Here is a 72089-nt window from a genome sequence, read left to right on the forward strand (position 1 = left end):
GATGCCACACACAGGACTGGCACTAATGCAGATTTGCCAATCTTAATCTCCCACTTGCTTTTTTTTAAGGTAGAATGAGGAAAAAATCAGGCACACTGTTATACAGTAGGTTTTCTGTGGCAGAAAAAGAAAGACAGATGCCACACACAGGACTGGCACTAATGCAGATTTGCCAATCTTAATCTCCCACTTGCTTTTTTTTATGGGAGAATGAGGAAAAAATCAGGCACACTGTTATACAGTAGGTTTTCTGTGGCATAAAAGGAAAGACAGATGCCACACACAGGACTGGCACTAATGCAGATTTGCCAATCTTAATCTTCTACTTGTTTTTTTTATGGGAGAATGAGGAAGACATCAGGCACACTGTTATACAGTAGGTTTTCTGTGGCAGAAAAACTAAGACAGATGCCACACACAGGACTGGCACTAATGCAGATTTGCCAATCTTAATCTCCCATTTTTTTTATGGGAGAATGAAGAAAAAATCAGGCACACTGTTATACAGTAGGTTTTCTGTGGCAGAAAAACTAAGACAGATGCCACACACAGGACTGGCACTAATGCAGATTTGCCAATCTTAATCTTCTACTTGTTTTTTTTATGGGAGAATGAGGAAGACATCAGGCACACTGTTATACAGTAGGTTTTATGTGGCAGAAAAACTAAGACAGATGCCACACACAGGACTGGCACTAATGCAGATTTGCCAATCTTAATCTCCAACTTGCTTTTTTTTATGGGAGAATGAGGAAAAAATCAGGCACACTGTTATACAGTAGGTTTTCTGTGGCATAAAAGGAAAGACAGATGCCACACACAGGACTGGCACTAATGCAGATTTGCCAATCTTAATCTCCTACTTGTTTTTTTATGGGAGAATGAGGAAGACATCAGGCACACTGTTATACAGTAGGTTTTCTGTGGCAGAAAAACTAAGACAGATGCCACACACAGGACTGGCACTAATGAAGATTTGCCAATCTTAATATCCCAATTTTTTTTTTTAATGGGAGAATGAGGAAAAAATCAGGCACACTGTTATACAGTAGGTTTTCTGTGGCAGAAAACGAAAGACAGATGCCACACACAGGACTGGCACTAATGCAGATTTGCCAATCTTAATCTCCCACTTGCTTTTTTTTATGGGAGAATGAGGAAGAAATCAGGCACACTGTTATACAGTAGGTTTTCTGTGGCAGAAAAACTAAGACAGATGCCACACACAGGACTGGCACTAATGAAGATTTGCCAATCTTAATATCCCAATTTTTTTTTTTTAATGGGAGAATGAGGAAAAAATCAGGCACACTGTTATACAGTAGGTTTTCTGTGGCAGAAAACGAAAGACAGATGCCACACACAGGACTGGCACTAATGCAGATTTGCCAATCTTAATCTTCTACTTGTTTTTTTTATGGGAGAATGAGGAAGACATCAGGCACACTGTTATACAGTAGGTTTTCTGTGGCAGAAAAACTAAGACAGATGCCACACACAGGACTGGCACTAATGCAGATTTGCCAATCTTAATCTCCCATGTTTTTTTATGGGAGAATGAAGAAAAAATCAGGCACACTGTTATACAGTAGGTTTTCTGTGGCAGAAAAACTAAGACAGATGCCACACACAGGACTGGCACTAATGCAGATTTGCCAATCTTAATCTTCTACTTGTTTTTTTTATGGGAGAATGAGGAAGACATCAGGCACACTGTTATACAGTAGGTTTTATGTGGCAGAAAAACTAAGACAGATGCCACACACAGGACTGGCACTAATGCAGATTTGCCAATCTTAATCTCCAACTTGCTTTTTTTTATGGGAGAATGAGGAAAAAATCAGGCACACTGTTATACAGTAGGTTTTCTGTGGCATAAAAGGAAAGACAGATGCCACACACAGGACTGGCACTAATGCAGATTTGCCAATCTTAATCTCCTACTTGTTTTTTTATGGGAGAATGAGGAAGACATCAGGCACACTGTTATACAGTAGGTTTTCTGTGGCAGAAAAACTAAGACAGATGCCACACACAGGACTGGCACTAATGAAGATTTGCCAATCTTAATATCCCAATTTTTTTTTTTTAATGGGAGAATGAGGAAAAAATCAGGCACACTGTTATACAGTAGGTTTTCTGTGGCAGAAAACGAAAGACAGATGCCACACACAGGACTGGCACTAATGCAGATTTGCCAATCTTAATCTCCCACTTGATTTTTTTATGGGAGAATGAGGAAGAAATCAGGCACACTGTTATACAGTAGGTTTTCTGTGGCATAAAAAGAAAGACAAATGCCACACACAGGACTGGCACTAATGCAGATTTGTCAATCTTAATCTCCCACTTGTTTTTTTTATGGGAGAATGAGGAAGAAATCATGCACACTGTTATATAGTAGGTTTTCTGTGGCAGAAAAACTAAGACAGATGCCACACACAGGACTGGCACTAATGCAGATTTGCCAATCTTAATCTCCCACTTGCTTTTTTTTATGGGAGAATGAGGAAGAAATCAGGCACACTGTTATACAGTAGGTTTTCTGTGGCAGAAAAAGAAAGACAGATGCCACACACAGTACTGGCACTAATGCAGATTTGCCAATCTTAATCTCCCACTTGTTTTTTTATGGTAGAATGAGGAAGAAATCAGGCACACTGTTATACAGTAGGTTTTCTGTGGGAGAAAAACTAAGACAGATGTCACACACAGGACTGGCACTAATGCAGATTTGCCAATCTTAATCTCCCAATTTTTTTATGGTAGAATGAGGAAGAAATCAGGCACACTGTTATACAGTAGGTTTTCTGTGGCAGAAAAACTAAGACAGATGCCACACACAGGACTGGCACGAATGCAGATTTGCCAATCTTAATCTCCCACTTGTTTTTTTTTATGGGACAATGAGGAAGAAATCAGGCACACTGTTAGACAGTAGGTTTTCTGTGGCAGAAAAACTAAGACAGATGCCACACACAGGACTGGTACTAATGCAGATTTGCCAATCTTAATCTCCCGATTTTTTTATTTTATGGGAGAATTAGGAAGAAAGCAGGCACACTGTTATACAGTAGGTTTACTGTGGCAGAAAAAGAAAGACAGATGCCACACACAGGACTGGCACTAATTCAGATTTGCCAATCTTAATCTCCCAATTTTTATTTTTTTCAATGGGAGAATGAGGAAAAAATCAGGCACACTGTTATACAGTAGGTTTTCTGTGGCAGAAAAAGAAAGACAGATGCCACACACAGGACTGGCACTAATGCAGATTTGCCAATCTTAATCTCCCACTTGCTTTTTTTTATGGGAGAATGAGGAAGAAATCAGGCACACTGTTATACAGTAGGTTTTCTGTGGCATAAAAAGAAACACAGATGCCACCCACAGGACTGGCACTAATGCAGATTTGCCAATCTTAATCTCCCACTTGTTTTTTCTTATGGGAGAATGAGGAAGAAATCAGGCACACTGTTATACAGTAGGTTTTCTGTGGCATAAAAACTAAGACAGATGCCACACACAGGACTGGCACTAATGCAGATTTGCCAATCTTAATCTCCCACTTGCTTTTTTTTATGGGAGAATGAGGAAAAAATCAGGCACACTGTAATACAGTGGGTTTTCTGTGGCATAAAAGGAAAGACAGATGCCACCCACAGGACTGGCACTAATGCAGATTTGCCAATCTTAATCTCCCACTTGTTTTTTTAATGGGAGAATGAGGAAGAAATCAGGCACACTGTTATACAGTAGGTTTTCTGTGGCAGAAAAACTAAGACAGATGCCACACACAGGACTGGCACTAATGCAGATTTGCCAATCTTAATCTCCCACTTGCTTTTTTTTATGGGAGAATGAGGAAGAAATCAAGCACACTGTTATACAGAAGGTTTTCTGTGGCAGAAAAACTAAGACAGATGCCACACACAGGACTGGCACTAATGCAGATTTGCCAATCTTAATATCCCATTTTTTTTTAAGGTAGAATGAGGAAAAAATCAGGCAAACTGTTATACAGTAGGTTTTCTGTGGCAGAAAAAGAAAGACAGATGCCACACACAGGACTGGCACTAATGCAGATTTGCCAATCTTAATCTCCCATTTTTTTTATGGGAGAATGAGGAAAAAATCAGGCACACTGTTATACAGTAGGTTTTCTGTGGCATAAAAGGAAAGACAGATGCCACACACAGGACTGGCACTAATGCAGATTTGCCAATCTTAATCTCCTACTTGTTTTTTTATGGGAGAATGAGGAAGACATCAGGCACACTGTTATACAGTAGGTTTTCTGTGGCAGAAAAACTAAGACAGATGCCACACACAGCACTGGCACTAATGCTGATTTGCCAATCTTAATCTCCCAATTTTTTTTTTATGGGAGAATGAGGAAGAAATCAGGCACACTGTTATACAGTAGGTTTTCTGTGGCAGAAAAACTAAGACAGATGCCACAAACAGGACTGGCACTAATGCAGATTTGCCAATCTTAATCTCCCATTTTTTTTATGGGAGAATGAAGAAAAAATCAGGCACACTGTTATACAGTAGGTGTTCTGTGGCAGAAAAACTAAAACAGATGCCACACACAGGACTGGCACTAATGCAGATTTGCCAATCTCAATCTCCCAATTTTTATTTTTTTTATGGGAGAATTAGGATGAAAGCAGGCACACTGTTATACAGTAGGTTTTCTGTGGCAGAAAAAGAAAGACAGATGCCACACACAGTACTGGCACTAATGCAGATTTGCCAATCTTAATCTCCCACTTGTTTTTTTATGGTAGAATGAGGAAGAAATCAGGCACACTGTTATACAGTAGGTTTTCTGTGGGAGAAAAACTAAGACAGATGTCACACACAGGACTGGCACTAATGCAGATTTGCCAATCTTAATCTCCCAATTTTTTTATGGTAGAATGAGGAAGAAATCAGGCACACTGTTATACAGTAGGTTTTCTGTGGCAGAAAAACTAAGACAGATGCCACACACAGGACTGGCACGAATGCAGATTTGCCAATCTTAATCTCCCACTTGTTTTTTTTTATGGGACAATGAGGAAGAAATCAGGCACACTGTTAGACAGTAGGTTTTCTGTGGCAGAAAAACTAAGACAGATGCCACACACAGGACTGGTACTAATGCAGATTTGCCAATCTTAATCTCCCGATTTTTTTATTTTATGGGAGAATTAGGAAGAAAGCAGGCACACTGTTATACAGTAGGTTTACTGTGGCAGAAAAAGAAAGACAGATGCTACACACAGGACTGGCACTAATTCAGATTTGCCAATCTTAATCTCCCAATTTTTATTTTTTTTAATGGGAGAATGAGGAAAAAATCAGGCACACTGTTATACAGTAGGTTTTCTGTGGCAGAAAAAGAAAGACAGATGCCACACACAGGACTGGCACTAATGCAGATTTGCCAATCTTAATCTCCCACTTGCTTTTTTTTATGGGAGAATGAGGAAGAAATCAGGCACACTGTTATACATAAACAAAAACACGGAGGAAAAGAGTCCACTTCAACATATTTAGAGAACAATATACAAAAAGTTTATTAAATAATCAATACAAAAACAGAATTAAAAATACAAAACATGGGTGTATTGTTAATACCGCCATATCGCAGAAGACACATAGGAGGAAATGCGGCAATGACCAAGTCAGGGGGGAGTTCACATATACACCTTTTGGGTGGCAGCGTCAGCTCAGAAAATAGAAGGAATGTATGACCAAATACAATTACTACGTTCCACTCATATGGCGCAAATAGCCCAGAGTACAAAAGGTCATATATTCATAAGCACATGTAATTGCTGCTTACCCATTGTAAATCAGGTGTGTCCTCCCCACCTTGCTCGGTCCCCCCGGACGCGCGTTTCGCGTGGCTTTTTCAACAGGGTGTATCCATAGTGTGTCTCATTGTGTTTTTATATCATAGACCCGGAAGTAGAATCGGTGACGCCGGCGCATGCGCAGTAGCGTCCAGAGTGCATCGCTCAATAGGGCCATCACAGTGGGGAGTGTATGAGAGGCGGAGCTCCACCTTCCAAACACAAAAAGTGTGACACTCCCCACTTGTAAGTGATAGGTCCACAAGAAGATGGCTACGATGGACGACACCGGGCATGCGCACCACCAATTCCCAATAAAAAGGCCATGGCTACAGCCATTTTTTTAGTGATAAAGTTAAGATCGCTCAAAAACAGAAACAGAACGCCGCAGCGTCCCGAAATGTACGTAAACCGGAACGCTAGATAGATTAGAGGCGTCCCCAATAAAGTGGAAAAACAGGACGCCAAAAAGATGCAAAAAAATAATAATAACGCATCACATGTGTTTAGAGTGTGTACAGTTACATAAAAACAATGACAAAAAAAGACAGAAAAAGGGAGAAAAAGGAGCGTAGCAATAAAAAGACAGATGACAAAAAGAAATAATAACATACATATAAATATATAAACAAAGCATATTATCATACATGTGAAACATATATGTGAATCCGTGTATACATAATGGAACAGACCCCACAACATACTGGGGAATAAATTGTACTATATATTGGTGGTCGCTTACAGTCCCAAAGTACATATTCAATGTCAAAGGGTCCGCTCACGGTGCTAAAATATAAACCAACCAAGGAGGTTAAAATTGATGTATGATCTATGATCCTGCACGTTTATAAAAAGCGCAGGGATATCAAGTGAAACTTAGTGAATAACTAAAGACCCCCAATTCCTGAACTAAACCAAATAATATAAACATGCTAGCAACTCATACAAACATTCACTAAAGAATGATGTTAGCGTATAGAGACTACATAAAGTGCAGATTCATAAGAAAACATAAACCACGTATAAGAACCTATACGTGGACAACGTATAGACAGAAACTACAGGACACTCCTTCTCTTCAGATTCCGAGACGTTCACCGGGTTTTGCTGCGGCGTCATCACCAGTGCGTAGCCATGGATAACTAATAAAAACTAAAAAGAAAAGAAAAACACACAACAAGACGTAAATATATAAAAATATTAAAAGCGAGTGGTGAAAAAATCACCCAAGAGAGGACAGCCAGGTCAAGGGACATGGAATATTTTCCACATTACATCCTCATTATATTGCTGCATGTCAGGACAGAGCCGAAAAATTATGGAAGTATATTTTTGGAACCAAATAATATATAGAACACGAAGGAGAACCCACGGGACTCTCACAGAAAAGGAGCGAAGCTAAGCTGTTCATTAAGTCCCTTAGGGGCAAGGGTGTCAAGGGTGACAATCCACTTACATTCACACTGTGCGAGTAACTTGGTCAGATTGCCCCCCCTGACACCTCCATGTATCACATCTATCCCTCTCACTTTTAAGCCCCTAGGGTCAGATCCGTGAAACAGTCGAAAGTGCCTGGGTAATGTTTTTAAGACCGATGGGTCTTCTACTTCTTTACCTGCCAAGATATCCCTTACGTGTTCTCGCGTCCGAACCTTAAGTTCCCTAGATGTGAGACCGACATAGATCAGGGAGCAGGGACAGGTCGCATAATAGACCACAAAAGTAGTGTTACATGAGATGTACTCTCTTATCTTAAATTCCCTGCTCCCATCAAAATTCTTGAAGGTCCCACATCTAAGGATGTTCGGACACGCGACGCACGAACCACAAGGAAAACATCCCTGTCTGGGACTCCTCGCACCAAGAAATGTTTTATTTTTTGGGGTGATATAATGGCTGCTTACCAGAGTATCTTTCAGGTTTCTGGCTCTCCTTTGTGTCATCAAAGGAGATTTTGTGAGATATGGGGCCAGGACACTATCGGTCTGCAACACGGACCAATGTTTGCTTAACACCTCACGAATACGGTGCCATTGGCAATTCGCAGTAGAGATAAATCTAATTGCCATCTCATCCTTCGCTCCTGACCTGTTCGACCCCCCTAGTAGGTCCTCTCTCCGTGTATGTCTGGCCCTTCCATACCCTGCCCTAATGCTACGACGACTGTATCCTCTTGCCCTAAACCGTTCGGTGAGGATGGCGGACTGTCTCTCGAAGCGGGCATCCGTAGAACACACCCGCCTATTCCTCAAGAATTGTCCAACTGGGATGGCTTTTATAACCGAGTAGTTGTGTGCCGAGGAGGCATGAAGCAAGGAATTCACAGAGGATTCCTTGCGATACAGATCTGTTTCAATAGAGCCATCCTCGGCAACACACAGCGTAATGTCCAAAAAATTAATTTCCCTAGAATGCCAAGTATACGTGAATTTTAAATTAAAGTTGTTAATATTCAGGGCCTGCATGAATTTGGATAGGCTGGCTTCGCTACCATTCCACACCATCAGAATGTCATCAATGTAGCGAAACCAGCCCACCACTGGGTCCGCGGCGTGTGCGCCATCGCCTTGGAAAATACACCTTTCCCAGTAACCTAAAAATAAATTTGCATACGAAGGCGCACACGCCGCGCCCATTGCAGTGCCCTGCAACTGTAAATAAAATTTATCTTTGAAAACAAAATAATTGTGGGTTAAAATAAACTCAAGCAATTCCAAAATAAGTTCCGAAAAATGGCCATCCCAGTTGGTAGTCTCAAGGAAGAAGCGGGTGGCCCTCAGACCATCTCCATGTCTGATCGAGGTGTATAATGACTCCACATCAATGGTGACTAAAATCATGCCCGCCTCCAGAGACAGCCCGTCCACCCTTCGAAGCACGTCAGTAGTGTCTCTGACATAGGAGGGCAGTGTCTCCACCAGAGGTTTTAAATAAAAATCAATAAATTTACAAATATTCTCGCATAACCCTCCTATGCCAGAGACAATAGGACGCCCAGGTGGATTAACAGCATCTTTGTGCACTTTGGGCAGGGCATAGAAGGTAGCCACCTTAGGGGACCTTGGCATAAGTCCATCAAGGACCTTTTTGGGGACAACACCTGACTCGCTCGCCAACTCCAAGATATACTCCAACTCCCCTGAAAAAACCGAGGTGGGATTTTGGGGTAAACACCGATATGTTTCTTTGTTCTTTAATTGTCGAAATATCTCTTTTTCGTATTTTTCAATTGGCCAGATCACCACATTCCCCCCCTTGTCTGCAGGTTTAATAACTACTGTGTCCAGAGCCTGTAGCTCCCTCAGCGCCTTCCTTTGATCTGGTGTTAGGTTGTCATTGTAGAGTCCCCTTGGAATCTTAATTAGATCCTCAATGACCAATCTGCAAAAAATGTCTATCTGTGGACACAGAGACAAAGGGGGGAAGGTGGATGATCTGGGCAAAATCGAAGAAGGAAATTTACCTACTGAATCTGGTTGTTGTTCCTCAAGTAGGTCTTCCAGGGCCGATAAAGCAACGGCTTCCACGTCACTAGGAAGTTGATTACCAGAATTTTTAGGGGCGTGTAACTTCTTCAGTAGTAATTTACGACAAAATAAATGCGTGTCTTTTACAGCTGTAAAAAAATTAAACTGATTAGATGGAACAAAATTAAGACCAAGTTTAAGGACTTCAGACTGGGTTTTAGAGAGGGAATGGGTAGATAGATTAATCACCTCTAAGTTGTTATTTTTCGCCTTCCGCTCGTACGTAGGAGGGGAGGTAAATTTTCTCTTTTGGGAGGTATATCTTCCTTTTGCAGCTCTATTGGGTTGTATTTTTCTCCCTCTATCACCATGTATGCTTTTAGATTGGTCGGATGTCACACTCAGTTCATCCACTGAAGTAGCGGATGACATTGAGCCCGACCTAACCAGTGATGTTGGGCGAGTTCTCATTCTCCCTGTCCTCCACCTATATACGTGATTATCGCGGTAGTCTGAATTGTCTCTTTGCAGTTTTTTTGTCTTGACCGCACTTATCTCTTGCTCCCATTTGAGGAAATCACTCTCAAGGTCACCATTGAGTTTCCCCAATGCTTCTGGTGTCAAATCTTCTTTTATAAATAGTTGAATATCGTCAATTTCCTTCTCCAATTCCGCTAGTTTGGTCTCATCAAGTTTAATAAGCAAACCGATGAAGCCTCTAGAACATATATTAGCAGTATTCTCCCATTCGGTTTTAAATACCTCGTCTTCAATTGGATAAGAGGGGAAAATTTGGACACGTAAGCCCCTCGGAATCAGGTTGCGAGCCAGGTATTGCCCCAAAGTGGCCCTATTCCACCACAGCTTTGTCCTTTTATGCAGCAATAACCTCAGCCTGGCAATCCTCTCTCTAGAATCACCACCACTCGCGACAGTAGAGCCGACATTATCCTCCTTAAAGGCCTCCTGCAGCCGAGACAACCATGTCTGGTCCCGACTACGAAAATCCATTGACTTCTGACTAACTGCTGTGGGAAACACAGAAAAGCAATATTTAATATTACAGTCATGAAGCACCAATATACTCAGTATGTGTGAGTGGTAAGTACCAACTCTCTCTAGGCACTCCTCAGGTGCCCTTCTGGGACTACTCCAAATCAATACATAAACAAAAACACGGAGGAAAAGAGTCCACTTCAACATATTTAGAGAACAATATACAAAAAGTTTATTAAATAATCAATACAAAAACAGAATTAAAAATACAAAACATGGGTGTATTGTTAATACCGCCATATCGCAGAAGACACATAGGAGGAAATGCGGCAATGACCAAGTCAGGGGGGAGTTCACATATACACCTTTTGGGTGGCAGCGTCAGCTCAGAAAATAGAAGGAATGTATGACCAAATACAATTACTACGTTCCACTCATATGGCGCAAATAGCCCAGAGTACAAAAGGTCATATATTCATAAGCACATGTAATTGCTGCTTACCCATTGTAAATCAGGTGTGTCCTCCCCACCTTGCTCGGTCCCCCCGGACGCGCGTTTCGCGTGGCTTTTTCAACAGGGTGTATCCATAGTGTGTCTCATTGTGTTTTTATATCATAGACCCGGAAGTAGAATCGGTGACGCCGGCGCATGCGCAGTAGCGTCCAGAGTGCATCGCTCAATAGGGCCATCACAGTGGGGAGTGTATGAGAGGCGGAGCTCCACCTTCCAAACACAAAAAGTGTGACACTCCCCACTTGTAAGTGATAGGTCCACAAGAAGATGGCTACGATGGACGACACCGGGCATGCGCACCACCAATTCCCAATAAAAAGGCCATGGCTACAGCCATTTTTTTAGTGATAAAGTTAAGATCGCTCAAAAACAGAAACAGAACGCCGCAGCGTCCCGAAATGTACGTAAACCGGAACGCTAGATAGATTAGAGGCGTCCCCAATAAAGTGGAAAAACAGGACGCCAAAAAGATGCAAAAAAATAATAATAACGCATCACATGTGTTTAGAGTGTGTACAGTTACATAAAAACAATGACAAAAAAAGACAGAAAAAGGGAGAAAAAGGAGCGTAGCAATAAAAAGACAGATGACAAAAAGAAATAATAACATACATATAAATATATAAACAAAGCATATTATCATACATGTGAAACATATATGTGAATCCGTGTATACATAATGGAACAGACCCCACAACATACTGGGGAATAAATTGTACTATATATTGGTGGTCGCTTACAGTCCCAAAGTACATATTCAATGTCAAAGGGTCCGCTCACGGTGCTAAAATATAAACCAACCAAGGAGGTTAAAATTGATGTATGATCTATGATCCTGCACGTTTATAAAAAGCGCAGGGATATCAAGTGAAACTTAGTGAATAACTAAAGACCCCCAATTCCTGAACTAAACCAAATAATATAAACATGCTAGCAACTCATACAAACATTCACTAAAGAATGATGTTAGCGTATAGAGACTACATAAAGTGCAGATTCATAAGAAAACATAAACCACGTATAAGAACCTATACGTGGACAACGTATAGACAGAAACTACAGGACACTCCTTCTCTTCAGATTCCGAGACGTTCACCGGGTTTTGCTGCGGCGTCATCACCAGTGCGTAGCCATGGATAACTAATAAAAACTAAAAAGAAAAGAAAAACACACAACAAGACGTAAATATATAAAAATATTAAAAGCGAGTGGTGAAAAAATCACCCAAGAGAGGACAGCCAGGTCAAGGGACATGGAATATTTTCCACATTACATCCTCATTATATTGCTGCATGTCAGGACAGAGCCGAAAAATTATGGAAGTATATTTTTGGAACCAAATAATATATAGAACACGAAGGAGAACCCACGGGACTCTCACAGAAAAGGAGCGAAGCTAAGCTGTTCATTAAGTCCCTTAGGGGCAAGGGTGTCAAGGGTGACAATCCACTTACATTCACACTGTGCGAGTAACTTGGTCAGATTGCCCCCCCTGACACCTCCATGTATCACATCTATCCCTCTCACTTTTAAGCCCCTAGGGTCAGATCCGTGAAACAGTCGAAAGTGCCTGGGTAATGTTTTTAAGACCGATGGGTCTTCTACTTCTTTACCTGCCAAGATATCCCTTACGTGTTCTCGCGTCCGAACCTTAAGTTCCCTAGATGTGAGACCGACATAGATCAGGGAGCAGGGACAGGTCGCATAATAGACCACAAAAGTAGTGTTACATGAGATGTACTCTCTTATCTTAAATTCCCTGCTCCCATCAAAATTCTTGAAGGTCCCACATCTAAGGATGTTCGGACACGCGACGCACGAACCACAAGGAAAACATCCCTGTCTGGGACTCCTCGCACCAAGAAATGTTTTATTTTTTGGGGTGATATAATGGCTGCTTACCAGAGTATCTTTCAGGTTTCTGGCTCTCCTTTGTGTCATCAAAGGAGATTTTGTGAGATATGGGGCCAGGACACTATCGGTCTGCAACACGGACCAATGTTTGCTTAACACCTCACGAATACGGTGCCATTGGCAATTCGCAGTAGAGATAAATCTAATTGCCATCTCATCCTTCGCTCCTGACCTGTTCGACCCCCCTAGTAGGTCCTCTCTCCGTGTATGTCTGGCCCTTCCATACCCTGCCCTAATGCTACGACGACTGTATCCTCTTGCCCTAAACCGTTCGGTGAGGATGGCGGACTGTCTCTCGAAGCGGGCATCCGTAGAACACACCCGCCTATTCCTCAAGAATTGTCCAACTGGGATGGCTTTTATAACCGAGTAGTTGTGTGCCGAGGAGGCATGAAGCAAGGAATTCACAGAGGATTCCTTGCGATACAGATCTGTTTCAATAGAGCCATCCTCGGCAACACACAGCGTAATGTCCAAAAAATTAATTTCCCTAGAATGCCAAGTATACGTGAATTTTAAATTAAAGTTGTTAATATTCAGGGCCTGCATGAATTTGGATAGGCTGGCTTCGCTACCATTCCACACCATCAGAATGTCATCAATGTAGCGAAACCAGCCCACCACTGGGTCCGCGGCGTGTGCGCCATCGCCTTGGAAAATACACCTTTCCCAGTAACCTAAAAATAAATTTGCATACGAAGGCGCACACGCCGCGCCCATTGCAGTGCCCTGCAACTGTAAATAAAATTTATCTTTGAAAACAAAATAATTGTGGGTTAAAATAAACTCAAGCAATTCCAAAATAAGTTCCGAAAAATGGCCATCCCAGTTGGTAGTCTCAAGGAAGAAGCGGGTGGCCCTCAGACCATCTCCATGTCTGATCGAGGTGTATAATGACTCCACATCAATGGTGACTAAAATCATGCCCGCCTCCAGAGACAGCCCGTCCACCCTTCGAAGCACGTCAGTAGTGTCTCTGACATAGGAGGGCAGTGTCTCCACCAGAGGTTTTAAATAAAAATCAATAAATTTACAAATATTCTCGCATAACCCTCCTATGCCAGAGACAATAGGACGCCCAGGTGGATTAACAGCATCTTTGTGCACTTTGGGCAGGGCATAGAAGGTAGCCACCTTAGGGGACCTTGGCATAAGTCCATCAAGGACCTTTTTGGGGACAACACCTGACTCGCTCGCCAACTCCAAGATATACTCCAACTCCCCTGAAAAAACCGAGGTGGGATTTTGGGGTAAACACCGATATGTTTCTTTGTTCTTTAATTGTCGAAATATCTCTTTTTCGTATTTTTCAATTGGCCAGATCACCACATTCCCCCCCTTTGTCTGCAGGTTTAATAACTACTGTGTCCAGAGCCTGTAGCTCCCTCAGCGCCTTCCTTTGATCTGGTGTTAGGTTGTCATTGTAGAGTCCCCTTGGAATCTTAATTAGATCCTCAATGACCAATCTGCAAAAAATGTCTATCTGTGGACACAGAGACAAAGGGGGGAAGGTGGATGATCTGGGCAAAATCGAAGAAGGAAATTTACCTACTGAATCTGGTTGTTGTTCCTCAAGTAGGTCTTCCAGGGCCGATAAAGCAACGGCTTCCACGTCACTAGGAAGTTGATTACCAGAATTTTTAGGGGCGTGTAACTTCTTCAGTAGTAATTTACGACAAAATAAATGCGTGTCTTTTACAGCTGTAAAAAAATTAAACTGATTAGATGGAACAAAATTAAGACCAAGTTTAAGGACTTCAGACTGGGTTTTAGAGAGGGAATGGGTAGATAGATTAATCACCTCTAAGTTGTTATTTTTCGCCTTCCGCTCGTACGTAGGAGGGGAGGTAAATTTTCTCTTTTGGGAGGTATATCTTCCTTTTGCAGCTCTATTGGGTTGTATTTTTCTCCCTCTATCACCATGTATGCTTTTAGATTGGTCGGATGTCACACTCAGTTCATCCACTGAAGTAGCGGATGACATTGAGCCCGACCTAACCAGTGATGTTGGGCGAGTTCTCATTCTCCCTGTCCTCCACCTATATACGTGATTATCGCGGTAGTCTGAATTGTCTCTTTGCAGTTTTTTTGTCTTGACCGCACTTATCTCTTGCTCCCATTTGAGGAAATCACTCTCAAGGTCACCATTGAGTTTCCCCAATGCTTCTGGTGTCAAATCTTCTTTTATAAATAGTTGAATATCGTCAATTTCCTTCTCCAATTCCGCTAGTTTGGTCTCATCAAGTTTAATAAGCAAACCGATGAAGCCTCTAGAACATATATTAGCAGTATTCTCCCATTCGGTTTTAAATACCTCGTCTTCAATTGGATAAGAGGGGAAAATTTGGACACGTAAGCCCCTCGGAATCAGGTTGCGAGCCAGGTATTGCCCCAAAGTGGCCCTATTCCACCACAGCTTTGTCCTTTTATGCAGCAATAACCTCAGCCTGGCAATCCTCTCTCTAGAATCACCACCACTCGCGACAGTAGAGCCGACATTATCCTCCTTAAAGGCCTCCTGCAGCCGAGACAACCATGTCTGGTCCCGACTACGAAAATCCATTGACTTCTGACTAACTGCTGTGGGAAACACAGAAAAGCAATATTTAATATTACAGTCATGAAGCACCAATATACTCAGTATGTGTGAGTGGTAAGTACCAACTCTCTCTAGGCACTCCTCAGGTGCCCTTCTGGGACTACTCCAAATCAATACATAAACAAAAACACGGAGGAAAAGAGTCCACTTCAACATATTTAGAGAACAATATACAAAAAGTTTATTAAATAATCAATACAAAAACAGAATTAAAAATACAAAACATGGGTGTATTGTTAATACCGCCATATCGCAGAAGACACATAGGAGGAAATGCGGCAATGACCAAGTCAGGGGGGAGTTCACATATACACCTTTTGGGTGGCAGCGTCAGCTCAGAAAATAGAAGGAATGTATGACCAAATACAATTACTACGTTCCACTCATATGGCGCAAATAGCCCAGAGTACAAAAGGTCATATATTCATAAGCACATGTAATTGCTGCTTACCCATTGTAAATCAGGTGTGTCCTCCCCACCTTGCTCGGTCCCCCCGGACGCGCGTTTCGCGTGGCTTTTTCAACAGGGTGTATCCATAGTGTGTCTCATTGTGTTTTTATATCATAGACCCGGAAGTAGAATCGGTGACGCCGGCGCATGCGCAGTAGCGTCCAGAGTGCATCGCTCAATAGGGCCATCACAGTGGGGAGTGTATGAGAGGCGGAGCTCCACCTTCCAAACACAAAAAGTGTGACACTCCCCACTTGTAAGTGATAGGTCCACAAGAAGATGGCTACGATGGACGACACCGGGCATGCGCACCACCAATTCCCAATAAAAAGGCCATGGCTACAGCCATTTTTTTAGTGATAAAGTTAAGATCGCTCAAAAACAGAAACAGAACGCCGCAGCGTCCCGAAATGTACGTAAACCGGAACGCTAGATAGATTAGAGGCGTCCCCAATAAAGTGGAAAAACAGGACGCCAAAAAGATGCAAAAAAATAATAATAACGCATCACATGTGTTTAGAGTGTGTACAGTTACATAAAAACAATGACAAAAAAAGACAGAAAAAGGGAGAAAAAGGAGCGTAGCAATAAAAAGACAGATGACAAAAAGAAATAATAACATACATATAAATATATAAACAAAGCATATTATCATACATGTGAAACATATATGTGAATCCGTGTATACATAATGGAACAGACCCCACAACATACTGGGGAATAAATTGTACTATATATTGGTGGTCGCTTACAGTCCCAAAGTACATATTCAATGTCAAAGGGTCCGCTCACGGTGCTAAAATATAAACCAACCAAGGAGGTTAAAATTGATGTATGATCTATGATCCTGCACGTTTATAAAAAGCGCAGGGATATCAAGTGAAACTTAGTGAATAACTAAAGACCCCCAATTCCTGAACTAAACCAAATAATATAAACATGCTAGCAACTCATACAAACATTCACTAAAGAATGATGTTAGCGTATAGAGACTACATAAAGTGCAGATTCATAAGAAAACATAAACCACGTATAAGAACCTATACGTGGACAACGTATAGACAGAAACTACAGGACACTCCTTCTCTTCAGATTCCGAGACGTTCACCGGGTTTTGCTGCGGCGTCATCACCAGTGCGTAGCCATGGATAACTAATAAAAACTAAAAAGAAAAGAAAAACACACAACAAGACGTAAATATATAAAAATATTAAAAGCGAGTGGTGAAAAAATCACCCAAGAGAGGACAGCCAGGTCAAGGGACATGGAATATTTTCCACATTACATCCTCATTATATTGCTGCATGTCAGGACAGAGCCGAAAAATTATGGAAGTATATTTTTGGAACCAAATAATATATAGAACACGAAGGAGAACCCACGGGACTCTCACAGAAAAGGAGCGAAGCTAAGCTGTTCATTAAGTCCCTTAGGGGCAAGGGTGTCAAGGGTGACAATCCACTTACATTCACACTGTGCGAGTAACTTGGTCAGATTGCCCCCCCTGACACCTCCATGTATCACATCTATCCCTCTCACTTTTAAGCCCCTAGGGTCAGATCCGTGAAACAGTCGAAAGTGCCTGGGTAATGTTTTTAAGACCGATGGGTCTTCTACTTCTTTACCTGCCAAGATATCCCTTACGTGTTCTCGCGTCCGAACCTTAAGTTCCCTAGATGTGAGACCGACATAGATCAGGGAGCAGGGACAGGTCGCATAATAGACCACAAAAGTAGTGTTACATGAGATGTACTCTCTTATCTTAAATTCCCTGCTCCCATCAAAATTCTTGAAGGTCCCACATCTAAGGATGTTCGGACACGCGACGCACGAACCACAAGGAAAACATCCCTGTCTGGGACTCCTCGCACCAAGAAATGTTTTATTTTTTGGGGTGATATAATGGCTGCTTACCAGAGTATCTTTCAGGTTTCTGGCTCTCCTTTGTGTCATCAAAGGAGATTTTGTGAGATATGGGGCCAGGACACTATCGGTCTGCAACACGGACCAATGTTTGCTTAACACCTCACGAATACGGTGCCATTGGCAATTCGCAGTAGAGATAAATCTAATTGCCATCTCATCCTTCGCTCCTGACCTGTTCGACCCCCCTAGTAGGTCCTCTCTCCGTGTATGTCTGGCCCTTCCATACCCTGCCCTAATGCTACGACGACTGTATCCTCTTGCCCTAAACCGTTCGGTGAGGATGGCGGACTGTCTCTCGAAGCGGGCATCCGTAGAACACACCCGCCTATTCCTCAAGAATTGTCCAACTGGGATGGCTTTTATAACCGAGTAGTTGTGTGCCGAGGAGGCATGAAGCAAGGAATTCACAGAGGATTCCTTGCGATACAGATCTGTTTCAATAGAGCCATCCTCGGCAACACACAGCGTAATGTCCAAAAAATTAATTTCCCTAGAATGCCAAGTATACGTGAATTTTAAATTAAAGTTGTTAATATTCAGGGCCTGCATGAATTTGGATAGGCTGGCTTCGCTACCATTCCACACCATCAGAATGTCATCAATGTAGCGAAACCAGCCCACCACTGGGTCCGCGGCGTGTGCGCCATCGCCTTGGAAAATACACCTTTCCCAGTAACCTAAAAATAAATTTGCATACGAAGGCGCACACGCCGCGCCCATTGCAGTGCCCTGCAACTGTAAATAAAATTTATCTTTGAAAACAAAATAATTGTGGGTTAAAATAAACTCAAGCAATTCCAAAATAAGTTCCGAAAAATGGCCATCCCAGTTGGTAGTCTCAAGGAAGAAGCGGGTGGCCCTCAGACCATCTCCATGTCTGATCGAGGTGTATAATGACTCCACATCAATGGTGACTAAAATCATGCCCGCCTCCAGAGACAGCCCGTCCACCCTTACAAGTGGGGAGTGTCACACTTTTTGTGTTTGGAAGGTGGAGCTCCGCCTCTCATACACTCCCCACTGTGATGGCCCTATTGAGCGATGCACTCTGGACGCTACTGCGCATGCGCCGGCGTCACCGATTCTACTTCCGGGTCTATGATATAAAAACACAATGAGACACACTATGGATACACCCTGTTGAAAAAGCCACGCGAAACGCGCGTCCGGGGGGACCGAGCAAGGTGGGGAGGACACACCTGATTTACAATGGGTAAGCAGCAATTACATGTGCTTATGAATATATGACCTTTTGTACTCTGGGCTATTTGCGCCATATGAGTGGAACGTAGTAATTGTATTTGGTCATACATTCCTTCTATTTTCTGAGCTGACGCTGCCACCCAAAAGGTGTATATGTGAACTCCCCCCTGACTTGGTCATTGCCGCATTTCCTCCTATGTGTCTTCTGCGATATGGCGGTATTAACAATACACCCATGTTTTGTATTTTTAATTCTGTTTTTGTATTGATTATTTAATAAACTTTTTGTATATTGTTCTCTAAATATGTTGAAGTGGACTCTTTTCCTCCGTGTTTTTGTTTATGTATTGATTTGGAGTAGTCCCAGAAGGGCACCTGAGGAGTGCCTAGAGAGAGTTGGTACTTACCACTCACACATACTGAGTATATTGGTGCTTCATGACTGTAATATTAAATATTGCTTTTCTGTGTTTCCCACAGCAGTTAGTCAGAAGTCAATGGATTTTCGTAGTCGGGACCAGACATGGTTGTCTCGGCTGCAGGAGGCCTTTAAGGAGGATAATGTCGGCTCTACTGTCGCGAGTGGTGGTGATTCTAGAGAGAGGATTGCCAGGCTGAGGTTATTGCTGCATAAAAGGACAAAGCTGTGGTGGAATAGGGCCACTTTGGGGCAATACCTGGCTCGCAACCTGATTCCGAGGGGCTTACGTGTCCAAATTTTCCCCTCTTATCCAATTGAAGACGAGGTATTTAAAACCGAATGGGAGAATACTGCTAATATATGTTCTAGAGGCTTCATCGGTTTGCTTATTAAACTTGATGAGACCAAACTAGCGGAATTGGAGAAGGAAATTGACGATATTCAACTATTTATAAAAGAAGATTTGACACCAGAAGCATTGGGGAAACTCAATGGTGACCTTGAGAGTGATTTCCTCAAATGGGAGCAAGAGATAAGTGCGGTCAAGACAAAAAAACTGCAAAGAGACAATTCAGACTACCGCGATAATCACGTATATAGGTGGAGGACAGGGAGAATGAGAACTCGCCCAACATCACTGGTTAGGTCGGGCTCAATGTCATCCGCTACTTCAGTGGATGAACTGAGTGTGACATCCGACCAATCTAAAAGCATACATGGTGATAGAGGGAGAAAAATACAACCCAATAGAGCTGCAAAAGGAAGATATACCTCCCAAAAGAGAAAATTTACCTCCCCTCCTACGTACGAGCGGAAGGCGAAAAATAACAACTTAGAGGTGATTAATCTATCTACCCATTCCCTCTCTAAAACCCAGTCTGAAGTCCTTAAACTTGGTCTTAATTTTGTTCCATCTAATCAGTTTAATTTTTTTACAGCTGTAAAAGACACGCATTTATTTTGTCGTAAATTACTACTGAAGAAGTTACACGCCCCTAAAAATTCTGGTAATCAACTTCCTAGTGACGTGGAAGCCGTTGCTTTATCGGCCCTGGAAGACCTACTTGAGGAACAACAACCAGATTCAGTAGGTAAATTTCCTTCTTCGATTTTGCCCAGATCATCCACCTTCCCCCCTTTGTCTCTGTGTCCACAGATAGACATTTTTTGCAGATTGGTCATTGAGGATCTAATTAAGATTCCAAGGGGACTCTACAATGACAACCTAACACCAGATCAAAGGAAGGCGCTGAGGGAGCTACAGGCTCTGGACACAGTAGTTATTAAACCTGCAGACAAGGGGGGGAATGTGGTGATCTGGCCAATTGAAAAATACGAAAAAGAGATATTTCGACAATTAAAGAACAAAGAAACATATCGGTGTTTACCCCAAAATCCCACCTCGGTTTTTTCAGGGGAGTTGGAGTATATCTTGGAGTTGGCGAGCGAGTCAGGTGTTGTCCCCAAAAAGGTCCTTGATGGACTTATGCCAAGGTCCCCTAAGGTGGCTACCTTCTATGCCCTGCCCAAAGTGCACAAAGATGCTGTTAATCCACCTGGGCGTCCTATTGTCTCTGGCATAGGAGGGTTATGCGAGAATATTTGTAAATTTATTGATTTTTATTTAAAACCTCTGGTGGAGACACTGCCCTCCTATGTCAGAGACACTACTGACGTGCTTCGAAGGGTGGACGGGCTGTCTCTGGAGGCGGGCATGATTTTAGTCACCATTGATGTGGAGTCATTATACACCTCGATCAGACATGGAGATGGTCTGAGGGCCACCCGCTTCTTCCTTGAGACTACCAACTGGGATGGCCATTTTTCGGAACTTATTTTGGAATTGCTTGAGTTTATTTTAACCCACAATTATTTTGTTTTCAAAGATAAATTTTATTTACAGTTGCAGGGCACTGCAATGGGCGCGGCGTGTGCGCCTTCGTATGCAAATTTATTTTTAGGTTACTGGGAAAGGTGTATTTTCCAAGGCGATGGCGCACACGCCGCGGACCCAGTGGTGGGCTGGTTTCGCTACATTGATGACATTCTGATGGTGTGGAATGGTAGCGAAGCCAGCCTATCCAAATTCATGCAGGCCCTGAATATTAACAACTTTAATTTAAAATTCACGTATACTTGGCATTCTAGGGAAATTAATTTTTTGGACATTACGCTGTGTGTTGCCGAGGATGGCTCTATTGAAACAGATCTGTATCGCAAGGAATCCTCTGTGAATTCCTTGCTTCATGCCTCCTCGGCACACAACTACTCGGTTATAAAAGCCATCCCAGTTGGACAATTCTTGAGGAATAGGCGGGTGTGTTCTACGGATGCCCGCTTCGAGAGACAGTCCGCCATCCTCACCGAACGGTTTAGGGCAAGAGGATACAGTCGTCGTAGCATTAGGGCAGGGTATGGAAGGGCCAGACATACACGGAGAGAGGACCTACTAGGGGGGTCGAACAGGTCAGGAGCGAAGGATGAGATGGCAATTAGATTTATCTCTACTGCGAATTGCCAATGGCACCGTATTCGTGAGGTGTTAAGCAAACATTGGTCCGTGTTGCAGACCGATAGTGTCCTGGCCCCATATCTCACAAAATCTCCTTTGATGACACAAAGGAGAGCCAGAAACCTGAAAGATACTCTGGTAAGCAGCCATTATATCACCCCAAAAAATAAAACATTTCTTGGTGCGAGGAGTCCCAGACAGGGATGTTTTCCTTGTGGTTCGTGCGTCGCGTGTCCGAACATCCTTAGATGTGGGACCTTCAAGAATTTTGATGGGAGCAGGGAATTTAAGATAAGAGAGTACATCTCATGTAACACTACTTTTGTGGTCTATTATGCGACCTGTCCCTGCTCCCTGATCTATGTCGGTCTCACATCTAGGGAACTTAAGGTTCGGACGCGAGAACACGTAAGGGATATCTTGGCAGGTAAAGAAGTAGAAGACCCATCGGTCTTAAAAACATTACCCAGGCACTTTCGACTGTTTCACGGATCTGACCCTAGGGGCTTAAAAGTGAGAGGGATAGATGTGATACATGGAGGTGTCAGGGGGGGCAATCTGACCAAGTTACTCGCACAGTGTGAATGTAAGTGGATTGTCACCCTTGACACCCTTGCCCCTAAGGGACTTAATGAACAGCTTAGCTTCGCTCCTTTTCTGTGAGAGTCCCGTGGGTTCTCCTTCGTGTTCTATATATTATTTGGTTCCAAAAATATACTTCCATAATTTTTCGGCTCTGTCCTGACATGCAGCAATATAATGAGGATGTAATGTGGAAAATATTCCATGTCCCTTGACCTGGCTGTCCTCTCTTGGGTGATTTTTTCACCACTCGCTTTTAATATTTTTATATATTTACGTCTTGTTGTGTGTTTTTCTTTTCTTTTTAGTTTTTATTAGTTATCCATGGCTACGCACTGGTGATGACGCCGCAGCAAAACCCGGTGAACGTCTCGGAATCTGAAGAGAAGGAGTGTCCTGTAGTTTCTGTCTATACGTTGTCCACGTATAGGTTCTTATACGTGGTTTATGTTTTCTTATGAATCTGCACTTTATGTAGTCTCTATACGCTAACATCATTCTTTAGTGAATGTTTGTATGAGTTGCTAGCATGTTTATATTATTTGGTTTAGTTCAGGAATTGGGGGTCTTTAGTTATTCACTAAGTTTCACTTGATATCCCTGCGCTTTTTATAAACGTGCAGGATCATAGATCATACATCAATTTTAACCTCCTTGGTTGGTTTATATTTTAGCACCGTGAGCGGACCCTTTGACATTGAATATGTACTTTGGGACTGTAAGCGACCACCAATATATAGTACAATTTATTCCCCAGTATGTTGTGGGGTCTGTTCCATTATGTATACACGGATTCACATATATGTTTCACATGTATGATAATATGCTTTGTTTATATATTTATATGTATGTTATTATTTCTTTTTGTCATCTGTCTTTTTATTGCTACGCTCCTTTTTCTCCCTTTTTCTGTCTTTTTTTGTCATTGTTTTTATGTAACTGTACACACTCTAAACACATGTGATGCGTTATTATTATTTTTTTGCATCTTTTTGGCGTCCTGTTTTTCCACTTTATTGGGGACGCCTCTAATCTATCTAGCGTTCCGGTTTACGTACATTTCGGGACGCTGCGGCGTTCTGTTTCTGTTTTTGAGCGATCTTAACTTTATCACTAAAAAAATGGCTGTAGCCATGGCCTTTTTATTGGGAATTGGTGGTGCGCATGCCCGGTGTCGTCCATCGTAGCCATCTTCTTGTGGACCTATCACTTACAAGTGGGGAGTGTCACACTTTTTGTGTTTGGAAGGTGGAGCTCCGCCTCTCATACACTCCCCACTGTGATGGCCCTATTGAGCGATGCACTCTGGACGCTACTGCGCATGCGCCGGCGTCACCGATTCTACTTCCGGGTCTATGATATAAAAACACAATGAGACACACTATGGATACACCCTGTTGAAAAAGCCACGCGAAACGCGCGTCCGGGGGGACCGAGCAAGGTGGGGAGGACACACCTGATTTACAATGGGTAAGCAGCAATTACATGTGCTTATGAATATATGACCTTTTGTACTCTGGGCTATTTGCGCCATATGAGTGGAACGTAGTAATTGTATTTGGTCATACATTCCTTCTATTTTCTGAGCTGACGCTGCCACCCAAAAGGTGTATATGTGAACTCCCCCCTGACTTGGTCATTGCCGCATTTCCTCCTATGTGTCTTCTGCGATATGGCGGTATTAACAATACACCCATGTTTTGTATTTTTAATTCTGTTTTTGTATTGATTATTTAATAAACTTTTTGTATATTGTTCTCTAAATATGTTGAAGTGGACTCTTTTCCTCCGTGTTTTTGTTTATGTATTGATTTGGAGTAGTCCCAGAAGGGCACCTGAGGAGTGCCTAGAGAGAGTTGGTACTTACCACTCACACATACTGAGTATATTGGTGCTTCATGACTGTAATATTAAACACTGTTATACAGTAGGTTTTCTGTGGCATAAAAAGAAACACAGATGCCACCCACAGGACTGGCACTAATGCAGATTTGCCAATCTTAATCTCCCACTTGTTTTTTCTTATGGGAGAATGAGGAAGAAATCAGGCACACTGTTATACAGTAGGTTTTCTGTGGCATAAAAACTAAGACAGATGCCACACACAGGACTGGCACTAATGCAGATTTGCCAATCTTAATCTCCCACTTTTTTTTTTTATGGGAGAATGAGGAAGAAATCAGGCACACTGTTATACAGTAGGTTTTCTGTGGCAGAAAAACTAAGACAGATGCCACACACAGGACTGGCACTAATGCAGATTTGCCAATCTTAATCTCCCAATTTTTTTTTTTTAATGGGAGAATGAGGAAAAAATCAGGCACCCTGTTATACAGTAGGTTTTCTGTGGCAGAAAAAGAAAGACAGATGCCACACACAGGACTGGCACTAATGCAGATTTGCCAATCTTAATCTCCCACTTGCTTTTTTTTATGGGAGAATGAGGAAGAAATCAGGCACACTGTTATACAGTAGGTTTTCTGTGGCAGAAAAACTAAAACAGATGCCACACACAGGACTGGCACTAATGCAGATTTGCCAATCTTAATCTCCCAATTTTTTTTTTTAATGGGAGAATGAGGAAAAAATCAGGCACCCTGTTATACAGTAGGTTTTCTGTGGCAGAAAAAGAAAGACAGATGCCACACACATTACTGGCACTAATGCAGATTTGCCAATCTTAATCTTCTACTTGTTTTTTTTATGGGAGAATGAGGAAGACATCAGGCACACTGTTATACAGTAGGTTTTCTGTGGCAGAAAAACTAAGACAGATGCCACACACAGGACTGGCACTAATGCAGATTTGCCAATCTTAATATCCCATTTTTTTTAAGGTAGAATGAGGAAAAAATCAGGCACACTGTTATACAGTAGGTTTTCTGTGGCAGAAAAAGAAAGACAGATGCCACACACAGGACTGGCACTAATGCAGATTTGCCAATCTTAATCTCCCACTTGCTTTTTTTTATGGGAGAATGAGGAAAAAATCAGGCACACTGTTATACAGTAGGTTTTCTGTGGCATAAAAGGAAAGACAGATGCCACACACAGGACTGGCACTAATGCAGATTTGCCAATCTTAATCTTCTACTTGTTTTTTTTATGGGAGAATGAGGAAGACATCAGGCACACTGTTATACAGTAGGTTTTATGTGGCAGAAAAACTAAGACAGATGCCACACACAGGACTGGCACTAATGCAGATTTGCCAATCTTAATATCCCATTTTTTTTAAGGTAGAATGAGGAAAAAATCAGGCACACTGTTATACAGTAGGTTTTCTGTGGCATAAAAAGAAACACAGATGCCACCCACAGGACTGGCACTAATGCAGATTTGCCAATCTTAATCTCCCACTTGTTTTTTCTTATGGGAGAATGAGGAAGAAATCAGGCACACTGTTATACAGTAGGTTTTCTGTGGCATAAAAACTAAGACAGATGCCACACACAGGACTGGCACTAATGCAGATTTGCCAATCTTAATCTCCCACTTGTTTTTTCTTATGGGAGAATGAGGAAGAAATCAGGCACACTGTTATACAGTAGGTTTTCTGTGGCATAAAAACTAAGACAGATGCCACACACAGGACTGGCACTAATGCAGATTTGCCAATCTTAATCTCCCACTTTTTTTTTTTTATGGGAGAATGAGGAAGAAATCAGGCACACTGTTATACAGTAGGTTTTCTGTGGCAGAAAAACTAAGACAGATGCCACACACAGGACTGGTACTAATGCAGATTTGCCAATCTTAATCTCCCGATTTTTTTATTTTATGGGAGAATTAGGAAGAAAGCAGGCACACTGTTATACAGTAGGTTTACTGTGGCAGAAAAAGAAAGACAGATGCCACACACAGGACTGGCACTAATGCAGATTTGCCAATCTTAATCTCCCACTTGCTTTTTTTTATGGGAGAATGAGGAAGAAATCAGGCACACTGTTATACAGTAGGTTTTCTGTGGCAGAAAAACTAAAACAGATGCCACACACAGGACTGGCACTAATGCAGATTTGCCAATCTTAATCTCCCAATTTTTTTTTTTAATGGGAGAATGAGGAAAAAATCAGGCACCCTGTTATACAGTAGGTTTTCTGTGGCAGAAAAAGAAAGACAGATGCCACACACATTACTGGCACTAATGCAGATTTGCCAATCTTAATCTTCTACTTGTTTTTTTTATGGGAGAATGAGGAAGACATCAGGCACACTGTTATACAGTAGGTTTTCTGTGGCAGAAAAACTAAGACAGATGCCACACACAGGACTGGCACTAATGCAGATTTGCCAATCTTAATATCCCATTTTTTTTAAGGTAGAATGAGGAAAAAATCAGGCACACTGTTATACAGTAGGTTTTCTGTGGCAGAAAAAGAAAGACAGATGCCACACACAGGACTGGCACTAATGCAGATTTGCCAATCTTAATCTCCCACTTGCTTTTTTTTATGGGAGAATGAGGAAAAAATCAGGCACACTGTTATACAGTAGGTTTTCTGTGGCATAAAAGGAAAGACAGATGCCACACACAGGACTGGCACTAATGCAGATTTGCCAATCTTAATCTTCTACTTGTTTTTTTTATGGGAGAATGAGGAAGACATCAGGCACACTGTTATACAGTAGGTTTTATGTGGCAGAAAAACTAAGACAGATGCCACACACAGGACTGGCACTAATGCAGATTTGCCAATCTTAATATCCCATTTTTTTTAAGGTAGAATGAGGAAAAAATCAGGCACACTGTTATACAGTAGGTTTTCTGTGGCAGAAAAAGAAAGACAGATGCCACACACAGGACTGGCACTAATGCAGATTTGCCAATCTTAATCTCCCACTTGCTTTTTTATGGGAGAATGAGGAAAAAATCAGGCACACTGTTATACAGTAGGTTTTCTGTGGCATAAAAGGAAAGACAGATGCCACACACAGGACTGGCACTAATGCAGATTTGCCAATCTTAATCTTCTACTTGTTTTTTTTATGGGAGAATGAGGAAGACATCAGGCACACTGTTATACAGTAGGTTTTATGTGGCAGAAAAACTAAGACAGATGCCACACACAGGACTGGCACTAATGCAGATTTGCCAATCTTAATATCCCATTTTTTTTTAAGGTAGAATGAGGAAAAAATCAGGCACACTGTTATACAGTAGGTTTTCTATGGCAGAAAAGGAAAGACAGATGCCACACACAGGACTGGCAATAATGCAGATTTGCTAATCTTAATCTCCCACTTGCTTTTTTTATGGGAGAATGAGGAAAAAATCAGGCACACTGTTATACAGTAGGTTTTCTGTGGCATAAAAGGAAAGACAGATGCCACACACAGGACTGGCACTAATGCAGATTTGCCAATCTTAATCTCCTACTTGTTTTTTTATGGGAGAATGAGGAAGACATCATGCACACTGTTATACAGTAGGTTTTCTGTTGCAGAAAAACTAAGACAGATGCCACACACAGGACTGGCACTAATGCAGATTTGCCAATCTTAATATCCCAATTTTTTTTTTTTAATGGGAGAATGAGGAAAAAATCAGGCACACTGTTATACAGTAGGTTTTCTGTGGCAGAAAAAGAAAGACAGATGCCACACACAGGACTGGCACTAATGAAGATTTGCCAATCTTAATCTCCCACTTGCTTTTTTTTATGGGAGAATGAGGAAGAAATCAGGCACACTGTTATACAGTAGGTTTTCTGTGGCAGAAAAACTAAGACAGATGCCACACACAGGACTGGCACTAATGCAGATTTGCCAATCTTAATCTCCCATTTTTTTTATGGGAGAATGAAGAAAAAATCAGGCACACTGTTATACAGTAGGTTTTCTGTGGCAGAAAAACTAAGACAGATGCCACACACAGGACTGGCACTAATGCAGATTTGCCAATCTTAATATCCCATTTTTTTTAAGGTAGAATGAGGAAAAAATCAGGCACACTGTTATACAGTAGGTTTTCTGTGGCAGAAAAAGAAAGACAGATGCCACACACAGGACTGGCACTAATGCAGATTTGCCAATCTTAATCTCCCACTTGCTTTTTTATGGGAGAATGAGGAAAAAATCAGGCACACTGTTATACAGTAGGTTTTCTGTGGCAGAAAAAGAAAGACAGATGCCACACACAGGACTGGCACTAATGCAGATTTGCCAATCTCAATCTCCCAATTTTTATTTTTTTTATGGGAGAATTAGGTTAAAAGCAGGCACACTGTTATACAGTAGGTTTTCTGTGGCAGAAAAAGAAAGACAGATGCCACACACAGGACTAGCACTAATGCAGATTTGCCATTCTTAATCTCCCACTTGCTTTATTTTAAGGTAGAATGAGGAAAAAATCAGGCACACTGTTATACAGTAGGTTTTCTGTGGCAGAAAAAGAAAGACAGATGCCACACACAGGACTGGCACTAATGCAGATTTGCCAATCTTAATATCCCATTTTTTTTTTTTTTAATGGGAGAATGAGGAAAAAATCAGGCACACTGTTATACAGTAGGTTTTCTGTTGCAGAAAAACTAAGACAGATGCCACACACAGGACTGGCACTAATGCAGATTTGCCAATCTTAATATCCCAATTTTTTTTTTTTTTTAATGGGAGAATGAGGAAAAAATCAGGCACACTGTTATACAGTAGGTTTTCTGTGGCAGAAAAAGAAAGACAGATGCCACACACAGGACTGGCACTAATGAAGATTTGCCAATCTTAATCTCCCACTTGCTTTTTTTTATGGGAGAATGAGGAAGAAATCAGGCACACTGTTATACAGTAGGTTTTCTGTGGCAGAAAAACTAAGACAGATGCCACACACAGGACTGGCACTAATGCAGATTTGCCAATCTTAATCTCCCATTTTTTTTATGGGAGAATGAAGAAAAAATCAGGCACACTGTTATACAGTAGGTTTTCTGTGGCAGAAAAACTAAGACAGATGCCACACACAGGACTGGCACTAATGCAGATTTGCCAATCTTAATATCCCATTTTTTTTAAGGTAGAATGAGGAAAAAATCAGGCACACTGTTATACAGTAGGTTTTCTGTGGCAGAAAAAGAAAGACAGATGCCACACACAGGACTGGCACTAATGCAGATTTGCCAATCTTAATCTCCCACTTGCTTTTTTATGGGAGAATGAGGAAAAAATCAGGCACACTGTTATACAGTAGGTTTTCTGTGGCAGAAAAAGAAAGACAGATGCCACACACAGGACTGGCACTAATGCAGATTTGCCAATCTTAATATCCCAATTTTTTTTTTTTTTAATGGGAGAATGAGGAAAAAATCAGGCACACTGTTATACAGTAGGTTTTCTGTTGCAGAAAAACTAAGACAGATGCCACACACAGGACTGGCACTAATGCAGATTTGCCAATCTTAATATCCCAATTTTTTTTTTTTTTTAATGGGAGAATGAGGAAAAAATCAGGCACACTGTTATACAGTAGGTTTTCTGTGGCAGAAAAAGAAAGACAGATGCCACACACAGGACTGGCACTAATGAAGATTTGCCAATCTTAATCTCCCACTTGCTTTTTTTTATGGGAGAATGAGGAAGAAATCAGGCACACTGTTATACAGTAGGTTTTCTGTGGCAGAAAAACTAAGACAGATGCCACACACAGGACTGGCACTAATGCAGATTTGCCAATCTTAATCTCCCATTTTTTTTATGGGAGAATGAAGAAAAAATCAGGCACACTGTTATACAGTAGGTTTTCTGTGGCAGAAAAACTAAGACATATGCCACACACAGGACTGGCACTAATGCAGATTTGCCAATCTTAATATCCCATTTTTTTTAAGGTAGAATGAGGAAAAAATCAGGCACACTGTTATACAGTAGGTTTTCTGTGGCAGAAAAAGAAAGACAGATGCCACACACAGGACTGGCACTAATGCAGATTTGCCAATCTTAATCTCCCACTTGCTTTTTTTTATGGGAGAATGAGGAAAAAATCAGGCACACTGTTATACAGTAGGTTTTCTGTGGCATAAAAGGAAAGACAGATGCCACACACAGGACTGGCACTAATGCAGATTTGCCAATCTTAATCTCCTACTTGTTTTTTTATGGGAGAATAAGGAAGACATCATGCACACTGTTATACAGTAGGTTTTCTGTTGCAGAAAAACTAAGACAGATGCCACACACAGGACTGGCACTAATGCAGATTTGCCAATCTTAATATCCCAATTTTTTTTTTTTTTAATGGGAGAATGAGGAAAAAATCAGGCACACTGTTATACAGTAGGTTTTCTGTGGCAGAAAAAGAAAGACAGATGCCACACACAGGACTGGCACTAATGAAGATTTGCCAATCTTAATCTCCCACTTGCTTTTTTTTATGGGAGAATGAGGAAGAAATCAGGCACACTGTTATACAGTAGGTTTTCTGTGGCAGAAAAACTAAGACAGATGCCACACACAGGACTGGCACTAATGCAGATTTGCCAATCTTAATCTCCCATTTTTTTTATGGGAGAATGAAGAAAAAATCAGGCACACTGTTATACAGTAGGTTTTCTGTGGCAGAAAAACTAAGACAGATGCCACACACAGGACTGGCACTAATGTAGATTTGCCAATCTCAATCTCCCAATTTTTATTTTTTTTATGGGAGAATTAGGATAAAAGCAGGCACACTGTTATACAGTAGGTTTTCTGTGGCAGAAAAAGAAAGACAGATGCCACACACAGGACTGGCACTAATGCAGATTTGCCATTCTTAATCTCCCACTTGCTTTATTTTAAGGTAGAATGAGGAAAAAATCAGGCACACTGTTATACAGTAGGTTTTCTGTGGCAGAAAAAGAAAGACAGATGCCACACACAGGACTGGCACTAATGCAGATTTGCCAATCTTAATCTCCCACTTGCTTTTTTTTATGGGAGAATGAGGAAAAAATCAGGCACACTGTTATACAGTAGGTTTTCTGTGGCATAAAAGGAAAGACAGATGCCACACACAGGACTGGCACTAATGCAGATTTGCCAATCTTAATCTCCCATTTTTTTTATGGGAGAATGAAGAAAAAATCAGGCACACTGAAATACAGTAGGTTTTCTGTGGCAGAAAAACTAAGACAGATGCCACACACAGGACTGGCACTAATGCAGATTTGCCAATCTTAATATCCCATTTTTTTTTAAGGTAGAATGAGGAAAAAATCAGGCACACTGTTATACAGTAGGATTTCTGTGGCAGAAAAAGAAAGACAGATGCCACACACAGGACTGGCACTAATGCAGATTTGCCAATCTTAATCTCCCACTTGCTTTTTTTTATGGGAGAATGAGGAAAAAATCAGGCACACTGTTATACAGTAGGTTTTCTGTGGCATAAAAGGAAAGACAGATGCCACACACAGGACTGGCACTAATGCAGATTTGCCAATCTTAATCTTCTACTTGTTTTTTTTAAATGGAGAATGAGGAAGACATCAGGCACACTGTTATACAGTAGGTTTTATGTGGCAGAAAAACTAAGACAGATGCCACACACAGGACTGGCACTAATGCAGATTTGCCAATCTTAATATCCCATTTTTTTTAAGGTAGAATGAGGAAAAAATCAGGCACACTGTTATACAGTAGGTTTTCTGTGGCAGAAAAAGAAAGACAGATGCCACACACAGGACTGGCACTAATGCAGATTTGCCAATCTTAATATCCCACTTGCTTTTTTTTATGGGAGAATGAGGAAAAAATCAGGCACACTGTTATACAGTAGGTTTTCTGTGGCATAAAAGGAAAGACAGATGCCACACACAGGACTGGCACTAATGCAGATTTGCCAATCTTAATCTTCTACTTGTTTTTTTTATGGGAGAATGAGGAAGACATCAGGCACACTGTTATACAGTAGGTTTTATGTGGCAGAAAAACTAAGACAGATGCCACACACAGGACTGGCACTAATGCAGATTTGCCAATCTTAATATCCCATTTTTTTTAAGGTAGAATGAGGAAAAAATCAGGCACACTGTTATACAGTAGGTTTTCTGTGGCAGAAAAAGAAAGACAGATGCCACACACAGGACTGGCACTAATGCAGATTTGCCAATCTTAATCTCCCACTTGCTTTTTTTTATGGGAGAATGAGGAAAAAATCAGGCACACTGTTATACAGTAGGTTTTCTGTGGCATGAAAGGAAAGACAGACGCCACACACAGGACTGGCACTAATGCAGATTTGCCAATCTTAATCTCCTACTTGTTTTTTTATGGGAGAATGAGGAAGACATCAGGCACACTGTTATACAGTAGGTTTTCTGTGGCAGAAAAACTAAGACAGATGCCACACACAGGACTGGCACTAATGCAGATTTGCCAATCTTAATATCCCAATTTTTTTTTTTTTTTAATGGGAGAATGAGGAAAAAATCAGGCACACTGTTATACAGTAGGTTTTCTGTGGCAGAAAAAGAAAGACAGATGCCACACACAGGACTGGCATTAATGCAGATTTGCCAATCTTAATATCCCAATTTTTTTTTTTTTTTTAATGGGAGAATGAGGAAAAAATCAGGCACACTGTTATACAGTAGGTTTTCTGTGGCAGAAAAAGAAAGACAGATGCCACACACAGGACTGGCACTAATGCAGATTTGCCAATCTTAATCTCCCACTTGCTTTTTTTTATGGGAGAATGAGGAAAAAATCAGACACACTGTTATACAGTATGTTTTCTGTGGCATAAAAGGAAAGACAGATGCCACACACAGGACTGGCACTAATGCAGATTTGACAATCTTAATCTTCTACTTGTTTTTTTATGGGAGAATGAGGAAGACATCAGGCACACTGTTATACAGTAGGTTTTATGTGGCAGAAAAACTAAGACAGATGCCACACACAGGACTGGCACTAATGCAGATTTGCCAATCTTAATATCCCATTTTTTTTTAAGGTAGAATGAGGAAAAAATCAGGCACACTGTTATACAGTAGGTTTTCTGTGGCAGAAAAAGAAAGACAGATGCCACACACAGGACTGGCACTAATGCAGATTTGCCAATCTTAATCTCCCACTTGCTTTTTTTATGGGAGAATGAGGAAAAAATCAGGCACACTGTTATACAGTAGGTTTTCTGTGGCATAAAAGGAAAGACAGATGCCACACACAGGACTGGCACTAATGCAGATTTGCCAATCTTAATCTCCTACTTGTTTTTTTATGGGAGAATGAGGAAGACATCAGGCACACTGTTATACAGTAGGTTTTCTGTGGCAGAAAAACTAAGACAGATGCCACACACAGGACTGGCACTAATGCAGATTTGCCAATCTTAATATCCCATTTTTTTTTTTTTAATGGGAGAATGAGGAAAAAATCAGGCACACTGTTATACAGTAGGTTTTCTGTGGCAGAAAAAGAAAGACAGATGCCACACACAGGACTGGCACTAATGCAGATTTGCCAATCTTAATCTCCCACTTGCTTTTTTTATGGGAGAATGAGGAAGAAATCAGGCACACTGTTATACAGTAGGTTTTCTGTGGCAGAAAAAGAAAGACAGATGCCACACACAGGACTGGCACTAATGCAGATTTGCCAATCTTAATCTCCCACTTGCTTTTTTTTATGGGAGAATGAGGAAAAAATCAGGCACACTGTTATACAGTAGGTTTTCTGTGGCATAAAAGGAAAGACAGATGCCACACACAGGACTGGCACTAATGCAGATTTGCCAATCTTAATCTTCTACTTGTTTTTTTTATGGGAGAATGAGGAAGACATCAGGCACACTGTTATACAGTAGGTTTTATGTGGCAGAAAAACTAAGACAGATGCCACACACAGGACTGGCACTAATGCAGATTTGCCAATCTTAATATCCCATTTTTTTTAAGGTAGAATGAGGAAAAAATCAGGCACACTGTTATACAGTAGGTTTTCTGTGGCAGAAAAAGAAAGACAGATGCCACACACAGGACTGGCACTAATGCAGATTTGCCAATCTTAATCTCCCACTTGCTTTTTTTATGGGAGAATGAGGAAAAAATCAGGCACACTGTTATACAGTAGGTTTTCTGTGGCATAAAAGGAAAGAGAGACGCCACACACAGGACTGGCACTAATGCAGATTTGCCAATCTTAATCTCCTACTTGTTTTTTTATGGGAGAATGAGGAAGACATCAGGCACACTGTTATACAGTAGGTTTTCTGTGGCAGAAAAACTAAGACAGATGCCACACACAGGACTGGCACTAATGCAGATTTGCCAATCTTAATATCCCAATTTTTTTTTTTTTTTTAATGGGAGAATGAGGAAAAAATCAGGCACACTGTTATACAGTAGGTTTTCTGTGGCAGAAAAAGAAAGACAGATGCCACACACAGGACTGGCACTAATGCAGATTTGCCAATCTTAATCTCCCACTTGCTTTTTTTTATGGGAGAATGAGGAAAAAATCAGACACACTGTTATACAGTATGTTTTCTGTGGCATAAAAGGAAAGACAGATGCCACACACAGGACTGGCACTAATGCAGATTTGCCAATCTTAATCTTCTCCTTGTTTTTTTATGGGAGAATGAGGAAGACATCAGGCACACTGTTATACAGTAGGTTTTATGTGGCAGAAAAACTAAGACAGATGCCACACACAGGACTGGCACTAATGCAGATTTGCCAATCTTAATATCCCATTTTTTTTTAAGGTAGAATGAGTAAAAAATCAGGCACACTGTTATACAGTAGGTTTTCTGTGGCAGAAAAAGAAAGACAGATGCCACACACAGGACTGGCACTAATGCAGATTTGCCAATCTTAATCTCCCACTTGCTTTTTTTATGGGAGAATGAGGAAAAAATCAGGCACACTGTTATACAGTAGGTTTTCTGTGGCATAAAAGGAAAGACAGATGCCACACACAGGACTGGCACTAATGCAGATTTGCCAATCTTAATCTCCTACTTGTTTTTTTATGGGAGAATGAGGAAGACATCAGGCACACTGTTATACAGTAGGTTTTCTGTGGCAGAAAAACTAAGACAGATGCCACACACAGGACTGGCAATAATGCAGATTTGCCAATCTTAATATCCCATTTTTTTTTTTTTTTAATGGGAGAATGAGGAAAAAATCAGGCACACTGTTATACAGTAGGTTTTCTGTGGCAGAAAAAGAAAGACAGATGCCACACACAGGACTGGCACTAATGCAGATTTGCCAATCTTAATCTCCCACTTGCTTTTTTTATGGGAGAATGAGGAAGAAATCAGGCACACTGTTATACAGTAGGTTTTCTGTGGCATAAAAAGAAAGACAAATGCCACACACAGGACTGGCACTAATGCAGATTTGCCAATCTTAATCTCCCACTTGTTTTTTTTTATGGGAGAATGAGGAAGAAATCATGCACACTGTTATACAGTAGGTTTTCTGTGGCAGAAAAACTAAGACAGATGCCACACACAGGACTGGCACTAATGCAGATTTGCCAATCTTAATATCCCAATTTTTTTTTTTTTAATGGGAGAATGAGGAAAAAATCAGGCACACTGTTATACAGTAGGTTTTCTGTGGCAGAAAAAGAAAGACAGATGCCACACACAGGACTGGCACTAATGAAGATTTGCCAATCTTAATCTCCCACTTGCTTTTTTTATGGGAGAATGAGGAAGAAATCAGGCACACTGTTATACAGTAGGTTTTCTGTGGCAGAAAAACTAAGACAGATGCCACACACAGGACAGGCACTAATGCAGATTTGCCAATCTTAATCTCCCATTTTTTTTATGGGAGAATGAAGAAAAAATCAGGCACACTGTTATACAGTAGGTTTTCTGTGGCAGAAAAACTAAGACAGATGCCACACACAGGACTGGCACTAATGTAGATTTGCCAATCTCAATCTCCCAATTTTTATTTTTTTTATGGGAGAATTAGGATAAAAGCAGGCACACTGTTATACAGTAGGTTTTCTGTGGCAGAAAAAGAAAGACAGATGCCACACACAGGACTGGCACTAATGCAGATTTGCCAATCTTAATCTCCCACTTGCTTTTTTTTATGGGAGAATGAGGAAAAAATCAGGCACACTGTTATACAGTAGGTTTTCTGTGGCATAAAAGGAAAGACAGATGCCACACACAGGACTGGCACTAATGCAGATTTGCCAATCTTAATCTTCTACTTGTTTTTTTTATGGGAGAATGAGGAAGACATCAGGCACACTGTTATACAGTAGGTTTTCTTTGGCAGAAAAACTAAGACAGATGCCACACACAGGACTGGCACTAATGCAGATTTGCCAATCTTAATATCCCATTTTTTTTAAGGTAGAATGAGGAAAAAATCAGGCACACTGTTATACAGTAGGTTTTCTGTGGCAGAAAAAGAAAGACAGATGCCACACACAGGACTGGCACTAATGCAGATTTGCCAATCTTAATCTCCCACTTGCTTTTTTTTATGGGAGAATGAGGAAGACATCAGGCACACTGTTATACAGTAGGTTTTCTGTTGCAGAAAAACTAAGACAGATGCCACACACAGGACTGGCACTAATGCAGATTTGCCAATCTTAATATCCCACTTGCTTTTTTTTATGGGAGAATGAGGAAGAAATCAGGCACACTGTTATACAGTAGGTTTTCTGTGGCAGAAAAAGAAAGACAGATGCCACACACAGGACTGGCACTAATGCAGATTTGCCAATCTTAATCTCCCACTTGCTTTTTTTTATGGGAGAATGAGGAAGAAATCAGGCACACTGTTATACAGTAGGTTTTCTGTGGCAGAAAAACTAAGACAGATGCCACACACAGGACTGGCACTAATGCAGATTTGCCAATCTTAATATCCCATTTTTTTTTAAGGTAGAATGAGGAAAAAATCAGGCAAACTGTTATACAGTAGGTTTTCTGTGGCAGAAAAAGAAAGACAGATGCCACACACAGGACTGGCACTAATGCAGATTTGCCAATCTTAATCTCCCACTTGCTTTTTTTTATGGGAGAATGAGGAAAAAATCAGGCACACTGTTATACAGTAGGTTTTCTGTGGCATAAAAGGAAAGACAGATGCCACACACAGGACTGGCACTAATGCAGATTTGCCAATCTTAATCTTCTACTTGTTTTTTTATGGGAGAATGAGGAAGACATCAGGCACACTGTTATACAGTAGGTTTTCTGTGGCAGAAAAGCTAAGACAGATGCCACACACAGCACTGGCACTAATGCCGATTTGCCAATCTTAATCTCCCAATTTTTTTTTAATGGGAGAATGAGGAAGAAATCAGGCACACTGTTATACAGTAGGTTTTCTGTGGCAGAAAAACTAAGACAGATGCCACACACAGGACTGGCACTAATGCAGATTTGCCAATCTTAATCTCCCATTTTGTTTATGGGAGAATGAAGAAAAAATCAGGCACACTGTTATACAGTAGGTGTTCTGTGGCAGAAAAACTAAAACAGATGCCACACACAGGACTGGCACTAATGCAGATTTGCCAATCTCAATCTCCCAATTTTTATTTTTTTTATGGGAGAATTAGGATGAAAGCAGGCACACTGTTATACAGTAGGTTTTCTGTGGCAGAAAAAGAAAGACAGATGCCACACACAGGACTGACACTAATGCAGATGTGCCAATCTTAATCTCACAAATTTTTTTTTTATCGGAGAATTAGGAAGAAAGCAGGCACACTGTTATACAGTAGGTTTTCTGTGGCAGAAAAAGAAAGACAGATGCCACACACAGGACTGGCACTAATGCAGATTTGCCAATCTTAATCTCCCACATGTTTTTTTATGGTAGAATGAGGAAGAAATCAGGCACACTGTTATACAGTAGGTTTTCTGTGGGAGAAAAACTAAGACAGATGTCACACACAGGACTGGCACTAATGCAGATTTGCCAATCTGAATCTCCCAATTTTTTTATGGTAGAATGAGGAAGAAATCAGGCACACTGTTATACAGTAGGTTTTCTGTGGCAGAAAAACTAAGACAGATGCCACACACAGGACTGGCACGAATGCAGATTTGCCAATCTTAATCTCCCACTTGTTTTTTTTATGGGACAATGAGGAAGAAATCAGGCACACTGTTATACAGTAGGTTTTCTGTGGCAGAAAAACTAAGACAGATGCCACACACAGGACTGGTACTAATGCAGATTTGCCAATCTTAATATCCCAATTTTTTTATTTTATGGGAGAATTAGGAAGAAATCAGGCACACTGTTATACAGTAGGTTTACTGTGGCAGAAAAAGAAAGACAGATGCCACACACAGGACTGGCACTAATTCAGATTTGCCAATCTTAATCTCCCAATTTTTATTTTTTTTTAATGGGAGAATGAGGAAAAAATCAGGCACACTGTTATACAGTAAGTTTTCTGTGGCAGAAAAAGAAAGACAGATGCCACACACAGGATTGGCACTAATGCAGATTTGCCAATCTTAATCTCCCACTTGCTTTTTTTTATGGGAGAATGAGGAAGAAATCAGGCACACTGTTATACAGTAGGTTTTCTGTGGCATAAAAAGAAAGACAGATGCTACACACAGGACTGGCACTAATGCAGATTTGCCAATCTTAATCTCCCACTTGTTTTTTTTTATGGGAGAATGAGGAAGAAATCAGGCACACTGTTATACAGTAGGTTTTCTGTGGCAGAAAAACTAAGACAGATGCCACACACAGGACTGGCACTAATGCAGATTTGCCAATCTTAATCTCCCAATTTTTTTTTTTTATGGGAGAATGAGGAAAAAATCAGGCACCCTGTTATACAGTAGGTTTTCTGTGGCAGAAAAAGAAAGACAGATGCCACACACAGGACTGGCACTAATGCAGATTTGCCAATCTTAATCTCCCACTTGCTTTTTTTATGGGAGAATGAGGAAGAAATCAGGCACACTGTTATACAGTAGGTTTTCTGTGGCATAAAAGGAAAGACAGATGCCACACACAGGACTGGCACTAATGCAGATTTGCCAATCTTAATCTTCTACTTGTTTTTTTTATGGGAGAATGAGGAAGACATCAGGCACACTGTTATACAGTAGGTTTTATGTGGCAGAAAAACTAAGACAGATGCCACACACAGGACTGGCACTAATGCAGATTTGCCAATCTTAATATCCCATTTTTTTTTAAGGTAGAATGAGGAAAAAATCAGGCACACTGTTATACAGTAGGTTTTCTGTGGCAGAAAAAGAAAGACAGATGCCACACACAGGACTGGCACTAATGCAGATTTGCCAGTCTTAATCTCCCACTTGCTTTTTTATGGGAGAATGAGGAAAAAATCAGGCACACTGTTATACAGTAGGTTTTCTGTGGCATAAAAGGAAAGACAGATGCCACACACAGGACAGGCACTAATGCAGATTTGCCAATCTTAATCTTCTACTTGCTTTTTTTATGGGAGAATGAGGAAGACATCAGGCACACTGTTATACAGTAGGTTTTATGTGGCAGAAAAACTAAGACAGATGCCACACACAGGACTGGCACTAATGCAGATTTGCCAATCTTAATATCCCAATTTTTTTTTTTTTTTAATGGGAGAATGAGGAAAAAATCAGGCACACTGTTATACAGTAGGTTTTCTGTGGCAGAAAAAGAAAGACAGATGCCACACACAGGACTGGCACTAATGCAGATTTGCCAATCTTAATCTCCCACTTGCTTTTTTTTATGGGAGAATGAGGAAGAAATCAGGCACACTGTTATACAGTAGGTTTTCTGTGGCAGAAAAACTAAGACAGATGCCACACACAGGACTGGCACTAATGCAGATTTGCCAATCTTAATCTCCCATTTTTTTTATGGGAGAATGAAGAAAAAATCAGGCACACTGTTATACAGTAGGTTTTCTGTGGCAGAAAAACTAAGACAGATGCCACACACAGGACTGGCACTAATGCAGATTTGCCAATCTCAATCTCCCAATTTTTATTTTTTTTATGGGAGAATTAGGATAAAAGCAGGCACACTGTTATACAGTAGGTTTTCTGTGGCAGAAAAAGAAAGACAGATGCCACACACAGGACTGGCACTAATGCAGATTTGCCAATCTTAATCTCCCACTTGTTTTTTTTTATGGGAGAATGAGGAAGAAATCAGGCACACTGTTATACAGTAGGTTTTCTGTGGCAGAAAAACTAAGACAGATGCCACACACAGGACTGGCACTAATGCAGATTTGCCAATCTCAATCTCCCAATTTTTATTTTTTTTATGGGAGAATTAGGATAAAAGCAGGCACACTGTTATACAGTAGGTTTTCTGTGGCATAAAAAGAAAGACAGATGCTACACACAGGACTGGCACTAATGCAGATTTGCCAATCTTAATCTCCCACTTGTTTTTTTTTATGGGAGAATGAGGAAGAAATCAGGCACACTGTTATACAGTAGGTTTTCTGTGGCAGAAAAACTAAGACAGATGCCACACACAGGACTGGCACTAATGCAGATTTGCCAATCTTAATCTCCCAATTTTTTTTTTTTATGGGAGAATGAGGAAAAAATCAGGCACCCTGTTATACAGTAGGCTTTCTGTGGCACAAAAAGAAAGACAGATGCCACACACAGGACTGGCACTAATGCAGATTTGCCAATCTTAATCTCCCACTTGCTTTTTTTTATGGGAGAATGAGGAAGAAATCAGGCACACTGTTATACAGTAGGTTTTCTGTGGCATAAAAGGAAAGACAGATGCCACACACAGGACTGGCACTAATGCAGATTTGCCAATCTTAATCTTCTACTTGTTTTTTTTATGGGAGAATGAGGAAGACATCAGGCACACTGTTATACAGTAGGTTTTATGTGGCAGAAAAACTAAGACAGATGCCACACACAGGACTGGCACTAATGCAGATTTGCCAATCTTAATATCCCATTTTTTTTTAAGGTAGAATGAGGAAAAAATCAGGCACACTGTTATACAGAAGGTTTTCTGTGGCAGAAAAAGAAAGACAGATGCCACACACAGGACTGGCACTAATGCAGATTTGCCAATCTTAATCTCCCACTTGCTTTTTTATGGGAGAATGAGGAAAAAATCAGGCACACTGTTATACAGTAGGTTTTCTGTGGCATAAAAGGAAAGACAGATGCCACACACAGGACTGGCACTAATGCAGATTTGCCAATCTTAATCTTCTACTTGTTTTTTTTATGGGAGAATGAGGAAGACATCAGGCACACTGTTATACAGTAGGTTTTATGTGGCAGAAAAACTAAGACAGATGCCACACACAGGACTGGCACTAATGCAGATTTGCCAATCTTAATATCCCAATTTTTTTTTTTTTTTAATGGGAGAATGAGGAAAAAATCAGGCACACTGTTATACAGTAGGTTTTCTGTGGCAGAAAAAGAAAGACAGATGCCACACACAGGACTGGCACTAATGCAGATTTGCCAATCTTAATCTCCCACTTGCTTTTTTTTATGGGAGAATGAGGAAGAAATCAGGCACACTGTTATACAGTAGGTTTTCTGTGGCAGAAAAACTAAGACAGATGCCACACACAGGACTGGCACTAATGCAGATTTGCCAATCTTAATCTCCCATTTTTTTTATGGGAGAATGAAGAAAAAATCAGGCACACTGTTATACAGTAGGTTTTCTGTGGCAGAAAAACTAAGACAGATGCCACACACAGGACTGGCACTAATGCAGATTTGCCAATCTCAATCTCCCAATTTTTATTTTTTTTATGGGAGAATTAGGATAAAAGCAGGCACACTGTTATACAGTAGGTTTTCTGTGGCAGAAAAAGAAAGACAGATGCCACACACAGGACTGGCACTAATGCAGATTTGCCAATCTTAATCTCCCACTTGCTTTTTTTTAAGGTAGAATGAGGAAAAAATCAGGCACACTGTTATACAGTAGGTTTTCTGTGGCAGAAAAAGAAAGACAGATGCCACACACAGGACTGGCACTAATGCAGATTTGCCAATCTTAATCTCCCACTTGCTTTTTTTTATGGGAGAATGAGGAAAAAATCAGGCACACTGTTATACAGTAGGTTTTCTGTGGCATAAAAGGAAAGACAGATGCCACACACAGGACTGGCACTAATGCAGATTTGCCAATCTTAATCTTCTACTTGTTTTTTTTATGGGAGAATGAGGAAGACATCAGGCACACTGTTATACAGTAGGTTTTCTGTGGCAGAAAAACTAAGACAGATGCCACACACAGGACTGGCACTAATGCAGATTTGCCAATCTTAATCTCCCATTTTTTTTATGGGAGAATGAAGAAAAAATCAGGCACACTGTTATACAGTAGGTTTTCTGTGGCAGAAAAACTAAGACAGATGCCACACACAGGACTGGCACTAATGCAGATTTGCCAATCTTAATCTTCTACTTGTTTTTTTTATGGGAGAATGAGGAAGACATCAGGCACACTGTTATACAGTAGGTTTTATGTGGCAGAAAAACTAAGACAGATGCCACACACAGGACTGGCACTAATGCAGATTTGCCAATCTTAATCTCCAACTTGCTTTTTTTTATGGGAGAATGAGGAAAAAATCAGGCACACTGTTATACAGTAGGTTTTCTGTGGCATAAAAGGAAAGACAGATGCCACACACAGGACTGGCACTAATGCAGATTTGCCAATCTTAATCTCCTACTTGTTTTTTTATGGGAGAATGAGGAAGACATCAGGCACACTGTTATACAGTAGGTTTTCTGTGGCAGAAAAACTAAGACAGATGCCACACACAGGACTGGCACTAATGAAGATTTGCCAATCTTAATATCCCAATTTTTTTTTTTTAATGGGAGAATGAGGAAAAAATCAGGCACACTGTTATACAGTAGGTTTTCTGTGGCAGAAAACGAAAGACAGATGCCACACACAGGACTGGCACTAATCCAGATTTGCCAATCTTAATCTCCCACTTGCTTTTTTTTATGGGAGAATGAGGAAGAAATCAGGCACACTGTTATACAGTAGGTTTTCTGTGGCAGAAAAACTAAGACAGATGCCACACACAGGACTGGCACTAATGAAGATTTGCCAATCTTAATATCCCAATTTTTTTTTTTTAATGGGAGAATGAGGAAAAAATCAGGCACACTGTTATACAGTAGGTTTTCTGTGGCAGAAAACGAAAGACAGATGCCACACACAGGACTGGCACTAATGCAGATTTGCCAATCTTAATCTTCTACTTGTTTTTTTTATGGGAGAATGAGGAAGACATCAGGCACACTGTTATACAGTAGGTTTTCTGTGGCAGAAAAACTAAGACAGATGCCACACACAGGACTGGCACTAATGCAGATTTGCCAATCTTAATCTCCCATTTTTTTTATGGGAGAATGAAGAAAAAATCAGGCACACTGTTATACAGTAGGTTTTCTGTGGCAGAAAAACTAAGACAGATGCCACACACAGGACTGGCACTAATGCAGATTTGCCAATCTTAATCTTCTACTTGTTTTTTTTATGGGAGAATGAGGAAGACATCAGGCACACTGTTATACAGTAGGTTTTATGTGGCAGAAAAACTAAGACAGATGCCACACACAGGACTGGCACTAATGCAGATTTGCCAATCTTAATCTCCAACTTGCTTTTTTTTATGGGAGAATGAGGAAAAAATCAGGCACACTGTTATACAGTAGGTTTTCTGTGGCATAAAAGGAAAGACAGATGCCACACACAGGACTGGCACTAATGCAGATTTGCCAATCTTAATCTCCTACTTGTTTTTTTATGGGAGAATGAGGAAGACATCAGGCACACTGTTATACAGTAGGTTTTCTGTGGCAGAAAAACTAAGACAGATGACACACACAGGACTGGCACTAATGAAGATTTGCCAATCTTAATATCCCAATTTTTTTTTTTTAATGGGAGAATGAGGAAAAAATCAGGCACACTGTTATACAGTAGGTTTTCTGTGGCAGAAAACGAAAGACAGATGCCACACACAGGACTGGCACTAATGCAGATTTGCCAATCTTAATCTCCCACTTGATTTTTTTATGGGAGAATGAGGAAGAAATCAGGCACACTGTTATACAGTAGGTTTTCTGTGGCATAAAAAGAAAGACAAATGCCACACACAGGACTGGCACTAATGCAGATTTGTCAATCTTAATCTCCCACTTGTTTTTTTTATGGGAGAATGAGGAAGAAATCATGCACACTGTTATATAGTAGGTTTTCTGTGGCAGAAAAACTAAGACAGATGCCACACACAGGACTGGCACTAATGCAGATTTGCCAATCTTAATCTCCCACTTGCTTTTTTTTATGGGAGAATGAGGAAAAAATCAGGCACACTGTAATACAGTGGGTTTTCTGTGGCATAAAAGGAAAGACAGATGCCACCCACAGGACTGGCACTAATGCAGATTTGCCAATCTTAATCTCCCACTTGTTTTTTTTATGGGAGAATGAGGAAGAAATCAGGCACACTGTTATACAGTAGGTTTTCTGTGGCAGAAAAACTAAGACAGATGCCACACACAGGACTGGCACTAATGCAGATTTGCCAATCTTAATCTCCCAATTTTTTTTTTTTAATGGGAGAATGTGGAAAAAATCAGGCACACTGTTATACAGTAGGTTTTCTGTGGCAGAAAAAGAAAGACAGATGCCACACACAGGACTGGCACTAATGCAGATTTGCCAATCTTAATCTCCCACTTGCTTTTTTTTATGGGAGAATGAGGAAGAAATCAAGCACACTGTTATACAGTAGGTTTTCTGTGGCAGAAAAACTAAGACAGATGCCACACACAGGACTGGCACTAATGCAGATTTGCCAATCTTAATATCCCATTTTTTTTTAAGGTAGAATGAGGAAAAAATCAGGCAAACTGTTATACAGTAGGTTTTCTGTGGCAGAAAAAGAAAGACAGATGCCACACACAGGACTGGCACTAATGCAGATTTGCCAATCTTAATCTCCCATTTTTTTTATGGGAGAATGAGGAAAAAATCAGGCACACTGTTATACAGTAGGTTTTCTGTGGCATAAAAGGAAAGACAGATGCCACACACAGGACTGGCACTAATGCAGATTTGCCAATCTTAATCTCCTACTTGTTTTTTTATGGGAGAATGAGGAAGACATCAGGCACACTGTTATACAGTAGGTTTTCTGTGGCAGAAAAACTAAGACAGATGCCACACACAGCACTGGCACTAATGCTGATTTGCCAATCTTAATCTCCCAATTTTTTTTTTATGGGAGAATGAGGAAGAAATCAGGCACACTGTTATACAGTAGGTTTTCTGTGGCAGAAAAACTAAGACAGATGCCACAAACAGGACTGGCACTAATGCAGATTTGCCAATCTTAATCTCCCATTTTTTTTATGGGAGAATGAAGAAAAAATCAGGCACACTGTTATACAGTAGGTGTTCTGTGGCAGAAAAACTAAAACAGATGCCACACACAGGACTGGCACTAATGCAGATTTGCCAATCTCAATCTCCCAATTTTTATTTTTTTTATGGGAGAATTAGGATGAAAGCAGGCACACTGTTATACAGTAGGTTTTCTGTGGCAGAAAAAGAAAGACAGATGCCACACACACAGTACTGGCACTAATGCAGATTTGCCAATCTTAATCTCCCACTTGTTTTTTTATGGTAGAATGAGGAAGAAATCAGGCACACTGTTATACAGTAGGTTTTCTGTGGGAGAAAAACTAAGACAGATGTCACACACAGGACTGGCACTAATGCAGATTTGCCAATCTTAATCTCCCAATTTTTTTATGGTAGAATGAGGAAGAAATCAGGCACACTGTTATACAGTAGGTTTTCTGTGGCAGAAAAACTAAGACAGATGCCACACACAGGACTGGCACGAATGCAGATTTGCCAATCTTAATCTCCCACTTGTTTTTTTTTATTGGACAATGAGGAAGAAATCAGGCACACTGTTAGACAGTAGGTTTTCTGTGGCAGAAAAACTAAGACAGATGCCACACACAGGACTGGTACTAATGCAGATTTGCCAATCTTAATCTCCCGATTTTTTTATTTTATGGGAGAATTAGGAAGAAAGCAGGCACACTGTTATACAGTAGGTTTACTGTGGCAGAAAAAGAAAGACAGATGCCACACACAGGACTGGCACTAATTCAGATTTGCCAATCTTAATCTCCCAATTTTTATTTTTTTTAATGGGAGAATGAGGAAAAAATCAGGCACACTGTTATACAGTAGGTTTTCTGTGGCAGAAAAAGAAAGACAGATGCCACACACAGGACTGGCACTAATGCAGATTTGCCAATCTTAATCTCCCACTTGCTTTTTTTTATGGGAGAATGAGGAAGAAATCAGGCACACTGTTATACAGTAGGTTTTCTGTGGCATAAAAAGAAACACAGATGCCACCCACAGGACTGGCACTAATGCAGATTTGCCAATCTTAATCTCCCACTTGTTTTTTCTTATGGGAGAATGAGGAAGAAATCAGGCACACTGTTATACAGTAGGTTTTCTGTGGCATAAAAACTAAGACAGATGCCACACACAGGACTGGCACTAATGCAGATTTGCCAATCTTAATCTCCCACTTTTTTTTTTTTTATGGGAGAATGAGGAAGAAATCAGGCACACTGTTATACAGTAGGTTTTCTGTGGCAGAAAAACTAAGACAGATGCCACACACAGGACTGGCACTAATGCAGATTTGCCAATCTTAATCTCCCAATTTTTTTTTTTTAATGGGAGAATGAGGAAAAAATCAGGCACCCTGTTATACAGTAGGTTTTCTGTGACAGAAAAAGAAAGACAGATGCCACACACAGGACTGGCACTAATGCAGATTTGCCAATCTTAATCTCCCACTTGCTTTTTTTTATGGGAGAATGAGGAAGAAATCAGGCACACTGTTATACAGTAGGTTTTCTGTGGCAGAAAAACTAAAACAGATGCCACACACAGGACTGGCACTAATGCAGATTTGCCAATCTTAATCTCCCAATTTTTTTTTTTAATGGGAGAATGAGGAAAAAATCAGGCACCCTGTTATACAGTAGGTTTTCTGTGGCAGAAAAAGAAAGACAGATGCCACACACATTACTGGCACTAATGCAGATTTGCCAATCTTAATCTTCTACTTGTTTTTTTTATGGGAGAATGAGGAAGACATCAGGCACACTGTTATACAGTAGGTTTTCTGTGGCAGAAAAACTAAGACAGATGCCACACACAGGACTGGCACTAATGCAGATTTGCCAATCTTAATATCCCATTTTTTTTAAGGTAGAATGAGGAAAAAATCAGGCACACTGTTATACAGTAGGTTTTCTGTGGCAGAAAAAGAAAGACAGATGCCACACACAGGACTGGCACTAATGCAGATTTGCCAATCTTAATCTCCAACTTGCTTTTTTTTATGGGAGAATGAGGAAAAAATCAGGCACACTGTTATACAGTAGGTTTTCTGTGGCATAAAAGGAAAGACAGATGCCACACACAGGACTGGCACTAATGCAGATTTGCCAATCTTAATCTTCTACTTGTTTTTTTTATGGGAGAATGAGGAAGACATCAGGCACACTGTTATACAGTAGGTTTTATGTGGCAGAAAAACTAAGACAGATGCCACACACAGGACTGGCACTAATGCAGATTTGCCAATCTTAATATCCCATTTTTTTTAAGGTAGAATGAGGAAAAAATCAGGCACACTGTTATACAGTAGGTTTTCTGTGGCAGAAAAAGAAAGACAGATGCCACACACAGGACTGGCACTAATGCAGATTTGCCAATCTTAATCTCCCACTTGCTTTTTTATGGGAGAATGAGGAAAAAATCAGGCACACTGTTATACAGTAGGTTTTCTGTGGCATAAAAGGAAAGACAGATGCCACACACAGGACTGGCACTAATGCAGATTTGCCAATCTTAATCTTCTACTTGTTTTTTTTATGGGAGAATGAGGAAGACATCAGGCACACTGTTATACAGTAGGTTTTATGTGGCAGAAAAACTAAGACAGATGCCACACACAGGACTGGCACTAATGCAGATTTGCCAATCTTAATATCCCATTTTTTTTTAAGGTAGAATGAGGAAAAAATCAGGCACACTGTTATACAGTAGGTTTTCTATGGCAGAAAAGGAAAGACAGATGCCACACACAGGACTGGCACTAATGCAGATTTGCCAATCTTAATATCCCAATTTTTTTTTTTTAATGGGAGAATGAGGAAAAAATCAGGCACACTGTTATACAGTAGGTTTTCTGTGGCAGAAAAAGAAAGACAGATGCCACACACAGGACTGGCACTAATGAAGATTTGCCAATCTTAATCTCCCACTTGCTTTTTTTTATGGGAGAATGAGGAAGAAATCAGGCACACTGTTATACAGTAGGTTTTCTGTTTCAGAAAAACTAAGACAGATGCCACACACAGGACTGGCACTAATGCAGATTTGCCAATCTTAACCTCCCATTTTTTTTATGGGAGAATGAAGAAAAAATCAGGCACACTGTTATACAGTAGGTTTTCTGTGGCAGAAAAACTAAGACAGATGCCACACACAGGACTGGCACTAATGTAGATTTGCCAATCTCAATCTCCCAATTTTTATTTTTTTTATGGGAGAATTAGGATAAAAGCAGGCACACTGTTATACAGTAGGTTTTCTGTGGCAGAAAAAGAAAGACAGATGCCACACACAGGACTAGCACTAATGCATATTTGCCATTCTTAATCTCCCACTTGCTTTATTTTAAGGTAGAATGAGGAAAAAATCAGGCACACTGTTATACAGTAGGTTTTCTGTGGCAGAAAAAGAAAGACAGATGCCACACACAGGACTGGCACTAATGCAGATTTGCCAATCTTAATATCCCATTTTTTTTTTTTTTAATGGGAGAATGAGGAAAAAATCAGGCACACTGTTATACAGTAGGTTTTCTGTTGCAGAAAAACTAAGACAGATGCCACACACAGGACTGGCACTAATGCAGATTTGCCAATCTTAATATCCCAATTTTTTTTTTTTTTTAATGGGAGAATGAGGAAAAAATCAGGCACACTGTTATACAGTAGGTTTTCTGTGGCAGAAAAAGAAAGACAGATGCCACACACAGGACTGGCACTAATGAAGATTTGCCAATCTTAATCTCCCACTTGCTTTTTTTTATGGGAGAATGAGGAAGAAATCAGGCACACTGTTATACAGTAGGTTTTCTGTGGCAGAAAAACTAAGACAGATGCCACACACAGGACTGGCACTAATGCAGATTTGCCAATCTTAATCTCCCATTTTTTTTATGGGAGAATGAAGAAAAAATCAGGCACACTGTTATACAGTAGGTTTTCTGTGGCAGAAAAACTAAGACAGATGCCACACACAGGACTGGCACTAATGCAGATTTGCCAATCTTAATATCCCATTTTTTTTAAGGTAGAATGAGGAAAAAATCAGGCACACTGTTATACAGTAGGTTTTCTGTGGCAGAAAAAGAAAGACAGATGCCACACACAGGACTGGCACTAATGCAGATTTGCCAATCTTAATCTCCCACTTGCTTTTTTTATGGGAGAATGAGGAAAAAATCAGGCACACTGTTATACAGTAGGTTTTCTGTGGCAGAAAAAGAAAGACAGATGCCACACACAGGACTGGCACTAATGCAGATTTGCCAATCTTAATATCCCAATTTTTTTTTTTTTTAATGGGAGAATGAGGAAAAAATCAGGCACACTGTTATACAGTAGGTTTTCTGTTGCAGAAAAACTAAGACAGATGCCACACACAGGACTGGCACTAATGCAGATTTGCCAATCTTAATATCCCAATTTTTTTTTTTTTTTAATGGGAGAATGAGGAAAAAATCAGGCACACTGTTATACAGTAGGTTTTCTGTGGCAGAAAAAGAAAGACAGATGCCACACACAGGACTGGCACTAATGAAGATTTGCCAATCTTAATCTCCCACTTGCTTTTTTTTATGGGAGAATGAGGAAGAAATCAGGCACACTGTTATACAGTAGGTTTTCTGTGGCAGAAAAACTAAGACAGATGCCACACACAGGACTGGCACTAATGCAGATTTGCCAATCTTAATCTCCCATTTTTTTTATGGGAGAATGAAGAAAAAATCAGGCACACTGTTATACAGTAGGTTTTCTGTGGCAGAAAAACTAAGACATATGCCACACACAGGACTGGCACTAATGCAGATTTGCCAATCTTAATATCCCATTTTTTTTAAGGTAGAATGAGGAAAAAATCAGGCACACTGTTATACAGTAGGTTTTCTGTGGCAGAAAAAGAAAGACAGATGCCACACACAGGACTGGCACTAATGCAGATTTGCCAATCTTAATCTCCCACTTGCTTTTTTTTATGGGAGAATGAGGAAAAAATCAGGCACACTGTTATACAGTAGGTTTTCTGTGGCATAAAAGGAAAGACAGATGCCACACACAGGACTGGCACTAATGCAGATTTGCCAATCTTAATCTCCTACTTGTTTTTTTATGGGAGAATAAGGAAGACATCATGCACACTGTTATACAGTAGGTTTTCTGTTGCAGAAAAACTAAGACAGATGCCACACACAGGACTGGCACTAATGCAGATTTGCCAATCTTAATATCCCAATTTTTTTTTTTTTTAATGGGAGAATGAGGAAAAAATCAGGCACACTGTTATACAGTAGGTTTTCTGTGGCAGAAAAAGAAAGACAGATGCCACACACAGGACTGGCACTAATGAAGATTTGCCAATCTTAATCTCCCACTTGCTTTTTTTTATGGGAGAATGAGGAAGAAATCAGGCACACTGTTATACAGTAGGTTTTCTGTGGCAGAAAAACTAAGACAGATGCCACACACAGGACTGGCACTAATGCAGATTTGCCAATCTTAATCTCCCATTTTTTTTATGGGAGAATGAAGAAAAAATCAGGCACACTGTTATACAGTAGGTTTTCTGTGGCAGAAAAACTAAGACAGATGCCACACACAGGACTGGCACTAATGTAGATTTGCCAATCTCAATCTCCCAATTTTTATTTTTTTTATGGGAGAATTAGGATAAAAGCAGGCACACTGTTATACAGTAGGTTTTCTGTGGCAGAAAAAGAAAGACAGATGCCACACACAGGACTGGCACTAATACAGATTTGCCATTCTTAATCTCCCACTTGCTTTATTTTAAGGTAGAATGAGGAAAAAATCAGGCACACTGTTATACAGTAGGTTTTCTGTGGCAGAAAAAGAAAGACAGATGCCACACACAGGACTGGCACTAATGCAGATTTGCCAATCTTAATCTCCCACTTGCTTTTTTTTATGGGAGAATGAGGAAAAAATCAGGCACACTGTTATACAGTAGGTTTTCTGTGGCATAAAAGGAAAGACAGATGCCACACACAGGACTGGCACTAATGCAGATTTGCCAATCTTAATCTTCTACTTGTTTTTTTATGGGAGAATGAGGAAGACATCAGGCACACTGTTATACAGTAGGTTTTATGTGGCAGAAAAACTAAGACAGATGCCACACACAGGACTGGCACTAATGCAGATTTGCCAATCTTAATATCCCATTTTTTTTTAAGGTAGAATGAGGAAAAAATCAGGCACACTGTTATACAGTAGGTTTTCTGTGGCAGAAAAAGAAAGACAGATGCCACACACAGGACTGGCACTAATGCAGATTTGCCAATCTTAATCTCCCACTTGCTTTTTTTTATGGGAGAATGAGGAAAAAATCAGGCACACTGTTATACAGTAGGTTTTCTGTGGCATAAAAGGAAAGACAGATGCCACACACAGGACTGGCACTAATGCAGATTTGCCAATCTTAATCTCCTACTTGTTTTTTTATGGGAGAATAAGGAAGACATCATGCACACTGTTATACAGTAGGTTTTCTGTTGCAGAAAAACTAAGACAGATGCCACACACAGGACTGGCACTAATGCAGATTTGCCAATCTTAATATCCCAATTTTTTTTTTTTTAATGGGAGAATGAGGAAAAAATCAGGCACACTGTTATACAGTAGGTTTTCTGTGGCAGAAAAAGAAAGACAGATGCCACACACAGGACTGGCACTAATGAAGATTTGCCAATCTTAATCTCCCACTTGCTTTTTTTTATGGGAGAATGAGGAAGAAATCAGGCACACTGTTATACAGTAGGTTTTCTGTGGCAGAAAAACTAAGACAGATGCCACACACAGGACTGGCACTAATGCAGATTTGCCAATCTTAATCTCCCATTTTTTTTATGGGAGAATGAAGAAAAAATCAGGCACACTGTTATACAGTAGGTTTTCTGTGGCAGAAAAACTAAGACAGATGCCACACACAGGACTGGCACTAATGTAGATTTGCCAATCTCAATCTCCCAATTTTTATTTTTTTTATGGGAGAATTAGGATAAAAGCAGGCACACTGTTATACAGTAGGTTTTCTGTGGCAGAAAAAGAAAGACAGATGCCACACACAGGACTGGCACTAATGCAGATTTGCCATTCTTAATCTCCCACTTGCTTTATTTTAAGGTAGAATGAGGAAAAAATCAGGCACACTGTTATACAGTAGGTTTTCTGTGGCAGAAAAAGAAAGACAGATGCCACACACAGGACTGGCACTAATGCAGATTTGCCAATCTTAATCTCCCACTTGCTTTTTTTTATGGGAGAATGAGGAAAAAATCAGGCACACTGTTATACAGTAGGTTTTCTGTGGCATAAAAGGAAAGACAGATGCCACACACAGGACTGGCACTAATGCAGATTTGCCAATCTTAATCTTCTACTTGTTTTTTTATGGGAGAATGAGGAAGACATCAGGCACACTGTTATACAGTAGGTTTTATGTGGCAGAAAAACTAAGACAGATGCCACACACAGGACTGGCACTAATGCAGATTTGCCAATCTTAATATCCCATTTTTTTTTAAGGTAGAATGAGGAAAAAATCAGGCACACTGTTATACAGTAGGTTTTCTGTGGCAGAAAATGAAAGACAGATGCCACACACAGGACTGGCACTAATGCAGATTTGCCAATCTTAATCTCCCACTTGCTTTTTTATGGGAGAATGAGGAAAAAATCAGGCACACTGTTATACAGTAGGTTTTCTGTGGCATAAAAGGAAAGACAGATGCCACACACAGGACTGGCACTAATGCAGATTTGCCAATCTTAATCTTCTACTTGTTTTTTTTATGGGAGAATGAGGAAGACATCAGGCACACTGTTATACAGTAGGTTTTATGTGGCAGAAAAACTAAGACAGATGCCACACACAGGACTGGCACTAATGCAGATTTGCCAATCTTAATATCCCATTTTTTTTTAAGGTAGAATGAGGAAAAAATCAGGCACACTGTTATACAGTAGGTTTTCTGTGGCAGAAAAAGAAAACAGATGCCACACACAGGACTGGCACTAATGCAGATTTGCCAATCTTAATCTCCCACTTGCTTTTTTTATGGGAGAATGAGGAAAAAATCAGGCACACTGTTATACAGTAGGTTTTCTGTGGCATAAAAGGAAAGACAGATGCCACACACAGGACTGGCACTTATGCAGATTTGCCAATCTTAATCTCCCAATTTTTTTTTTTTATGGGAGAATGAGGAAAAAATCAGGCACCCTGTTATACAGTAGGTTTTCTGTGGCAGAAAAAGAAAGACAGATGCCACACACAGGACTGGCACTAATGCAGATTTGCCAATCTTAATCTCCCACTTGCTTTTTTTATGGGAGAATGAGGAAGAAATCAGGCACACTGTTATACAGTAGGTTTTCTGTGGCATAAAAGGAAAGACAGATGCCACACACAGGACTGGCACTAATGCAGATTTGCCAATCTTAATCTTCTACTTGTTTTTTTTATGGGAGAATGAGGAAGACATCAGGCACACTGTTATACAGTAGGTTTTATGTGGCAGAAAAACTAAGACAGATGCCACACACAGGACTGGCACTAATGCAGATTTGCCAATCTTAATATCCCATTTTTTTTTAAGGTAGAATGAGGAAAAAATCAGGCACACTGTTATACAGTAGGTTTTCTGTGGCAGAAAAAGAAAGACAGATGCCACACACAGGACTGGCACTAATGCAGATTTGCCAGTCTTAATCTCCCACTTGCTTTTTTATGGGAGAATGAGGAAAAAATCAGGCACACTGTTATACAGTAGGTTTTCTGTGGCATAAAAGGAAAGACAGATGCCACACACAGGACAGGCACTAATGCAGATTTGCCAATCTTAATCTTCTACTTGCTTTTTTTATGGGAGAATGAGGAAGACATCAGGCACACTGTTATACAGTAGGTTTTATGTGGCAGAAAAACTAAGACAGATGCCACACACAGGACTGGCACTAATGCAGATTTGCCAATCTCAATCTCCCAATTTTTATTTTTTTTATGGGAGAATTAGGATAAAAGCAGGCACACTGTTATACAGTAGGTTTTCTGTGGCAGAAAAAGAAAGACAGATGCCACACACAGGACTGGCACTAATGCAGATTTGCCAATCTTAATCTCCCACTTGTTTTTTTTTATGGGAGAATGAGGAAGAAATCAGGCACACTGTTATACAGTAGGTTTTCTGTGGCAGAAAAACTAAGACAGATGCCACACACAGGACTGGCACTAATGCAGATTTGCCAATCTCAATCTCCCAATTTTTATTTTTTTTATGGGAGAATTAGGATAAAAGCAGGCACACTGTTATACAGTAGGTTTTCTGTGGCATAAAAAGAAAGACAGATGCTACACACAGGACTGGCACTAATGCAGATTTGCCAATCTTAATCTCCCACTTGTTTTTTTTTATGGGAGAATGAGGAAGAAATCAGGCACACTGTTATACAGTAGGTTTTCTGTGGCAGAAAAACTAAGACAGATGCCACACACAGGACTGGCACTAATGCAGATTTGCCAATCTTAATCTCCCAATTTTTTTTTTTTATGGGAGAATGAGGAAAAAATCAGGCACCCTGTTATACAGTAGGCTTTCTGTGGCAGAAAAAGAAAGACAGATGCCACACACAGGACTGGCACTAATGCAGATTTGCCAATCTTAATCTCCCACTTGCTTTTTTTTATGGGAGAATGAGGAAGAAATCAGGCACACTGTTATACAGTAGGTTTTCTGTGGCATAAAAGGAAAGACAGATGCCACACACAGGACTGGCACTAATGCAGATTTGCCAATCTTAATCTTCTACTTGTTTTTTTTATGGGAGAATGAGGAAGACATCAGGCACACTGTTATACAGTAGGTTTTATGTGGCAGAAAAACTAAGACAGATGCCACACACAGGACTGGCACTAATGCAGATTTGCCAATCTTAATATCCCATTTTTTTTTAAGGTAGAATGAGGAAAAAATCAGGCACACTGTTATACAGAAGGTTTTCTGTGGCAGAAAAAGAAAGACAGATGCCACACACAGGACTGGCACTAATGCAGATTTGCCAATCTTAATCTCCCACTTGCTTTTTTATGGGAGAATGAGGAAAAAATCAGGCACACTGTTATACAGTAGGTTTTCTGTGGCATAAAAGGAAAGACAGATGCCACACACAGGACTGGCACTAATGCAGATTTGCCAATCTTAATCTTCTACTTGTTTTTTTTATGGGAGAATGAGGAAGACATCAGGCACACTGTTATACAGTAGGTTTTATGTGGCAGAAAAACTAAGACAGATGCCACACACAGGACTGGCACTAATGCAGATTTGCCAATCTTAATATCCCAATTTTTTTTTTTTTTTAATGGGAGAATGAGGAAAAAATCAGGCACACTGTTATACAGTAGGTTTTCTGTGGCAGAAAAAGAAAGACAGATGCCACACACAGGACTGGCACTAATGCAGATTTGCCAATCTTAATCTCCCACTTGCTTTTTTTTATGGGAGAATGAGGAAGAAATCAGGCACACTGTTATACAGTAGGTTTTCTGTGGCAGAAAAACTAAGACAGATGCCACACACAGGACTGGCACTAATGCAGATTTGCCAATCTTAATCTCCCATTTTTTTTATGGGAGAATGAAGAAAAAATCAGGCACACTGTTATACAGTAGGTTTTCTGTGGCAGAAAAACTAAGACAGATGCCACACACAGGACTGGCACTAATGCAGATTTGCCAATCTCAATCTCCCAATTTTTATTTTTTTTATGGGAGAATTAGGATAAAAGCAGGCACACTGTTATACAGTAGGTTTTCTGTGGCAGAAAAAGAAAGACAGATGCCACACACAGGACTGGCACTAATGCAGATTTGCCAATCTTAATCTCCCACTTGCTTTTTTTTAAGGTAGAATGAGGAAAAAATCAGGCACACTGTTATACAGTAGGTTTTCTGTGGCAGAAAAAGAAAGACAGATGCCACACACAGGACTGGCACTAATGCAGATTTGCCAATCTTAATCTCCCACTTGCTTTTTTTTATGGGAGAATGAGGAAAAAATCAGGCACACTGTTATACAGTAGGTTTTCTGTGGCATAAAAGGAAAGACAGATGCCACACACAGGACTGGCACTAATGCAGATTTGCCAATCTTAATCTTCTACTTGTTTTTTTTATGGGAGAATGAGGAAGACATCAGGCACACTGTTATACAGTAGGTTTTCTGTGGCAGAAAAACTAAGACAGATGCCACACACAGGACTGGCACTAATGCAGATTTGCCAATCTTAATCTCCCATTTTTTTTATGGGAGAATGAAGAAAAAATCAGGCACACTGTTATACAGTAGGTTTTCTGTGGCAGAAAAACTAAGACAGATGCCACACACAGGACTGGCACTAATGCAGATTTGCCAATCTTAATCTCCAACTTGCTTTTTTTTATGGGAGAATGAGGAAAAAATCAGGCACACTGTTATACAGTAGGTTTTCTGTGGCATAAAAGGAAAGACAGATGCCACACACAGGACTGGCACTAATGCAGATTTGCCAATCTTAATCTCCTACTTGTTTTTTTATGGGAGAATGAGGAAGACATCAGGCACACTGTTATACAGTAGATTTTCTGTGGCAGAAAAACTAAGACAGATGCCACACACAGGACTGGCACTAATGAAGATTTGCCAATCTTAATATCCCAATTTTTTTTTTTTAATGGGAGAATGAGGAAAAAATCAGGCACACTGTTATACAGTAGGTTTTCTGTGGCAGAAAACGAAAGACAGATGCCACACACAGGACTGGCACTAATGCAGATTTGCCAATCTTAATCTCCCACTTGCTTTTTTTTATGGGAGAATGAGGAAGAAATCAGGCACACTGTTATACAGTAGGTTTTCTGTGGCAGAAAAACTAAGACAGATGCCACACACAGGACTGGCACTAATGAAGATTTGCCAATCTTAATATCCCAATTTTTTTTTTTTAATGGGAGAATGAGGAAAAAATCAGGCACACTGTTATACAGTAGGTTTTCTGTGGCAGAAAACGAAAGACAGATGCCACACACAGGACTGGCACTAATGCAGATTTGCCAATCTTAATCTTCTACTTGTTTTTTTTATGGGAGAATGAGGAAGACATCAGGCACACTGTTATACAGTAGGTTTTCTGTGGCAGAAAAACTAAGACAGATGCCACACACAGGACTGGCACTAATGCAGATTTGCCAATCTTAATCTCCCATTTTTTTTATGGGAGAATGAAGAAAAAATCAGGCACACTGTTATACAGTAGGTTTTCTGTGGCAGAAAAACTAAGACAGATGCCACACACAGGACTGGCACTAATGCAGATTTGCCAATCTTAATCTTCTACTTGTTTTTTTATGGGAGAATGAGGAAGACATCAGGCACACTGTTATACAGTAGGTTTTATGTGGCAGAAAAACTAAGACAGATGCCACACACAGGACTGGCACTAATGCAGATTTGCCAATCTTAATCTCCAACTTGCTTTTTTTTATGGGAGAATGAGGAAAAAATCAGGCACACTGTTATACAGTAGGTTTTCTGTGGCATAAAAGGAAAGACAGATGCCACACACAGGACTGGCACTAATGCAGATTTGCCAATCTTAATCTCCTACTTGTTTTTTTATGGGAGAATGAGGAAGACATCAGGCACACTGTTATACAGTAGGTTTTCTGTGGCAGAAAAACTAAGACAGATGACACACACAGGACTGGCACTAATGAAGATTTGCCAATCTTAATATCCCAATTTTTTTTTTTAATGGGAGAATGAGGAAAAAATCAGGCACACTGTTATACAGTAGGTTTTCTGTGGCAGAAAACGAAAGACAGATGCCACACACAGGACTGGCACTAATGCAGATTTGCCAATCTTAATCTCCCACTTGATTTTTTTATGGGAGAATGAGGAAGAAATCAGGCACACTGTTATACAGTAGGTTTTCTGTGGCATAAAAAGAAAGACAAATGCCACACACAGGACTGGCACTAATGCAGATTTGTCAATCTTAATCTCCCACTTGTTTTTTTTATGGGAGAATGAGGAAGAAATCATGCACACTGTTATATAGTAGGTTTTCTGTGGCAGAAAAACTAAGACAGATGCCACACACAGGACTGGCACTAATGCAGATTTGCCAATCTTAATCTCCCACTTGCTTTTTTTTATGGGAGAATGAGGAAAAAATCAGGCACACTGTAATACAGTGGGTTTTCTGTGGCATAAAAGGAAAGACAGATGCCACCCACAGGACTGGCACTAATGCAGATTTGCCAATCTTAATCTCCCACTTGTTTTTTTTATGGGAGAATGAGGAAGAAATCAGGCACACTGTTATACAGTAGGTTTTCTGTGGCAGAAAAACTAAGACAGATGCCACACACAGGACTGGCACTAATGCAGATTTGCCAATCTTAATCTCCCAATTTTTTTTTTTTAATGGGAGAATGTGGAAAAAATCAGGCACACTGTTATACAGTAGGTTTTCTGTGGCAGAAAAAGAAAGACAGATGCCACACACAGGACTGGCACTAATGCAGATTTGCCAATCTTAATCTCCCATTTTTTTTTAAGGTAGAATGAGGAAAAAATCAGGCAAACTGTTATACAGTAGGTTTTCTGTGGCAGAAAAAGAAAGACAGATGCCACACACAGGACTGGCACTAATGCAGATTTGCCAATCTTAATCTCCCATTTTTTTTATGGGAGAATGAGGAAAAAATCAGGCACACTGTTATACAGTAGGTTTTCTGTGGCATAAAAGGAAAGACAGATGCCACACACAGGACTGGCACTAATGCAGATTTGCCAATCTTAATCTCCTACTTGTTTTTTTATGGGAGAATGAGGAAGACATCAGGCACACTGTTATACAGTAGGTTTTCTGTGGCAGAAAAACTAAGACAGATGCCACACACAGCACTGGCACTAATGCTGATTTGCCAATCTTAATCTCCCAATTTTTTTTTTATGGGAGAATGAGGAAGAAATCAGGCACACTGTTATACAGTAGGTTTTCTGTGGCAGAAAAACTAAGACAGATGCCACAAACAGGACTGGCACTAATGCAGATTTGCCAATCTTAATCTCCCATTTTTTTTATGGGAGAATGAAGAAAAAATCAGGCACACTGTTATACAGTAGGTGTTCTGTGGCAGAAAAACTAAAACAGATGCCACACACAGGACTGGCACTAATGCAGATTTGCCAATCTCAATCTCCCAATTTTTATTTTTTTTATGGGAGAATTAGGATGAAAGCAGGCACACTGTTATACAGTAGGTTTTCTGTGGCAGAAAAAGAAAGACAGATGCCACACACACAGTACTGGCACTAATGCAGATTTGCCAATCTTAATCTCCCACTTGTTTTTTTATGGTAGAATGAGGAAGAAATCAGGCACACTGTTATACAGTAGGTTTTCTGTGGGAGAAAAACTAAGACAGATGTCACACACAGGACTGGCACTAATGCAGATTTGCCAATCTTAATCTCCCAATTTTTTTATGGTAGAATGAGGAAGAAATCAGGCACACTGTTATACAGTAGGTTTTCTGTGGCAGAAAAACTAAGACAGATGCCACACACAGGACTGGCACGAATGCAGATTTGCCAATCTTAATCTCCCACTTGTTTTTTTTTATGGGACAATGAGGAAGAAATCAGGCACACTGTTAGACAGTAGGTTTTCTGTGGCAGAAAAACTAAGACAGATGCCACACACAGGACTGGTACTAATGCAGATTTGCCAATCTTAATCTCCCGATTTTTTTATTTTATGGGAGAATTAGGAAGAAAGCAGGCACACTGTTATACAGTAGGTTTACTGTGGCAGAAAAAGAAAGACAGATGCCACACACAGGACTGGCACTAATTCAGATTTGCCAATCTTAATCTCCCAATTTTTATTTTTTTTAATGGGAGAATGAGGAAAAAATCAGGCACACTGTTATACAGTAGGTTTTCTGTGGCAGAAAAAGAAAGACAGATGCCACACACAGGACTGGCACTAATGCAGATTTGCCAATCTTAATCTCCCACTTGCTTTTTTTTATGGGAGAATGAGGAAGAAATCAGGCACACTGTTATACAGTAGGTTTTCTGTGGCATAAAAAGAAACACAGATGCCACCCACAGGACTGGCACTAATGCAGATTTGCCAATCTTAATCTCCCACTTGTTTTTTCTTATGGGAGAATGAGGAAGAAATCAGGCACACTGTTATACAGTAGGTTTTCTGTGGCATAAAAACTAAGACAGATGCCACACACAGGACTGGCACTAATGCAGATTTGCCAATCTTAATCTCCCACTTTTTTTTTTTTTATGGGAGAATGAGGAAGAAATCAGGCACACTGTTATACAGTAGGTTTTCTGTGGCAGAAAAACTAAGACAGATGCCACACACAGGACTGGCACTAATGCAGATTTGCCAATCTTAATCTCCCAATTTTTTTTTTTTAATGGGAGAATGAGGAAAAAATCAGGCACCCTGTTATACAGTAGGTTTTCTGTGGCAGAAAAAGAAAGACAGATGCCACACACAGGACTGGCACTAATGCAGATTTGCCAATCTTAATCTCCCACTTGCTTTTTTTTATGGGAGAATGAGGAAGAAATCAGGCACACTGTTATACAGTAGGTTTTCTGTGGCAGAAAAACTAAAACAGATGCCACACACAGGACTGGCACTAATGCAGATTTGCCAATCTTAATCTCCCAATTTTTTTTTTTAATGGGAGAATGAGGAAAAAATCAGGCACCCTGTTATACAGTAGGTTTTCTGTGGCAGAAAAAGAAAGACAGATGCCACACACATTACTGGCACTAATGCAGATTTGCCAATCTTAATCTTCTACTTGTTTTTTTTATGGGAGAATGAGGAAGACATCAGGCACACTGTTATACAGTAGGTTTTCTGTGGCAGAAAAACTAAGACAGATGCCACACACAGGACTGGCACTAATGCAGATTTGCCAATCTTAATATCCCATTTTTTTTAAGGTAGAATGAGGAAAAAATCAGGCACACTGTTATACAGTAGGTTTTCTGTGGCAGAAAAAGAAAGACAGATGCCACACACAGGACTGGCACTAATGCAGATTTGCCAATCTTAATCTCCAACTTGCTTTTTTTTATGGGAGAATGAGGAAAAAATCAGGCACACTGTTATACAGTAGGTTTTCTGTGGCATAAAAGGAAAGACAGATGCCACACACAGGACTGGCACTAATGCAGATTTGCCAATCTTAATCTTCTACTTGTTTTTTTTATGGGAGAATGAGGAAGACATCAGGCACACTGTTATACAGTAGGTTTTATGTGGCAGAAAAACTAAGACAGATGCCACACACAGGACTGGCACTAATGCAGATTTGCCAATCTTAATATCCCATTTTTTTTAAGGTAGAATGAGGAAAAAATCAGGCACACTGTTATACAGTAGGTTTTCTGTGGCAGAAAAAGAAAGACAGATGCCACACACAGGACTGGCACTAATGCAGATTTGCCAATCTTAATCTCCCACTTGCTTTTTTATGGGAGAATGAGGAAAAAATCAGGCACACTGTTATACAGTAGGTTTTCTGTGGCATAAAAGGAAAGACAGATGCCACACACAGGACTGGCACTAATGCAGATTTGCCAATCTTAATCTTCTACTTGTTTTTTTTATGGGAGAATGAGGAAGACATCAGGCACACTGTTATACAGTAGGTTTTATGTGGCAGAAAAACTAAGACAGATGCCACACACAGGACTGGCACTAATGCAGATTTGCCAATCTTAATATCCCATTTTTTTTTAAGGTAGAATGAGGAAAAAATCAGGCACACTGTTATACAGTAGGTTTTCTATGGCAGAAAAGGAAAGACAGATGCCACACACAGGACTGGCAATAATGCAGATTTGCTAATCTTAATCTCCCACTTGCTTTTTTTATGGGAGAATGAGGAAAAAATCAGGCACACTGTTATACAGTAGGTTTTCTGTGGCATAAAAGGAAAGACAGATGCCACACACAGGACTGGCACTAATGCAGATTTGCCAATCTTAATCTCCTACTTGTTTTTTTATGGGAGAATGAGGAAGACATCATGCACACTGTTATACAGTAGGTTTTCTGTTGCAGAAAAACTAAGACAGATGCCACACACAGGACTGGCACTAATGCAGATTTGCCAATCTTAATATCCCAATTTTTTTTTTTTAATGGGAGAATGAGGAAAAAATCAGGCACACTGTTATACAGTAGGTTTTCTGTGGCAGAAAAAGAAAGACAGATGCCACACACAGGACTGGCACTAATGAAGATTTGCCAATCTTAATCTCCCACTTGCTTTTTTTTATGGGAGAATGAGGAAGAAATCAGGCACACTGTTATACAGTAGGTTTTCTGTGGCAGAAAAACTAAGACAGATGCCACACACAGGACTGGCACTAATGCAGATTTGCCAATCTTAATCTCCCATTTTTTTTATGGGAGAATGAAGAAAAAATCAGGCACACTGTTATACAGTAGGTTTTCTGTGGCAGAAAAACTAAGACAGATGCCACACACAGGACTGGCACTAATGTAGATTTGCCAATCTCAATCTCCCAATTTTTATTTTTTTTATGGGAGAATTAGGATAAAAGCAGGCACACTGTTATACAGTAGGTTTTCTGTGGCAGAAAAAGAAAGACAGATGCCACACACAGGACTAGCACTAATGCATATTTGCCATTCTTAATCTCCCACTTGCTTTATTTTAAGGTAGAATGAGGAAAAAATCAGGCACACTGTTATACAGTAGGTTTTCTGTGGCAGAAAAAGAAAGACAGATGCCACACACAGGACTGGCACTAATGCAGATTTGCCAATCTTAATATCCCATTTTTTTTTTTTTTAATGGGAGAATGAGGAAAAAATCAGGCACACTGTTATACAGTAGGTTTTCTGTTGCAGAAAAACTAAGACAGATGCCACACACAGGACTGGCACTAATGCAGATTTGCCAATCTTAATATCCCAATTTTTTTTTTTTTTTTAATGGGAGAATGAGGAAAAAATCAGGCACACTGTTATACAGTAGGTTTTCTGTGGCAGAAAAAGAAAGACAGATGCCACACACAGGACTGGCACTAATGAAGATTTGCCAATCTTAATCTCCCACTTGCTTTTTTTTATGGGAGAATGAGGAAGAAATCAGGCACACTGTTATACAGTAGGTTTTCTGTGGCAGAAAAACTAAGACAGATGCCACACACAGGACTGGCACTAATGCAGATTTGCCAATCTTAATCTCCCATTTTTTTTATGGGAGAATGAAGAAAAAATCAGGCACACTGTTATACAGTAGGTTTTCTGTGGCAGAAAAACTAAGACAGATGCCACACACAGGACTGGCACTAATGCAGATTTGCCAATCTTAATATCCCATTTTTTTTAAGGTAGAATGAGGAAAAAATCAGGCACACTGTTATACAGTAGGTTTTCTGTGGCAGAAAAAGAAAGACAGATGCCACACACAGGACTGGCACTAATGCAGATTTGCCAATCTTAATCTCCCACTTGCTTTTTTTATGGGAGAATGAGGAAAAAATCAGGCACACTGTTGTACAGTAGGTTTTCTGTGGCAGAAAAAGAAAGACAGATGCCACACACAGGACTGGCACTAATGCAGATTTGCCAATCTTAATATCCCAATTTTTTTTTTTTTTAATGGGAGAATGAGGAAAAAATCAGGCACACTGTTATACAGTAGGTTTTCTGTTGCAGAAAAACTAAGACAGATGCCACACACAGGACTGGCACTAATGCAGATTTGCCAATCTTAATATCCCAATTTTTTTTTTTTTTTAATGGGAGAATGAGGAAAAAATCAGGCACACTGTTATACAGTAGGTTTTCTGTGGCAGAAAAAGAAAGACAGATGCCACACACAGGACTGGCACTAATGAAGATTTGCCAATCTTAATCTCCCACTTGCTTTTTTTTATGGGAGAATGAGGAAGAAATCAGGCACACTGTTATACAGTAGGTTTTCTGTGGCAGAAAAACTAAGACAGATGCCACACACAGGACTGGCACTAATGCAGATTTGCCAATCTTAATCTCCCATTTTTTTATGGGAGAATGAAGAAAAAATCAGGCACACTGTTATACAGTAGGTTTTCTGTGGCAGAAAAACTAAGACATACGCCACACACAGGACTGGCACTAATGCAGATTTGCCAATCTTAATATCCCATTTTTTTTAAGGTAGAATGAGGAAAAAATCAGGCACACTGTTATACAGTAGGTTTTCTGTGGCAGAAAAAGAAAGACAGATGCCACACACAGGACTGGCACTAATGCAGATTTGCCAATCTTAATCTCCCACTTGCTTTTTTTTATGGGAGAATGAGGAAAAAATCAGGCACACTGTTATACAGTAGGTTTTCTGTGGCATAAAAGGAAAGACAGATGCCACACACAGGACTGGCACTAATGCAGATTTGCCAATCTTAATCTCCTACTTGTTTTTTTATGGGAGAATAAGGAAGACATCATGCACACTGTTATACAGTAGGTTTTCTGTTGCAGAAAAACTAAGACAGATGCCACACACAGGACTGGCACTAATGCAGATTTGCCAATCTTAATATCCCAATTTTTTTTTTTTTTAATGGGAGAATGAGGAAAAAATCAGGCACACTGTTATACAGTAGGTTTTCTGTGGCAGAAAAAGAAAGACAGATGCCACACACAGGACTGGCACTAATGAAGATTTGCCAATCTTAATCTCCCACTTGCTTTTTTTTATGGGAGAATGAGGAAGAAATCAGGCACACTGTTATACAGTAGGTTTTCTGTGGCAGAAAAACTAAGACAGATGCCACACACAGGACTGGCACTAATGCAGATTTGCCAATCTTAATCTCCCATTTTTTTTATGGGAGAATGAAGAAAAAATCAGGCACACTGTTATACAGTAGGTTTTCTGTGGCAGAAAAACTAAGACAGATGCCACACACAGGACTGGCACTAATGTAGATTTGCCAATCTCAATCTCCCAATTTTTATTTTTTTTATGGGAGAATTAGGATAAAAGCAGGCACACTGTTATACAGTAGGTTTTCTGTGGCAGAAAAAGAAAGACAGATGCCACACACAGGACTGGCACTAATGCAGATTTGCCATTCTTAATCTCCCACTTGCTTTATTTTAAGGTAGAATGAGGAAAAAATCAGGCACACTGTTATACAGTAGGTTTTCTGTGGCAGAAAAAGAAAGACAGATGCCACACACAGGACTGGCACTAATGCAGATTTGCCAATCTTAATCTCCCACTTGCTTTTTTTTATGGGAGAATGAGGAAAAAATCAGGCACACTGTTATACAGTAGGTTTTCTGTGGCATAAAAGGAAAGACAGATGCCACACACAGGACTGGCACTAATGCAGATTTGCCAATCTTAATCTTCTACTTGTTTTTTTATGGGAGAATGAGGAAGACATCAGGCACACTGTTATACAGTAGGTTTTATGTGGCAGAAAAACTAAGACAGATGCCACACACAGGACTGGCACTAATGCAGATTTGCCAATCTTAATATCCCATTTTTTTTTAAGGTAGAATGAGGAAAAAATCAGGCACACTGTTATACAGTAGGTTTTCTGTGGCAGAAAAAGAAAGACAGATGCCACACACAGGACTGGCACTAATGCAGATTTGCCAATCTTAATCTCCCACTTGCTTTTTTTTATGGGAGAATGAGGAAAAAATCAGGCACACTGTTATACAGTAGGTTTTCTGTGGCATAAAAGGAAAGACAGATGCCACACACAGGACTGGCACTAATGCAGATTTGCCAATCTTAATCTCCTACTTGTTTTTTTATGGGAGAATAAGGAAGACATCATGCACACTGTTATACAGTAGGTTTTCTGTTGCAGAAAAACTAAGACAGATGCCACACACAGGACTGGCACTAATGCAGATTTGCCAATCTTAATATCCCAATTTTTTTTTTTTTTAATGGGAGAATGAGGAAAAAATCAGGCACACTGTTATACAGTAGGTTTTCTGTGGCAGAAAAAGAAAGACAGATGCCACACACAGGACTGGCACTAATGAAGATTTGCCAATCTTAATCTCCCACTTGCTTTTTTTTATGGGAGAATGAGGAAGAAATCAGGCACACTGTTATACAGTAGGTTTTCTGTGGCAGAAAAACTAAGACAGATGCCACACACAGGACTGGCACTAATGCAAATTTGCCAATCTTAATCTCCCATTTTTTTTATGGGAGAATGAAGAAAAAATCAGGCACACTGTTATACAGTAGGTTTTCTGTGGCAGAAAAACTAAGACAGATGCCACACACAGGACTGGCACTAATGTAGATTTGCCAATCTCAATCTCCCAATTTTTATTTTTTTTATGGGAGAATTAGGATAAAAGCAGGCACACTGTTATACAGTAGGTTTTCTGTGGCAGAAAAAGAAAGACAGATGCCACACACAGGACTGGCACTAATGCAGATTTGCCATTCTTAATCTCCCACTTGCTTTATTTTAAGGTAGAATGAGGAAAAAATCAGGCACACTGTTATACAGTAGGTTTTCTGTGGCAGAAAAAGAAAGACAGATGCCACACACAGGACTGGCACTAATGCAGATTTGCCAATCTTAATCTCCCACTTGCTTTTTTTTATGGGAGAATGAGGAAAAAATCAGGCACACTGTTATACAGTAGGTTTTCTGTGGCATAAAAGGAAAGACAGATGCCACACACAGGACTGGCACTAATGCAGATTTGCCAATCTTAATCTTCTACTTGTTTTTTTATGGGAGAATGAGGAAGACATCAGGCACACTGTTATACAGTAGGTTTTATGTGGCAGAAAAACTAAGACAGATGCCACACACAGGACTGGCACTAATGCAGATTTGCCAATCTTAATATCCCATTTTTTTTTAAGGTAGAATGAGGAAAAAATCAGGCACACTGTTATACAGTAGGTTTTCTGTGGCAGAAAATGAAAGACAGATGCCACACACAGGACTGGCACTAATGCAGATTTGCCAATCTTAATCTCCCACTTGCTTTTTTATGGGAGAATGAGGAAAAAATCAGGCACACTGTTATACAGTAGGTTTTCTGTGGCATAAAAGGAAAGACAGATGCCACACACAGGACTGGCACTAATGCAGATTTGCCAATCTTAATCTTCTACTTGTTTTTTTTATGGGAGAATGAGGAAGACATCAGGCACACTGTTATACAGTAGGTTTTATGTGGCAGAAAAACTAAGACAGATGCCACACACAGGACTGGCACTAATGCAGATTTGCCAATCTTAATATCCCATTTTTTTTTAAGGTAGAATGAGGAAAAAATCAGGCACACTGTTATACAGTAGGTTTTCTGTGGCAGAAAAAGAAAACAGATGCCACACACAGGACTGGCACTAATGCAGATTTGCCAATCTTAATCTCCCACTTGCTTTTTTTATGGGAGAATGAGGAAAAAATCAGGCACACTGTTATACAGTAGGTTTTCTGTGGCATAAAAGGAAAGACAGATGCCACACACAGGACTGGCACTTATGCAGATTTGCCAATCTTAATCTCCTACTTGTTTTTTTATGGGAGAATGAGGAAGACATCATGCACAGTGTTATACAGTAGGTTTTCTGTTGCAGAAAAACTAAGACAGATGCCACACACAGGACTGGCACTAATGCAGATTTGCCAATCTTAATATCCCAATTTTTTTTTTTTTTTAATGGGAGAATGAGGAAAAAATCAGGCACACTGTTATACAGTAGGTTTTCTGTGGCATAAAAGGAAAGACAGATGCCACACACAGGACTGGCACTAATGCAGATTTGCCAATCTTAATCTTCTACTTGTTTTTTTTATGGGAGAATGAGGAAGACATCAGGCACACTGTTATACAGTAGGTTTTATGTGGCAGAAAAACTAAGACAGATGCCACACACAGGACTGGCAGTAATGCAGATTTGCCAATCTTAATATCCCATTTTTTTTTAAGGTAGAATGAGGAAAAAATCAGGCACACTGTTATACAGTAGGTTTTCTGTGGCAGAAAAAGAAAGACAGATGCCACACACAGGACTGGCACTAATGCAGATTTGCCAATCTTAATCTCCCACTTGCTTTTTTTATGGGAGAATGAGGAAAAAATCAGGCACACTGTTATACAGTAGGTTTTCTGTGGCATAAAAGGAAAGACAGATGCCACACACAGGACTGGCACTAATGCAGATTTGCCAATCTTAATCTCCTACTTGTTTTTTTATGGGAGAATGAGGAAGACATCATGCACACTGTTATACAGTAGGTTTTCTGTTGCAGAAAAACTAAGACAGATGCCACACACAGGACTGGCACTAATGCAGATTTGCCAATCTTAATATCCCAATTTTTTTTTTTTTTAATGGGAGAATGAGGAAAAAATCAGGCACACTGTTATACAGTAGGTTTTCTGTGGCAGAAAAAGAAAGACAGATGCCACACACAGGACTGGCACTAATGAAGATTTGCCAATCTTAATCTCCCACTTGCTTTTTTTTATGGGAGAATGAGGAAGAAATCAGGCACACTGTTATACAGTAGGTTTTCTGTGGCAGAAAAACTAAGACAGATGCCACACACAGGACTGGCACTAATGCAGATTTGCCAATCTTAATCTTCTACTTGTTTTTTTTATGGGAGAATGAGGAAGACATCAGGCACACTGTTATACAGTAGGTTTTATGTGGCAGAAAAACTAAGACAGATGCCACACACAGGACTGGCAGTAATGCAGATTTGCCAATCTTAATATCCCATTTTTTTTTAAGGTAGAATGAGGAAAAAATCAGGCACACTGTTATACAGTAGGTTTTCTGTGGCAGAAAAAGAAAGACAGATGCCACACACAGGACTGGCACTAATGCAGATTTGCCAATCTTAATCTCCCACTTGCTTTTTTTATGGGAGAATGAGGAAAAAATCAGGCACACTGTTATACAGTAGGTTTTCTGTGGCATAAAAGGAAAGACAGATGCCACACACAGGACTGGCACTAATGCAGATTTGCCAATCTTAATCTCCTACTTGTTTTTTTATGGGAGAATGAGGAAGACATCATGCACACTGTTATACAGTAGGTTTTCTGTTGCAGAAAAACTAAGACAGATGCCACACACAGGACTGGCACTAATGCAGATTTGCCAATCTTAATATCCCAATTTTTTTTTTTTTTAATGGGAGAATGAGGAAAAAATCAGGCACACTGTTATACAGTAGGTTTTCTGTGGCAGAAAAAGAAAGACAGATGCCACACACAGGACTGGCACTAATGAAGATTTGCCAATCTTAATCTCCCACTTGCTTTTTTTTATGGGAGAATGAGGAAGAAATCAGGCACACTGTTATACAGTAGGTTTTCTGTGGCAGAAAAACTAAGACAGATGCCACACACAGGACTGGCACTAATGCAGATTTGCCAATCTTAATCTCCCATTTTTTTTATGGGAGAATGAAGAAAAAATCAGGCACACTGTGATACAGTAGGTTTTCTGTGGCAGAAAAACTAAGACAGATGCCACACACAGGACTGGCACTAATGTAGATTTGCCAATCTCAATCTCCCAATTTTTATTTTTTTTATGGGAGAATTAGGATAAAAGCAGGCACACTGTTATACAGTAGGTTTTCTGTGGCAGAAAAAGAAAGACAGATGCCACACACAGGACTGGCACTAATGCAGATTTGCCATTCTTAATCTCCCACTTGCTTTATTTTAAGGTAGAATGAGGAAAAAATCAGGCACACTGTTATACAGTAGGTTTTCTGTGGCAGAAAAAGAAAGACATATGCCACACACAGGACTGGCACTAATGCAGATTTGCCAATCTTAATCTCCCACTTGCTTTTTTTATGGGAGAATGAGGAAAAAATCAGGCACACTGTTATACAGTAGGTTTTCTGTGGCATAAAAGGAAAGACAGATGCCACACACAGGACTGGCACTAATGCAGATTTGCCAATCTTAATCTTCTACTTGTTTTTTTTATGGGAGAATGAGGAAGACATCAGGCACACTGTTATACAGTAGGTTTTATGTGGCAGAAAAACTAAGACAGATGCCACACACAGGACTGGCACTAATGCAGATTTGCCAATCTTAATATCCCAATTTTTTTTTTTTTTAATGGGAGAATGAGGAAAAAATCAGGCACACTGTTATACAGTAGGTTTTCTGTGGCAGAAAAAGAAAGACAGATGCCACACAGGACTGGCACTAATGAAGATTTGCCAATCTTAATCTCCCACTTGCTTTTTTTTATGGGAGAATGAGGAAGAAATCAGGCACACTGTTATACAGTAGGTTTTCTGTGGCATAAAAGGAAAGACAGATGCCACACACAGGACTGGCACTAATGCAGATTTGCCAATCTTAATCTCCTACTTGTTTTTTTATGGGAGAATGAGGAAGACATCATGCACACTGTTATACAGTAGGTTTTCTGTTGCAGAAAAACTAAGACAGATGCCACACACAGGACTGGCACTAATGCAGATTTGCCAATTTAATATCCCAATTTTTTTTTTTTTTAATGGGAGAATGAGGAAAAAATCAGGCACACTGTTATACAGTAGGTTTTCTGTGGCAGAAAAAGAAAGACAGATGCCACACACAGGACTGGCACTCATAAAGATTTGCCAATCTTAATCTCCCACTTGCTTTTTTTTATGGGAGAATGAGGAAGAAATCAGGCACACTGTTATACAGTAGGTTTTCTGTGGCAGAAAAACTAAGACAGATGCCACACACAGGACTGGCACTAATGCAGATTTGCCAATCTTAATCTCCCATTTTTTTTATGGGAGAATGAAGAAAAAATCAGGCACACTGTGATACAGTAGGTTTTCTGTGGCAGAAAAACTAAGACAGATGCCACACACAGGACTGGCACTAATGTAGATTTGCCAATCTCAATCTCCCAATTTTTATTTTTTTATGGGAGAATTAGGATAAAAGCAGGCACACTGTTATACAGTAGGTTTTCTGTGGCAGAAAAAGAAAGACAGATGCCACACACAGGACTGGCACTAATGCAGATTTGCCATTCTTAATCTCCCACTTGCTTTATTTTAAGGTAGAATGAGGAAAAAATCAGGCACACTGTTATACAGTAGGTTTTCTGTGGCAGAAAAAGAAAGACATATGCCACACACAGGACTGGCAC

General features: G+C 40.3%; 2 protein-coding genes across 6 annotated transcripts; one reads left to right on the forward strand and one right to left on the reverse strand.

Moving 5' to 3' along the window:
* Positions 1-5525: 5525 nt before the first annotated feature.
* LOC143815859 (uncharacterized) lies at positions 5526-14397 on the reverse strand. Of its 4 annotated transcripts, none has more exons than XM_077295545.1 (3): positions 14286-14397; positions 9314-11973; positions 5526-6998 (listed from the first exon to the last, which is right to left on the reverse strand). In XM_077295545.1, the coding sequence occupies exons 2-3, from the start codon at positions 10514-10516 to the stop codon at positions 6846-6848; spliced, it is 1356 nt and encodes a 451-aa protein (XP_077151660.1). In that variant the 5' UTR covers positions 10517-11973; positions 14286-14397; the 3' UTR covers positions 5526-6845. The 4 variants fall into 4 exon arrangements, with proteins under 4 accessions (XP_077151660.1, XP_077151661.1, XP_077151658.1 ...); XM_077295546.1 differs by having other exon boundaries at positions 9310-11973; XM_077295543.1 differs by having other exon boundaries at positions 5526-11973.
* Positions 14398-18689: 4292 nt separating this feature from the next.
* Positions 18690-24260, forward strand: LOC143815860 (uncharacterized). Of its 2 annotated transcripts, none has more exons than XM_077295548.1 (2): positions 18690-20428; positions 22740-24260. In XM_077295548.1, the coding sequence occupies exons 1-2, from the start codon at positions 19222-19224 to the stop codon at positions 22811-22813; spliced, it is 1281 nt and encodes a 426-aa protein (XP_077151663.1). In that variant the 5' UTR covers positions 18690-19221; the 3' UTR covers positions 22814-24260. The 2 variants fall into 2 exon arrangements, with proteins under 2 accessions (XP_077151663.1, XP_077151662.1); XM_077295547.1 differs by having other exon boundaries at positions 18690-20424.
* The last annotated feature ends 47829 nt before the right edge of the window (positions 24261-72089 follow it).

The sequence above is a fragment of the Ranitomeya variabilis genome, chromosome 3 (assembly GCF_051348905.1).
Source record: "Ranitomeya variabilis isolate aRanVar5 chromosome 3, aRanVar5.hap1, whole genome shotgun sequence".
Taxonomy (NCBI): domain Eukaryota; kingdom Metazoa; phylum Chordata; class Amphibia; order Anura; family Dendrobatidae; genus Ranitomeya; species Ranitomeya variabilis.

What these genes read in the sequence shown, in the direction of transcription:
- LOC143815859 (XM_077295543.1), bottom strand. Translation starts at nt 10,516, where the DNA reads ATGTTGAAGTGGACTCTTTTCCTCCGTGTTTTTGTTTATGTATTGATT.
- LOC143815860 (XM_077295547.1), top strand. Translation starts at nt 19,222, where the DNA reads ATGTTGAAGTGGACTCTTTTCCTCCGTGTTTTTGTTTATGTATTGATT. An exon ending in AGGAACAACAACCAGATTCA is followed by an intron (nt 20,425 to 22,739) that starts GTAGGTAAATTT and finishes TTTTCTTTTTAG; the next exon opens with TTTTTATTAGTTATCCATGG.